The sequence below is a fragment of the Microtus oregoni genome, unplaced genomic scaffold (assembly GCF_018167655.1).
Source record: "Microtus oregoni isolate MIOR12 unplaced genomic scaffold, Mior012 000000F_ref0000247, whole genome shotgun sequence".
Lineage (NCBI taxonomy): Eukaryota > Metazoa > Chordata > Mammalia > Rodentia > Cricetidae > Microtus > Microtus oregoni.
Window position 1 is genome coordinate 93,898,024 of NW_024543059.1, and position 72,089 is coordinate 93,970,112.

The following is a 72,089-nucleotide window of genomic DNA, read 5'->3' on the forward strand; positions in this document are numbered from 1 at the left end:
TCATCTTTGTTTCAAGATGACTATGAAGGAAAGTTTCAGTGAAATATATCAGGATCTAATGCATGGCAGGCAGGTAGCATTTTAAAATTTGGCACTATGAGGGAGGGAAAAGACACATGAAGTTCCTGCTCTGCTCTGTTTTTTCTGCACCACTCTCAGGGAAAAGAGTCATTTGGAAGTGCGAGATGTTGTAATCTTTTAGGAAAGGTAAAAGTTGGAGAATTCAAGAGACGCCATTAACTTCCTGGCCACCCTCCCCCCAAATCACAAGAAACTCCAGCATCCACTCACAGGACTACTTGGCCACATACCAGGCAGCCAGGCCTGGTAAGCCAGGCCTTTAAAACTCATATTCCAATCAACCACCAGATGGCAACATAGACCCCACTGACCAACAGACCAGAGCTTTCTCCAGGATCTCTGAAAAGCTCAGGGGGAAAAGTGGTCTTAGTACTTGCCCTTCAAGTCTTGTAAATAAAGCTTTGAGATAGGCATCTTCCTTTCCATTTCCAACTACCTGTTGATGCCTACCCTGGGGTCACTCTAGCCCTGGAAGGCCCTCATTCAGCATTTTCTCCAGAGCATCTAGGGTGTTCTTTTCACTACCATTCTCTTAACAACACCCTGTAGTAAGAGGCCACTAGTGTGTTCCCAGCCACCCTCCGCTTGTTTGTTTCCTGGCCACCCAGACTTCCGAAATAACCACACAGAAACTGTATTAATTAAATTACTGCTTGGCCAATTACTTAGGTGTATTGATAGCTAGCTCTTACATCTAGAATTAAGCTATCTCCATTATTTTATATTGTATCATGAGGCTTGTGGTCTACTGGCAAGGTTTCAGCATGTCTGTCTCTGGTGCCGGCTCCATGGCTTCTCCCTGACTCCGCTTTCTTTTTCCCAGCATTCAGTCCCCCCCCTCCCACCTAGCTCTATTTTACACTATCATGGGCTCAAGATGGTTTCTTTATTAACCAATGGTATTCACAGCATACAGAGGGGAATCCCACATCACCTCCCCTTTTCTGTGTAAATAAGGAAGGGTTTAACTTTAACATAGAAAAATTACATACAACAAAACAGGTATCAAGCAAGAATTACAGTTATAATATTTATATCTACTTTATCTTTTATCATATCGAAGGAAAACGTTAACTATAAATTCTTCAACTCCATCAAAGACCCAGAAGGATATAATATTACCTAAAAAAACAGAAAATGCATTGTAAGTTACTTCCAGAACTCAAGAATTGACAGAGACATTCTTCTGCATCCATCTTCAACCTACAGGCCCATAGTATCTAGCTGACTTTTCCATAAAGCAGAAAATTTCAAAGGCAGGTACACCTATATTGGCACTTTGTCAGTCACTTTCTTTTGTATCCTGCATAATGTCTGGCAGACTCTTTTATGAAGCAGGAACTCTGAAGGACTGTCTCACCTTTGGGCAAGTTCAGCAGTCATTTTTCTGTGGGTCCTGCATGTCCAGTTCACACAGCATACCATCAAGCAGTCCAGGCAAGAGCAGTTTCTTGCCTAAATGGTTAACCAACCCCATAAGGAGCCTCTTTGATGCCCATCATCCTTTTGAAGTAATTGATGCTGCCAGGAGCAAATGTGTTTCATGCCATGAAAAGTCCTATGTTATTAAAGCATTTAAGTGTTATATTCTGAAGGTCTCTGAAAGATTTAAAGAATCCTTATCTAACTGAATTATATATCTACAAAACCTAACTAACATGACTACAAGCTTGACTATTGTAGATGACTCTCTATTAACCTATATTTTGTAATTATACATTACATTTACACAACGGTAATTTTAAAGAACTGACAAACACAATGCCTTAATCAGGAACAGAAACATGCAGATAACAAAATTGACCTTAAATTTGTATCAATAGAACAAGATTCATATCAATGTAAATCTATATAGCATATACCCTTTAAATATAAACAAACATTTGTAAACAATATTTGGGAATATGGGTGTAGTTTTCTCCAAACTGCTTCCTACTGTTTATTGGGAGAAGTAATTTTCTGAGAAGTTTTCAAGGCAACCTTTCAGGAGGATCTTGGTCCATCAAACCACATTAGTCTGGAAAGATTCCACAGGTTCTCATCCTCTGTGGAAACAAAAGAAGAACCTCTTTTCCAAAGCAACATATTCTTAGATCCATATTTTGAAGACAAAATACCTTTTGAAGTATATATGTTGGTACTTAGCTCCTTCACAGTCAAAAAATCCAAAGAAAACACAACAATATGCACAATCCAGACTCTCTTTTTTATATTCCATTTTATATGACTTTTCTTACTCTATTACTTTTTAATATTTATTTTATTATCTTACTCCTTTAATCTATGACTGTTTGTACTGTCTTTTTAAACAATTTTTTTGTAAACCATTTAATTCTTTTTATAACTTTCTATACTCTTTTTCTTTTTCTCCCAAGCCTATGTACATTTTTTTAAACACAGTGTGTCTCATTTAGAGGTCTTTTATGTCTGAATCTGTCCTATTGTGTATCTGTAATATTTTCCTGTTCTAAAGAGCTTTTAAAATGGCAAGCAGCTTTGTCGCAAGCATCCCTGGGTGCTGGCTTTGCTTCTTTCTGCTTTTCAAAATGATGGAAGTACCATTATCACCAGCTCTGGGACTTCCAGGTAGGAGGTGCGCTCACCACTTTAACCCCGAGAACGAGCGTGCAACACATAAACCTTTTTTTATCTGAGCAATAGCTAAATCTGCCATGCAACACAGTGTGTGGTCTGGAAATATCTCTGTGTACGATGGCAGGAATCCACCATGCTCTCTTGCCTGTGCATGCCTAGTAGACCTGATTCTACTGCCTGCCCAGGTGGGGAGTACTGAGCTATGGGCATGGTTTCAGCTACTTTGCTCCTGACCCCGAGTGGGTACACAAGCACCTGGGCCCACACACTCAATTCAAGTGTTTGGCTTCCTGATAGAGCCAGAGTTCGTGCTGGCAGCATGACCCAGGAAACTGGCATTTGAAACCTGATTTTTTTTTTTTTTTTTTTTGCTACTACTGCTGAATCAAGATGACCTCTCTTAAAGGAGCTGCAGCATGCCACCAGCTAAAAAAAAAAAAGTGCTGCTAAACTTTTTTGGTGTGTGTCTAGAGTCCCTTTTCAAGATTTCTCAGGTTTTATGTGGATATAGTTGACCACGTTGCAGTGCTAATTTGTTTCCGTGGAAGCTTAGGATTATCTTGTCTAATGGCTTGAATCCTTATTCTTTCATGCCCCAACATTGGCAGGGATTTGCCTCCTCTTCTGACTTGGCTCATGACAAGTTCACACATCCACAATCATCTACTGCCTTCCTCTTCTCTCATTTCTACAAGGAGAAACTCCGCTGGAAGGTTTATAGTTTGACTCCGGATGGGGGCTCACTCTCCTTCCTCCCCCACGCTATCTTTCTTGGTAAGTGCTTACAGCTCAGTTTCAGGTTTCAGGGAACCTGTATGATGCTTTAACAGAAATCTTCAGGGGTTTCCTGCCATACAAGCCTGGGAGGGAAGAAATAGATTTTTGTTTTCGGTCTTTTCTACCTCCCTGACCATACCCTGCATTCATCATATCCTTACTCGCTTCTGATGGGCTTAAAGGAGAAAGAAGCAAGTGTGTAAGTGACAGGGAAAAGGAGGAGAGGTGACAAGCTTGAGGACAATCCTATATTCCCTGCCTCCGAGGTTCCCTGATGATCAGGAAATGGCGAAGGGCATTATCAAAGCCAAATGCCCCAGAGGAATTGGAGTTTTATTATTTTGAAAATGCATGGTCTGGAAATATCTCTGTGCATGGTGGCAGGAAGGCACTTTTGATACTTACTAGAAAAACAGTTCCTTCCTTTCTTTTTTCCTCCCTCCCTCCATTCACTCCGTGTGTATTGAACCCTGCTGGCCTGGCCTATGGCCACTGGGAACTCAAACAAGATATGACCAAGTGCAGGTCTTCAGCTTGATGGATGAGACAAGCCAGTAAACAATCAGTATGACTCAGGAGAAGTGCAGACTGTAGTAAGACCATGCAAAAGAGGAGAGGGGTCCATAGAAGAGTTCTGGAGTGGGCTTAGAAGAGGAGAGCTGGAGGACTGGGAGGAGTTAGGTAGTGTTGATAGAGAAACCATCGCTGTGAAAACGTGTAGGAACTTGAGTGAAGGAATTCATTACAATTGGAGCAAAATTGACAAAGGATGAAGTGAGGGGTATGGAGAGTAAGGGGGAGACAGATCTTCAGGGTCAGCATGGAAGGTCCTCCTAAGGTTATTTGGACTTGACTTTGCTGGAATGGCAACTTTAAGGAGTTTAAGCAAGTGGCAATCATGACTGCCTTTTCTTACCAAGGAAGATAACTCAGCTGCTGGAGGGCACGTGGCTCTGGTGGTGAGAGATTAGGAGTTGTTACAGATTCCTGACAGGCAAATAGATAGGGAAAGGGGACCACAGATAGATAACAAAGATGGCAATAGATAACACAAAGGTCTGGTGTACTTTTTCTCCTGCCAGAAGGGCACACCTAAAGGTTTACCAGTCTGACAACTTCAAGACTGGGCCCAGGAAACATTTACCCAAAGTTGTTGGCTCATCTATCAGCTTCTCTGTGTTTGTTCAAACTGACCAACCTTAAACTTAGGGGAACAAGACCCTTTGAAGATGACTACTCTCTCAGCTTGCCAGGAGGGGCTTGATTTCAGAGTCTCAGTTCTGTTTCAGCTCTGCAAAGAGGTTTTCTTTCTGTGTGCCTTGCTGGGTGTGCCCTGTTCATTTCCAGTAAGGCTTTCCTTCTGGCTGATAAGGCTGGCAGTGTCGGAGATTTCTCATGCTACTAGGTTGCTGCACTCAAGATTTTTCCTGAACTTGAATTCTTTAACTGACAGAAAAAACAAATCTGGTTAAGACACCTAGATTGTAACATTCTGATTGGGAAAGGGTTAATACTGGAGGTGGAGAGATTATTGTAGAGGTTCAGGCAAAGTCTGGCAAGCTTTCTTGTCAGGCTATGCTGGGACCACCAGTCCTCAAACAATGACCTGGAGACTTATTACTAATTATAAAGGCTTGGCTTTAGCTTAGGTTTTTCCCCAACTGACTCTTATAACTTAAGTTGTGTTTTTAAAATCTGTGTTCTGCCATATGACTTGGTTACCTCTACTCTGTGCTGTGTGTCCAATCTCATCAGGATCTCTCTAGTGTCACATGCATGCCTAGATTCATCCCTTTCTTTTGTTCTTTCCCTGGAAATCCCACCTGTCTCTCTTGCATAGCTATCGGTCATTCAGCTATTAAACCAACCACAGTGACATATCTTCACACAGTATAAAGAAATATTTCTCAACGGCAGAGATCAGGTTATTAGTTGAGAAGAGAGCACAGAGACAGAGTCTTTAAGCTTTACAATTCATACAGACTGACGGAGCCTTGGAGTTGTGATGTAGGATATCCTTCTGTATATGTATTGCTTTTATTGGTTGATGTTTGGGCCAATGGCTTAGCAGAGTAAATCTAGGTGGGAAATTAGAACAGAGATATATATAGAGAGTAGGTGGAGTCAAGGTGATACTATGTAGCTGCTGAAGGAGAAAGATACTCAGAACCTTTACCAATAGGCCACAGCCTCGTGGTGATACAAAGATCAATAGAAATGGGTTAATTCAAGATGTAAGAGCTAGTTAGAAATATGCCTGATTCATTGGCCAAGCAATGTTGCAATTAATATGGTTTCTGTGTGATTATTTGGTTCTGGGTGACCAGGAAATGAATGAGCAGTCTCTGACTACAGAGTCGATGGGATAGATAATTGGAAAATTCAGGGGTGTTTTGATATTTCTGCTTACAGATCAGAACAGGCCTAGGCTGAATCTGCAGGGAGATCTGGAAGTCAGTATAGACAAGGCCTCTGTGGCATGAAATTAATCAAGGCCTAGAAATAAGTATAAGATAAAGATATATGAACATATCAGGACCATGAAGAGAAGAAGAGATGGTAAAGGGAAAGAAAGGATGGGCACGATAAGGAGGAAGATCAGAGAGAGGGATGTATCCACTCAGACAGTGCTTTGCTGGAGTAACTATAGCAAAGGGTTATATGAGTTAGACAATTAGCAGAGGAACACTTAAAGCAATGACTAAAGAGTCTAAATTGTCTATTGGCAGGAATGGAAACAGGTAGAGATGGGTAGGCTGGGAAATGAGGGTGTTCTATGTGAGGACAGTACCAGCAAGACACCAGCAATCAAGTATGTAGGGTACAAGAAGCAGGAAAGCCTAAAGGTTGGGCTGAAAGTTGATTGTAGAATTTCCAAGGAGTGATATGTCCGGATCTTGTAAAAGTCTAGGACATGAGATCAGTCTGTGAGCATCTGGGATGGAGAAGGTCAAGGGTGTTGGGTTGATCATACCCTGGCATCAAGATGATATCTGGATTCTAGGAGAAGCCTGTGGGGCAGATGCCAAGAGGTGAAAATGGAGACAGAAGGGGACAGCTATAAAAGTGGAAGAAAGAAGCTGTCCTAGGAGGTGTGTGTTTTCATTGGAAGGCAGTGGCTTTGGGGAGAGCCATTTGAAAGGGCTCGTAGCTTGTGAAGCCTGTAGAAGAGTGAGGTTTCCTTAACGTGAGGAACGTGGGGAACACAGTAAAGGTTCAGGTGCAGGAGATGGGTTAAGAAGAGAGAACAGGCCAGGCGGTGATGGCGCACGCCTTTAATCCCAGCACTCAGGAGGCAGAGGCAGGCGGATCTCTGGGAGTTCGAGGCCAGCCTGGTCTACAAGAACTAGTTCCGGGACAGGCACCAAAGCTACAGAGAAACCCTGTCTCGAAAAACAACAACAACAACAAAAAAAAAAAAAAGAAGAGAGAACAGCAGTGGGACAGAGGGTGCCTTAAGCCATGTGGAAAGGGGGGGGGCAAGCCAAACTTGTTGCAGGTACCAGGCCCTGGAGTGTTTCTAAGGGCCTCCCCTCCTCTCTAGCCCATCCTCCTTTCCCATGTCTCAGCTTCAACAACCCAAAGAAAAGTCCCTTCTAATGGCACTCCAGCCCTTCCTGCGGATGACGATGTTGTCAGAGCTGCAGAAGCAATGCTGAGCCCACATGGAAAGTGACTTAGATGCGCAGAACTCCGGACCATAGAAGACTTCTCAGGCTAGAATCCTCATTCTCTACCCTCCCAGAAGCTTTGCTATGCTGAACTTGAGGAAGGAGTGAGCAGCGCTGAGAGGGGGCCTTGCTATGGTCTGAACGCTGAAGCTGAGCAGGAGATGCCTCAGAAAGCCGCTTGATCCAGGTCAGCCGTTGGCCAGCTGAGTTGGAGTGACTTGACTGAGGACAGGTAGTCAGGAAGTGGCCATGTCAAAATGGAATGAGTCGGACGCTGTACTCTTTCTCTTCCAACTCTCAGCAACAGCCCATTTACATAGACGTTACAGTTCATAGAAAGCTTGCTTTACAAGATCACCTTTTATTTGTTGGGTTAAAAGCTCCATTTTCACCACATGCCCTTAGGGAATGCGTACCAAGTTCTACCAGCCCCATCTCCCACTGTGAGCAATGGCACTGAAGCAGAGTGTTGACTTCTAACCATAGAAGATTAAAGTCTCCATAATTTGGTGGAAGACTGTTACGCAGGGAGTTACAGGGAATACTGGGGGTGTCTTCTAGGTCCACTATGGTGTTGGCGTGAGGATCTAGGCTTCAGTTCACACAAATGCTGTGCTTTTGTATGAGACTTGATTTGGTTTGGGATGAAGAATCTGCTTCCTAGCATTGGGTTAGCATCTACCCTGACTGCACATGTGTTGGATCACTGAAAGTCTGGCTTGTCTATAAAGCTTTTTACTTATCTTTATATGTTGAATGCAGGACATCTCTTGTGAGTGGCTTATCTTCTGCAGCCGGTTTTACTGCCTAAGTACTTGGTGGGAATACAACATCCCAGGATGCCCCTGTACTGCATGCGGAGATTGCTGGGTGCTCTTGGTAGTCGTAGCAATGTTCTCCCAAATTCTGCTTTACTAAAGTGGTTTTGATGGGCTCAGCTTTTCCCAGGACCTTTGATGATGAATCACATCCTGAGTCTAATAGTGGACAGATAGGTCCTGCAGCCAAGCCTGGACCTGTTCTTTGTCACCCAGCACCATCTGGGGGCCCTGTCTCAGGCGTGGCAGCTGGGACTGATCACTTGGCCACCAGGAGGCCTTCCCAGCTGGGACTTTCTGAGAACCTGTGCCAGAGAAGCCACATCTGTGACTCACTGCTCAAGGGGGAAAACCCAGCTGCTGGGCTCAACATCAGCCCCAGGAGCAACGGGGAAGGGTGAAGAGAAGATAGTCCACTTAGGCCTTCTCTGTTTCTATAGAAGACTGTCATATTTTCAGTTCCCTATTTCACAAAGGAAGTTGAGAGGAGGAACTTTCAGCCAAGAGTGGAGCTTGTGGTTGTGGAGGGTAAAGATTTAGGGCTGAGCAGCTGGAATTGCTCCCCTGACCCTCTGGAGCTCCACCCTCACATCTGGCCCACAGGTGACTGCCACCATGCTTCTAGTCTGCACATGGTGTTCTCAGTTCGCTTCTGGCCCTCACAGGGAGCTACGGCCATGTTTAGAGTCTACACATAGTACTTTATGATCACTGAAAGTTTTAGCCTCAGGAAATGGGACCCTTGGACCCATGGCAAACATCCTCCAAATATTAGGAAGGAGACACCAGGAAGAGAATGAAACTTGTTTCATAACTCAGAACATCGGATTCTTGGACCACGGATTATCTTCTCTGAGGGAATGTTTAGCCAGCGAGGCCTGCACGCCACGGATATTAAAGGATGACTCCAGGGCAATCCCTGCAAGGATTCAAGGGACCAGGAAAGCTTTTCAGGGCCATGGTGGGAAGGGATGCGATGCTACTTTTCACAAGTGATGATCACTGCGGAGGCTAAGCTGCCTCTGTGTGGGTGGAGTAGAGAGGGCACTAAAGGCCTTCATCTAACCTGAGATAAATCCTTAGCTGCTAGAGAAGCCCAGTGACTTTGGTTTTAACGTCGGATGAGTCCCTGTGGCCTGGGACTCCCTTTTCATCTGCACATCTGTGAACGATAGGGCAATTTGGCGGACATGTGATCAGGCTGGAGTGTGTTGGAGCATGCCTGGAATCGCGGGTCCAGAGAAGCAAAGTCTAGAGAAGAGAGGAGGAAGATAGTGTTGGAAGCCCAGCAGCCGCAAATGGCGGAACTGAAGCCAGTAGGTGGAAATCTTAGGGAGAAAAGTTGTGATTCATTAGCAATAAGCCTCTCCGATTGGTTTAACGTGCAGCAGTCCGCTAGGTGGGATCCTGGGCTCTAGAGCAGAGCCACAAAGGGTAACTATTGGCAATCTGGCTCACAGATGTGCTTAAAGGAGACTTTCAGTGTAGGCTTCCAGAGTGATTTTGAAAAATTGCCTTCATTTCTAATAGAAATTGAGAGATTTTGTATAAAAACACTTATTTCCAGACTTCCTTGAAAAAAAAAACCACGAAAATCTGATCAACTAGCTTCATAATGTTTGCTCTGCTGGAAGATTCAGCATTCGTATACCCAAAGAGTCTGGGGTGTTCTGGTGAAAGCTTCACCCCAAGCCGTTGGCATTTATATATCCAAAGAGTCTGGAATATTCAGTGGAAGCTCCATCTAAGCCCCCTCCACCATCTCTCTCCAAACCCTGCTGCATCTCAGAAAGTCTGCCAAATGATGACCTTGCGCCCAGAGATGCTCAAGATCAGTCCCGCAGGGTATTTGAACTGCTCCCCCCCCCCCAAAAAAAAACAGACACTTGGTATTCTGGTCTTCTTTTCCTGTCTCCTCTTTGGGGCTTGGAAAACCACCTGTGAGTGTTTTTGTCCATTAAATCTGGACTTTTTCTAACTTGGTTTGATTTGATCTGATTTGGACTGTTGCATCAGCAGAGAGGCTTATCAGGGTGTAAAAACTTTTCAATGATATATACTAATAAATGAGAGCTGGGTGGTAGCTGCTTCCTCTACCCCTGTTCACCATAGACTCTGCCTCTCTACACATTTTTTACACTTGTTCAAGATCAGGGAGGCCCAAATGTCTAGCCCCAGGAAATAATGTGGTTTTCCATCCTGTTCTAGGCAAAACTTTAGAGTGTGAGTTCTGGGATTACACTCAAAAACCATTAAATAAGGGAGCCAACTTCCTTAGCCAGGTATGGGATAACAATGTGAACCTTGGGTAGTAAAACACTTTACAGGAAGGTGTAGCTCTGGCAGAGCCTCCTGGCAAGAGCTCCTTGGCTGCTATAGAGCTGTCCATAGCCACCAGGAGTCTGTGAGATACATGGGCCATGAAGGAGTTCTCCTTGGACCCTTCTAAATGACCATGCCAACGGTCCTGGTGTAGGGCTGCTCTCTGATGCTCAATCAAATTATATTTGATCTGGAAGAAGACTTAGTAAGAAAGAGTCCGTTATCTATAGTAAGTTGCTTCCACTTGGGAACCTGTGGATGCTCACAGAGAGGTGGGGGATTCCAAGCACTAAGTGATGGGGGTGGAGTGGGGAGGGAACATCCTTTGTTTCTAGCTTTTCTGTGTCAGGGCTTTGTTCTGTTTACCAACAGCATTGTCTTTGCAGCTGGCATATGTTCAGCAGTCATCCTTCCAGGATGAACAGTCTGGAGGGATGTTAAATCCTCACTAATACCTAGGTCTGTGATGGAGTATTCCAGTATTTCAGGATGCCTTGGCCTTGGGTCTGCTACTGCGAGCAGCCTGGGTAGCATGAATGCCCTTTACATGGGTTGGGCACAGACTGATAAGAGAGAGATTTTGGTGGTTGGGTCCCACTGGAACTAAGAAGCTTTTTGCTGGAGTCACATGGCATAAGTGATATGATTCTGGTTCTTAAGCCCTGGTGTAATTCTTGGCTCTAGGAGCAGAATATGCTTTATGCATTTGGGATGCTGAGCCAAAAACAGACACATCCTTACTTTCAAGGAGCTGTTTGCTTTTTTTTTTTTTTTTTTGGTTTTTTGAGACAGGGTTTCTCTGTAGCTTTGGTGCCTGTCCTGGAACTAGCTCTTGTAGACCAGGCTGGCCTCAAACTCCCAGAGATCTGCCTGCCTCTGCCTCCCGAGTGCTGGGATTAAAGGCGTGCGCCACCACCACCCAGCTCAAGGAGCTATTTAAAGAGAGGAAGCAGAGTTGTGAGCACAGCAGTACATGCCCTTGTCTACCAGATACTCAGAGAACAAGCTGGGCTGAGAATGGGCAGGATCATCAGGTCTGGAGGCCACAGAGAGGCAGATGGCCAAGGAGGTGCTTGGGAGTTGGTTGACGATGGTGCTGTAATGAGCTGTGTACTCAGGGCAGATGGCCAAAGTGAGGTGGGGCGATTGTACCCTGAATCATCACTTCCCCCCTCTGCAGCTCCACTCTTGTGTAATTCACTCCCCATGTCTTTACAATAACTGTTGCCCAGAATGTTGCAGGGTATTTGACTGCACCATGAAACCTGAGACAGTGCTAATAGAATCAACCTTAGATCAGGTGGTGGAGCCAGCAACTAGTTGACAGGCGTTAGCCTTAGAGAGGACAGAGAAGCCACCAAGAGGGATAGAGAGATGCACAGGAAGGATTAGGGAGGGATTTGGAGTTTCTCAGTCTTTTTGCTTTGGGATGACTGGAGAGATGCTCTCTTGCTGGGTCTCTGGCCAAAAGGGAAGGTTAATTGGTTGTTTCTTAGCCTCTTCGAGCTAGCAGGTTTTCACCCCAGCATCTGACTCTCAAGTCTTTGTTGGTAAGTAGAACAGCAGAGACTTAGATTAAAAGCTACCTTAGTGGCAGCAGCAGCGCTGGTGCCGTCCGACCAGGCTGTGACTTCAGAAGCAGGGCCTTGACTGCAAGGCCACGGGACTGTTGATGGTAGTTAAACTATCGGTAGTTTCGGGTGCAACTGCTATGCTGATGGGGAAAAAAAAATCAAACCTGACCCCTAACTATCACGATATCCAGAGAACCTCTGTCAGTACGAAGTCACACCTTGCTACATGTGCCTGCCATGTAGCCGGCCTGAAGCAGATGGAGCCACCGGAAGCCAGCACTGGTCTGGAGCCTACCTTTCTATGCATCCACTAGGCAAAATCCCAACGGACAGCCTAGCATATGAGATGGCAGGGCTCAGGCTTTGTGTCTGTGCTTGAGTTGATTGCCCTTTTTGGAGACATTTTGCAGCCTCTCCTCTCTGGGTACCTGGCCTCATGGCTTTCCTATTGTACCTCTGTAGCTACTGTGTTAGCATTCAGCCATGTCTGATGGCTCTTGGCTTGGATCTGAGTAGCTGAAGAACTGTTCAGACCACTGACATTAAAGACATTAAAGTAGCTCAGGGAGGGTTGCTCATATTTCATAGCATGACCTCATTGACATATTTATTTGCTCTATTCCTTGTTATCCCAAATTAATCACTCTGTAAAATCCCATTTTGACATTCAGATTTGACTTGCTTATATTCTGCTGAAGTGCTGCTTTGGGAGGGTGTGGATATGTGTCAGAAGGCCAGGAAGAGCAGAGGCAGACAGAGATACTTTATCCAGGCCTGACTGGAGTACTGACTTAAACGTGAAACTCTAGTTCATTCAAAAATGCGTGGCTCGCTTGCTGTGGCATAACTCTGGTTTAGACGTCAGTGGGGGAATAAAGTGGAGGGTACTGTCTTCGCCCAGGAAGTTTGGGTTGGGAAATAACAGCAAACCTTCAAACACAAGCTAAATAGCAGAACACAAATGCAGAATGACCCTCGCTATGCTCCCTGTGCAAAAACAAGGAAGTACACATCTGTATATACCTGGCCAAATGTGTAAAAACCAACCCAGCCTTTAAAGTTTGAGATTTGGATCACCAAAACCAATCTCTTCCTGTTGAACTTGGGTTTTCCTGTAGCATGGTGGTGGTACATGGGTGTAGGAAATGCATGCAAACAATTCTCCTGCACTAGCTGTTCAAGCTCATTAATGCCACAGGACCTCTCCCTGCATCATTTTCTTCATCTGTAACACAGGAGCACAGCTGTTCAGAGGGTTGCTGAGAGACTTAAGGAGTTTAAGACATGGTCGTTCTTCAACAGAGCTTATCACATGGGTAGGACTTAAAAGAGAGGGGGACGCATAATGAACTCCCTTCCTCATGCTAAATCCTAAAGGATTTCACCTCCTCTCTGTAGTGCCACACACTAACAACTGAGTCTTATATGTATGGGTCTTTGGTGGATATTTCAAATCAAGTCATGCCATTGTGCATAGGACTACAAGGAACGCTCTCTAGTGTGTTGGAGAAGGGAGTATTGGGACAGTCTGAATCCGAGTGGGAAGGCAGGGAAGTTTGGGTCTGAGACTGAAGTGGAGTCTAGCAAGGTTGGAGCAGACTTGTGTGTCGATAGGACTGAGCTACCGAGTGAGTGGCATGCAAAGGCAGGCTTTTTTATTAATAGGCAGCTGAAGGCCAGTGACGATTTTCTGGACAAGGCAGTAATAAGGGATATATGAAGCAGAATCATTTTGTATTTTAAAAGCAACAGAATATGGTGGGTGAGGAAAATGGAGGAATCAAAGATGACAGCATAGTTCAAGTCTATAGTAGCATCTGCTAGAAAGGGCATGAGAGGACAGTGGAGAGAGAGAGAGAGAGAGAGAGAGAGAGAGAGAGAGAGAGAGAAGAAAAATATTCTGCTTGGACAGCTTGCTTGTTAAATGTTAGTGATTATTCCTAGAGGCAGTGACTGGCAAGATTTTAAAAGTGGAGGAGGCGATAAGAGGTAGGCTAAGGAAGGAAATGTGTGACAGCCCCAAAGAGTCAAAACATGAAAATACATGCCATGACATGGGGAGAAATCGTAGAAGAGGACCGAAGGGTGAGACTTAGTGATGGGCATTGAAGGGAAGGCAAACAAAGAGGAACTGGAGGAAAATAGAAGGTAATAATTACCAACAAGACATGAGTCCAATGACATAGAAGTCAAAACCCAAATACAGCCAAGTAGGTAAAAGTCAATGAAAGGTTTCTGGCAGCCACTGTGACCTCTGCATGGGATTTTAGGGAGGGCAGAGTAAGGGTTTGGTAGTAGAGGGAAGAGAGAGCTCAAAGGATTGTGTGGAACCATAAGAGGTTTGAGGAATTAATGGGAAGAGATGAACTACTAAGATTACTTGGGTAGTCTATCGTCTTTTGCTTGAATTAAATTTGGAACTAGATAAAGAGGTTGGCTGCTTGCCAGAAGTAGGAAATTAAAAAAACTAGATGTCAGCAGCAGGAGTGGAGAGCATGGGAGGACACATGCAAACACAGCTACTAAGAAAACGATGCCACAATACAGAATTTCCTAGATTTGAGCTACATAGAAGTCATTTAAACATTTTAACTTGGGGCTCGAGAAATAGCTCAGTAGTTAAGGCTGGCTTCTTTTTTAGAGGACCTGGATTTGATTCCCAACACCACATGGTAGCTCACAATCACATGTAACTCCAGCCCCAGGGGAGCCTCTTTTGGCCTTCTCAGGTACCAGGCATGCACATAGTGTGCAGATATATATGTAGTCAAAACACCCACACACTTGAATCAATAACATGAATTAAAAGTGTTGTTTTGGGGGAAACTGCTAGTCAAGTTTTCTACCCATGAGCTGAGTCTCCAATCCTCTTTTTGTAATTTGTTTTTAAATTTTGATATAGGGTTTCAATCAGTTGTCCAGGTTCACCTTGGGTTCATTCATAAACTAGACAGATCTTGGACTTGTGATACTCCTGCCTTAACTTCCAAGTAGCTGGAACTACAAGCCTGTACCACCAGGCTCAGGGGAAGCAGTTATTCAGTATCTAATACCTTGAAAATGTTAGGTAGGCAGAGGTCATGAAAAAATGGCCATATGAAAGCAGCGCCCTGTCATCCAGTTGCTCGTCTAGGCCATCTGTAACCGCAAGGCTTCCTGTGAGTGACTGACTCTTCTATTGCAGAGTCCCCCGATAACACCAGTAGTAACACTTTTCACGGCATTTGTGTTGTGTTGTATCTTATTTTATGTGTGCTTGTGTGTAGATGCATGCATGTGCTCCATAAATTGAATACTTTTCATTTGTTGTTATAAAATAATACGAGAGACTTGATGACACACACACACACACACACACACACAAAAGGTTTGCTCCACTCATAGTTCTGAAATCTGGGACGTTCAAGAGTGAGCCGCAGCCTCTGGTGATAATCCTCTTGCTGGTGGGGCTCTCTATACAACCCCAAGGAGGCACAGAGTACCACAGGACAAGACAGAGCATCCTAGCTAGAGCTCTTCTTTCTATAAAGCCAGAGTCCCCTTAGGCGAGTACTTCAGTCCCCTTTATCACGTTGTTTAACTGCAACTGTGCTCTAAAGGTCTCACCAAAGCACTCACTCCTAAGTATCAGAGTCTGGTGAAGGTTTGGCCCTCTTGCTAACAAAAGACAGTAGTATCCACAAAGAGAAACTATGACGTCACAAGTTGGACTTTCCAGTGTTCAAGTTCATCATGCAGCGGTATCATTCACCCGTTTCTGGCAGTCAGAACTGCTGCCTTTTCTCTGGTTTTACATCATCTTCTCCACTCCCCACCCACACATGCATGTCTGTCATTTCCCAAGGGCCTCATTTTTCTTTTGTGTTCACACACGAGGACTAAATTCTATCATGCATTTTGTTCAGGCTGCTGTTCTTCTCTTCATTCACTCTTTATTTACCCCAAGCCGATGAACCTTTTTAGGAAAAGCAGTCTGGAAGCTGATGATTGCAATCACATACACATCCCCTCACCCCAGCTCCTCCCTTTCATCCTTCATTGCTTTCTAATTCGAGGAGGCCTTGCTATGCCCCAATGAGTTTTCGTTTGTTTGTTTTCTTCAACACTATCTAGCACATGAGGTTTGTTTGGTGGGACTCCAGATGTGTGCACCACGGCTCTACTCCAGCAACGTGATGGGAGGGTTCTTTGGAGCCTGATTTTGGTACTTGCTCTTCACCCTGAACTTCCTTTATTATCACTTTCAGAGTATGGAGGGGAAATTATACTAAACACCTGCTACAGTCTCTGCCACAATCCAGGGTATTTAAAGTGCATTACTAAGTCCTTAAAATGACCTTGGATTAACCTTTATTTCCCCTGTACAAAAAAATAAACAATCTAGAATTGCTTATGTGAATTTACATGAGTCTCTAGTCCCCTTTCTTGAAAACACACACACACACACACACACACACACACACACACACACACACAATCTCTCTCTCTCTCCTTCTGTTTCTGTGAAGTGCTAATTAATGAACAGATAGAATTGTTGAAACTGTCACAATATGTGACTGAGACTAGCTGAAAACGCTGCAAATGATCAGCACTGAATCCCCCAGGAAAAATGGGGGAATTTTTGCATACAGGCAATAGCAATTAGGTTATTCTGCCTAAGCTGGCTCATCAGGTTTCATGGCCGAGTGATATCATTCCACACTGCTGAGATGGCTCTGCAGTGTGAGTGAGCTGCTGGGTAAGAGCATGACAGTCTGTGAAATGATGAATAAAGATCATCCCTTTATGCAGGTTGTCCTTAATAATATCTTTGGATATTTAAAATATGGGAAGAATTAATCTCTGTCTTATGAGTGGGTAGAGTTCTGGTCAATACTACTTTTTCTGATCTTCTGGAGCCAACCCAGGAGTAAGGAGTGTGTGTGGGGTGGAGAATAGCGATTCTGGAATTAATATCTAAAAGGATATGCAGGGTGGAGGGGTAGTTGTTTTTAGGAGGATGCTAGGAGCATTCCGGCTTCTTAGAAGAAATTGTTGCTTCTCTACATACACATCATTTGTTAAGGATAGTGCTGTGGCTGAGCTAAGGAGACGATGACCAAGAGGCACCTCTGGTGGTCTCCTTGCGTCATGAGGAGGGGCATCCTTCATGAAACCATCCTTTGTTTCCCAGCTCATTACTCACTTCAAATTATTCTCAAAACAGAAAGAAAGTCAGAAAGAAGGAAGGAAATTGTTCTCTCTACGCTGTCTCATTTCACCTGTGATCACATGTCATTTAGGCTTCCTCGATTTCCTTTTCTTTATTTACTATTTCTTACTTAGTCGTCCCCACTCTTCGAAAGCTGAGGTAATGGTTTCGTTGTCATGGCAACCATTTTGCCCCCTACCTCTTTCCCATTTCTCAACAGCTTTTCTACATTTTAATAAAAATCACTATTTTTAGTGCACAAAGCTGCAGTCCCTTCCATCACAGCTCTGCCAGGGAGGGTTCTTGTCTGACTAGAATACTAATGATTCAAACGTGGCTTCTAGCTGGGGAATGAGGGAGCCCTCCTAACAATCACTTCAGTAGACATCTGCGCCTCCAGGCATCATTTAAACACACGCACAGAATGTGACCAGTATGTATAAAGATACATACACATATAGTGACAGAGCTGAAACTCAAGCCTTGTAAAACACGCCGTGCTGGTTATACTAAAATAATCCTGGTGCATGTGGTGGGACGGAGAGACGTGAAGCGTGGTGTTTTCAGCTTTATTAGACTGATGGAGGAAACTAAGCTCCTGAGTTCTAACTGTGTTTAGTTGAGATGGCACATCCAGCTCGTTAGGAATATCTGGGCGATTTGCAACACTGAATGTAGACAGAAGACAGCACAAAACAAGGACAGAACACAAGCATCACTGTTTATAGACTCTGTCTTCTGCTCTTCTCTGTCTACAATACCTCCTTCGTAGGACTGTGTGTGCGTGCGTGCGTGTGTGCGTGTGTGTGTTTGTGCGTGTGTGTGTGCATGTGTATGGAAGCTGGGGATTTATGTCAGTTGTCTTCCTCAATCACCCTCTATATTACTTTTGGAGACTTTGTCTCTCACTGTACCTGGAACTTGCCAATTTGACTAGATTGGCTGGCCAGTAAGTCCCAGGGATCCTCCCATTTCTGATTCCTCATTACTTGGAGTATAGGTGGATGTTTCTGTTCCTGGTTTTATGTGGGTGATGGATGCAGAACCCACGTCCCCACATTTGTGTAGCGAGCACTCTATTGACTGATCTGCCTTCCCAGCGCTTTTCAGGACTGTCGAGAAAAGCAGAGTGCTGTATCTTAAGTGCTTGGTGATGACATAACTTCATGATTTTTATATTCCAGCTCAGTTAACTGCCTCATGACTAGGAAGGGGTCATTTACCTTTTCCAAATATCAGTTTTTAAATCTCTAAAATGAAAATGGTGGTGATAGGATCTGTATTTTAGTGTTGTTTTGAGGCTCCAGTAAGTTAATATAGGTAAGGTCTTACAACGGTGTTTTCTTTGACTATAGGCATGTGATAAATAAGAATTATTAATTTAGAAGTTCACTCCAATCCAGAAAGACTATATTAACGCTGAGACTTTGCTAGGCTTTGCAGCTACAGTGGTAAGTCAGATGAAAAAGAGTTGGTGGGGGCCATTTGATTATGGAATGAGAGACATCTAGTCTGCTTTGAGATGTAGAATCCAATTGTAAAAATTGAAAAAATTGTTGATATGAGTTTTAGCAGCTAACAGTAATGATGACGGATAATGGCTGTGCTCACTTCTGAATTACTAAATGAGCTAAAGGGCCAGGCTATAAGATGAGAGAGTTAGCTGTCTGATAGATGGAAGCAGCAACTTTTCAATTCTTAAAGTGTACTCATGAACATATTCCTTTATCACCATATTTTGGGACTTTATGAAATCATATTTGTGCAAGAGTAAGCCAGGTTATTTGGGAGTAGCCTACTTTGTGTTTAGACTCAGCCTAGCAGCTCACAGGAGGAAGGGCTAAGTGAGACTCACAGCGGCAATCTGCCTGTGGGGACTCTTACCCTTTCACGTGCTTATAATCATTTTGGAGAATTTATTAAAATTCTACTTGTGATTCGGTGAACTGGGGGCAGAGCCTGTAACTCTGAATGTCTAGAAAACACATACGCAGAGCTGACTCTTTGACCCCAGGTACCAGTGAGTATCAAAATTATGAGCATTTTTTTATTATTTCAGAATTTGTGCAGTGTGTTTTAATTATGAGCTCCCTTCCCCCAAATTCCTTCCAGATCAGCCCCACTTCTATACCCACCTAATTTTATTTTTCTATTTTTTTAACCCAGAAAATCCAGTTTGTGCTGTGTATGTATACTCCTGGGTGTGTGACCTTCCAGTGGAACTTGGACAACTTACCAGGGGCTACACTCTTAAGGAAAATTAATTGTTCTCCCGGAAGTCATCAGTTACCAAGAGAGTCCTTGGCTAAGAATGAAATTTTGTGTCCACTTGTCTTCTCCATACTGGGGTTTGGTCTGACTGGAGCTGTCACAACCATTGTGACTTCAGTCACATGTACAAGTGCCCTGCTGTGTCTAGAAGACGGTGTCCTTGTAGTCATCCACTGCCTTGGTTCTTACTATCTTCTGTTCCTTCTCCCACAGTGATCCCTGGGCCTTGGGAGGAGGGGGAGTGATATAGATCTTCCATTTAGGGCTGAGTACTGGTCAGTCTCCTATTCTCTGCTCTTTCATCAGTTGTGATCTTTTGAGGACAGTTCTTCCTAAAGACATTTTTGTACTCCAGCATGGGTTGGGAGGAGGGGAATCTCGTTTCCTATTCTGAAGCAAAGCTAGAATTACCCAACATGAACAGATCCAGACACGCAGGAGAGAAGGAGATTATGAATGATAATTGGGAGCTAGAAGCCTGTTCTTTTTCTGAGGTTTTGACAAGAGAAGTCATGGAGCCTATATAAAATCTTTGGGGGGTGGATAAAGCTCTGAGATGTCTGAATTATGAAAGGGCTTTTCTTCCACTACTCACTCTATTTTGTTCTTAACACTCAGAAACTAACAAGATTACTATTTTTTTTCTGATTGTTGCTAAGGCTTTTTGGGGGTGGTGGTGTTTGATTTAGTGAGACTATTTAAAAAAAACACGATGCTTGGACAAAATACAAGTGAAGTCGAGCCAAATGAAGACTTGATTATTAAAATATTATCTTGAGAATTTAAGTTCCATTTAAAAGAAATGCTTTCCCACGATAGATCTCTGACAAGCTTTTATTTCAGTGAGAGTTTTGTTAAAAAGAAAAACAGCAGATGAAACTCTGGCCATGCTTTTGACAGCTAACAATAATGGCGATATACAACAGCTGTAAGCTCACTTCTGCATTGCCAGAGGAATGATAGGCTTGGTTAGAAGATGGGAGGGTTAGCTGTTTGATAGGATGAATCAGCCTGTGACTACTAATTATGAGTCATGTGACTTAAAAGTCCCGGTAGCTGTGAGCTTCTCTTGGAGGGATGGGCAAATTGTGAAGAAATATGGTAAATTAGAGGAAACGTAAAGTAGACTTCCTCTCCGAACTTTAGGTTGACTGTGATTCAAAGAGTGTGGTAAGACTTCTACATGTGCTCCTTTCATTAGAAAGGCTATTTCAGTTTAGATCGCGAGCCATGAATCTGTTTCCTATGGCACAAGGAAGCATTCTAACTATTCTAGTGCATAAAAGTTGTCATTGTCTCCAGATTCTAAACCAGTTCAATATCCTCTATCATAGAGACTCACAACCTGAGATATGTTGTTGCCAGTTAAGGAGTAATTGCTGGCAGTAATGCCTTTGATGATGCCAGTTCATTTAACAATTCAGGCCGGGGATGGGAGAACGTGACAGGTTGTACAAGAATGTACATTTGAAGATGGCAAAGTTTGCTGCAGTATTGGGGGATCCCAGGTGTCCACGGGGATGTCCCCAGCTAGATCCCTGGGCAGCAGAGCAGAGGGTGCCTGAACAGGCCTTGCCCTACTATCATTGATGATTATCTCAAATATCACCATAGAATCTTTATCCGGCGATGGATGGAGATAGAAGCAGAGACCCTCATCAAAGCAACGGACTGAGCCCCCAAGGTCCAGTTGAAGAGCAGAAGGAGGGAGAAGATGAGCAAGGGAGTCTGGACTGCGAGGGGTTGAGACAGTGTGCCTGTTCTAATGGGAGCTCACCAAAGCCAGCTGGACTCGGACTGAATGAACATGCGATCAAACTGGACTCTCTGAATGTGGCTGACAATGGGGGCTTACTGAGAAGCCATTGATAAAGGCACTGGGACTTGTTTCTACTGCATGTACTGGCCTTTTGGGACCCTAGTCTATTTGGATGCAAAGCTTCCTAGGCCTGGATGTAGAGGGGAGGGCCTTGGACTGTCCACAGGGCAGGGTTCCCTGCCCTCTCTTAAGGAGGGAGGGGGAGGAAGGGAGTGAGTGGGGGAGCAGGAGGGTAATGGGAGGAGGGAAGGAAGTGTAAATTTTTGAATGGAAAAAAAATAAAAAAAATTGAAGAAAAAAAAAAAAGAAGTTCGAACTGAAACCACTTAACTGGATTCCAGATGAAAGGCTCCTTAGTTGCCAGATGCCCACTGGAAGAGACAAGAAGAGATTTATCTGAGAATACCACGGCCTATCCTTAGGAGGAGCTTTGCCCTTCCTGAACTTCTGGGAGCCTATTGGAGTAGCCACCTCACAATTTATCATTAAACAAATCCTCATCAGCAGTTCGATTCCATCTCTCTCCGTGACCCTTCAGCTCCCACATCACGGGCCTGAAAGATTTGAGATGCATAGGATGTTGAGACCTGTTTGCAGTCCTCATGATTAGTATTTTCTTCCCAAAAATCTAGATTCTTTATTAATGTGGATAGAAAAACCCCAATTTTCAGATTTGTGGAACTGTTTGCTTTGAATTTATCAGCAACTAATGTCTTATTCTGTCGCTTCTTATTTTAGTAGTATGTATTTGCACACATCAACGGTGTTAAGCGAGGGGCTTCAGTACATATATATGATGCCCACCAGTCTCCCTGTGTACTCTGCTCCCAATCTTCCCAGCCTCTGTTTATCAGGAGTCTATATTCAGGTTGGCTATTGTGTGGAGCTTCCACGTAGGAGAGAGAACACACTGTGCTTGTCCTTTTCTGTCTTGTTTGTCTCAGTTAAGGTCCCTTAGGGCCACCGCTTTCATTGCACAGTGTGTACATACAGTTAGCACATTCTCTTTGCCTTTTATCTGCCCGTGGACACTGGGCCGATTGCATAACTTAGCTACTGTGACTAGTATTGCAGCAAACATGGGAGAGGAGGCATCTCTTCCATATGCTGACCTCGTTCCCTTTGGATAGACACCTAGATGTGGGTTACCTGGGCCGTGTGGTAGATCTAGCTTCAGTGTTTTGAGGAGCCTCAGTACAGGTCTCTAGTAAACGATCTCATATTCTCACTGCCAGTGTCTCATTTTTCTTCACATCCTTGCCAGCATTTGCCGTTTTATGTTTGGTGCTTGTAGCCTCATGTAGGCTAATTTCCAGTAGATTCCACAGGAATGAGAGAACGAGTGTATATTTTGAACTGAAAGCCAGTTTGACTAGGTTTTATAGAGAAATCAATGGCTGAATCCTTTACAGTTTAAACGCAAGAGCTCTTATCTGAGCAGAATACTTCAAAGGATTGGAGATTAAAGTATGAAGTCTAGAAACTACTGGAAATGTTTAAATATTGATGTTAAAATTACACTTGAGATAGCACCTGATTTTCTATTTCTAAGCCAGAAAGCTTACAAGAAGGACCCTGAAGGTTTCTGGAATAACAAACTGCCCCTTCGTCAGGAACTGCATGAGGTTAAATGTGAGTGACTTGAAAGTACAAGTCAATTTCCTCAGTACTGTTCATGTTTTAAGATTTAGAGAGAACATTTCCAAAAGAGAGATGCTTGGAGTTTTATTAAATCCAAATGCTGCAATAGTTTGAAACATTTTTAAAAAGTTTTCTACTGCTCAATGATTACCATCTATTGATTTATTTCATTTTCTATTCACGTGCTTTCCATGACAGTGTTTTGTAGTCTAGACTGGTCTCAAACTCCCTTTGTAGTTGAGGATGACTTTGAATTCTGATCCTCCAGTCTCTACTTCTCAAGTGCTTGGATTAAGAGCAGGTGCCACCATGCTGAGCTAAAGATTACTTTATTTTTATCTATCATCTATCTACTTTTATTTAATTTTGCTTTTTGTTTCGAGAACGAATAAAGATTATTTTAGAAAGTATTACTGTGCCAGGTGTGGTGGATTGTGAACAGGTTCATGTAGTATTGTGTTCTATGATAATATTTAATGTTTGTTACAATTATTACTGATATATACTGTCCATTTGTATGCATTTCAGGCTTTTATGATTTCAGTCAAGTGTATAATAAATATGAAGTATTTTTCAAATTAATAAAACAAAGGTTTTTTTTTCAACACTGAGACAATCATCTAGTTTCCTTAGACTGTATTTGCCTTACCAATCTAGTGTTGGAAACATCAGTGTGCAGCAGTTTTTGTAACTGCACAAGTTTTAACTCCAGCTACAAAGAGCTAGAATCCCTTCCCTACCCTCATTTGCCTCTCTTAGTCTTTTGCACTTACCCATCTTGCCTTATCCCTTCTCTTATTTATTTTCTATTCCTCCTTCCTCATAGTACCTGAACCTGCCTGCTACAGAACTTGCCTCTATGCCAGGATTAGAGGACTTGTCTTTTGTGATTCTACAAATTGTTGATCGCAGAAGTACCTCTTTCCAGTGTATTATTCATTCAGCAAGTGTTTACTGAACGTCCCCTGTGGGTCAGGCATTGTGAACCCAAAGATGACTAGGTGAGGCCGCTTACAAGTTCCGTATTTTGCAGAGGAGTCAAAAGAATAGATGAGTATATTTTGTGTTAAGTTCAACAACAGTCTATTGGGGGCACAGTAGAGGGACACTTAACAACTGTTCCTAGAGAGGGTGTCAGATATTTTGGGATATTAGTTGTCACTTCACCGAGTCTAACAGTGTGGGTGGAAACAATGAAAGATGTGACTGACTCTGGGCTATAGGATCAGTAAATGTGATGACATATCACATTTGAGTGCTCCATGAGCATTTTTGGCCTTTATTCTAAAATGATAGAGTCTTTGAAATATTTTAGCTAAGAAGATTATTACATTTATGATAGAAAGAGCTTACATTGTCCATAGTATGAAAAATTTAGGCAACTTCTACAGACATGGGCAAGAAATCACAGGTGCAGAAGCAATTCAGAGGTGGAGGTGGTGGCAAAAGTCACAGAGTGAATTGTTGTGAAGAGTGAGGGAAAGGCCTGAGGTTAACTGATCCCATGTTTCTAAGCAGTAGTCTGATTTTTCAAGGTCATAGGATGGGTTGTTGAGTGTATGGCGCTCTTAGCTTGAACATGCTAAGTTTGAAAACTTTTCACAGCTTAGAAACCACCCTGGATGATACTTCTACCAAGGAGATTGATAGACAAAAAAATAAGTTATCAATGAGGGACAAAAAAATCTCATAGAGCTGGGCAGTATCATCATGGCTTTTTAGGTTATATGAATCTCATAGACCCCGATGGCAGTGAGCACAGTTTGGTGTTCCCCTAACTGGAAGGTTTGCACTGGAAAATTACAGCTACTTTCCAGCTTTCTCCTAGGTAATAGTGCTGGGCTTACTGTTTCCTTCATTTTTCTCTTGGCATGGTGGTCTGATACAACTCCCAATGACTTTGGAATTCCTTTTTCTATCCCTAAGTCTCCATTCTGAGTTCTAAGGAGAAAGGATCTAGGTTGCTCAGGTAATGAAGCGTGGACAGAAAAATAATGAGATGATGTGAGTTTTAGGGCTGTCCCAGGTTATCTATGAAAGGAATGTGATCAGGACTTGTGATTGGCTGCCAGAACGACCAACACTGGAAGAGCTGTGAGATGGCGAGAGTAGCAGCAGTTGGTGTGTGATCCGGGGCAGAGGTAGTAGTTATGGGAAAGGGTTAAAACGAAGGTGGTGGGGGAGATTATAGAGACAGGAGCTAGATTCTGAAAGGATCAGACATTTGGGGAGCGGCAGCACTTAAGAGGTGACAAGAGGAAGATAAATAAAAAGTGACCGAGAAGGCATGGAAGGAGATGAAGTGCCAAAACCTAGAAGGAAAGAGGTGCCAGTCAATAGTGTCAGTTCTACACAGATCCGGGGAGGTGGAGAGCTCATGTACCGCAAGGAAAGGAGTCTGGAGGAAATGTTCCGTGATGAGGTGGAGACAGAAACCAGACACAGTGGGATGACTGATTTGTGGCAAGGAGACGGAAATAATTATAGTATATCACTATCTCTACTTATTCCAGTCTTAACGTTTGCTCACATGCGTGTGTGTGTGTGTGTGTGTGTGTGTGTGTGTGTGTGTGTGTGTATTTGAAGTTTACTTGAACCACAGGATAGATACAAGGTCCCATGAATATGTACTCAGTCACTATGAACATCTGGAATAACTCTGCGGTGAACCAAGAAGGACCCTTTCACCTGGCCTAACTATATACCACATAGAGTGTATTTTTGGAGGACTGTTTGCTAGGTCCTTTCTTGGCTACAGCAAATGCTGATGGCTTAGTTTGACAGTGCATAGCATTCTTGCTGGCATAAATATGCCCAGAGGGACAAGCATATTAAAATCACAAATTCATTACTTCCTTGAGAGTAAAACACATAGCATTCTAACAGTCTTATAAACTGCTTCCAGGAATTATAAGGCAAAATTAATTCTGCCTCAAAAATTGCTTCCACATTTATGAATGCCATTCCTCTCTCCCAATTATTCCCATCTCCACTGCCACAAACAAAAAGTCATTTTCTTCTGCCTGGATCCCAAGCTTCTCTAGATTTGACACTAAATCCGTAAAAGTGTAATTATCACCTCGTGGTCCAACTTTTAGATTCCAGGCAGTATCTCCAAGATGCCATTTAGCCTCCGATTATTTGTAGTTTCAGTTTATGTGGAAATAACCACTTGTTTCCATGGTTAGCATAATGGGTTTACATTACACACGTAACACTGAAGGTTATTGAGCATGCTTGTGAACCCCCGTGTTTACATGTTCATAGAAAGCCATTTCGTACGCCAAATGGACCAGGCATAGACTCTGCCATCTGCTCATTTTCTTAAGTATCGGTTTTGAAATCAGATCTCTGGACTATTTACTTTTCTCTTTCTCTTACTCCATTTAAAACAAATGGAAACAACAACAAACCCCTTCCTCAAACTTCACTGGCTTTAAATTTTAGCAGGGTATTGCCATTTGGTTTTAGCCAGACTCCTTGGTTTTCACGACAGTCTTCTTCCATTATTCAAGCCAGGTATCATTTAGAGTGAGCAAAAAGGGACAATTTTAAAACAGAATGAAGTAGCCTTTCTTTTGGCTGTGACTGGTGAAACCTCTAACTAGTCGACTTAAAGGGGAGAAAAGCACAAGAGTGATAAAACCTAAGCCCAGAAAATGAGACGAAGTTCTAGTGGCCCTAAGTTACAGAGGTGTGCAGCACCACGTATGAACTAACTTTTAATGTTGAAGTAAAGCAAACAAACAAACAAACAAACACACACATGGATTATCTTAGTTCAGAGTCTACCTACAACCCCTTGGAAACAACTTTAAAAATTCTGTTCTACGTAATTAAACAAATGGTGGCTCATGGAGTTGGCCATTAGAATTGTACAGGCAGAAGGCTTAAGACAAAGTTACTTGATGTGGGAGTGTCATATATCAATCTGTTGATTTCATTGGTTAAGAAATAAAGAAACTGCTTGGCTGGCCCTCATAGGTTAAAACATAGGTGGGAGGAGTAAACAGAACAGAATGCTGGGAGGAAGAGGAAGTGAGCTCAGACTCGACAGCTCTGCTCTCAGGAGCAGAGAGGCCATGCTCCGTCTCCCAGGCAGACGTGAGCGATGAAGCTCTGACCCAGGATGGATGTAGGCTAGAATCTTCCCGGTAAGACCGGTGCTCACAGATTATTAGAGATGGGTTGATCGGGATATCAGAATTAGCCAGTAAGGGCTAGAGCTAAAGGGCCAAGCAGTGTTTAAAAGAATACAGTTTCCGTGTAATTATTTCGGGTAAAGCTAGCCATGCGGGCGGCGGGGTGCTGGGGACACAGCCCTGCCACTCCTATTACTACAGTTACTCCTTATAGAAAATGGAAGCTTAGAAATAGATACTTCTTTACAGCCAATCACCACACATGTAAGGCTGTTTGAATCTCCACTTGTTTATGCCTGTTTTAGATAAAATAAAATTCCAGATGGAAACTAGAGGCCTGTTTTGATGATGTTCCAAAGGCACAGACACACGGGAGGAGCTGCTGTTAGAAAAAGAATGAAAATCAACATTGCTGGGCAGAAAATGATTGCAATGGCTAGGTGCTTACTGGATGTTAGACTCTGTAAAAATGTAAACAACACAAAACACTGGAGATATAGAGAGTCTACATAGTGAAAATAAAATGTCCTGAACATTTTACTGTTCTGGATATTAATAATTACTCTCCTAATCTACAAAATTTGGAATATCTGGCTATCTATAATCCATCTGATAAAAAGAGTCATCCACACACTGCCCATAATACCTCCACACTGTTTTGAACAGGGCAGTACACAGATGAACGGGATTACTATTTTTTAAATGAAGTAATGTCATCATTTACTCTACAACTGGAATAAGACATAAAGGCTCAGCATTATTGTTAATCTTTTATTTTTCTTCTTTGAGACTTCATTGGGATTCTAGAACTGTAAGACCAGGCAATGGAACAGCATCTAGGGAATGTTAGAAGCCTTTGCTATAAGGGAGGACAAGTGATAGATGATCCATTGGCAGCTGATGCTGGAACTGTTGACAAGAGCTTAGCTTTTGATGTTTCTACTGGAAAATCAAAATAAAGAAATAAAGTGGAAGGAGGGAAGGTGGAGGAAGGGAAGATCGGAGAGAGAGGGGATATGAAAAGAGAGGAAACAAACAGTCATTTGGAATTATTACTGCAACAGAACATTTCCAGGTGTTTTATTGGATTATGTTTTTAACATTTGCATTAAACACTTCTAGTCTAATGACAAATTAAAAAAGTCATCACAAGAAAATATCACACAATCAAAACTCACAGGTATTTACTTAACAAAAGGCCCCAAATTAAGCAGCGAACATGGCATAAAAATTTAACTTTACATTACTATATGGTAACTTGACCTAACTCAATGTCAAAAGAAAATGAATATAAAAATATAAAATGCATGTTTGATTTGACATTGTAGTTAGAATACCATTGTTATTAAGAATAAATATTACCTCATTTCATACAAAATAATACTTGGTTGACTTACCTACTCGATGGGGAAACTGAAGTCAATGTTAGGAAATATTAAATGCCAGTATAATAACACATTTTCTTTAACTATTCACAGTTAACAATGCATTGCACAGAGAAGTACAGAATGAATCACAGACTGTTGATTTACAAGGGTAAGCAGTACTAGTGGCTACCTGATACTTGGGAACAAAAATGGGGTATCAGTCATGGGTTGAAACATGACTGTTCTTCATATTCAAACTGAGAAGTCATTGGTTGTAATGTAAGCGGGGAAAATCCTTAAGTATATCGTTAAATGAGTGGAAAGCTTACCAGTAATTGAACTATGGGTAATGTTAACAAACTGTTACCTACGATTTAATAATCCAGTACTTCTACATAGTTACTGAAAAGGATAGTTTCTCTAGAATATACACACCCTCCCAACCCCCTTCTCTCGTTTTCTCCAGTCATACACAAACTAAAAGCTAAAAAATGATTGCTATGGGGCCTAGTTTTTTTCCCTTTGAGTCAGAACAGCTGCAATTTCTCTAGTTGCTTTGAAAAACTGTTCCGAAATTAGCTGTTATGATGGGCTTTTAAAAAATCAAGTAAAAGAGATCGATGAAGAGCCATTTTGTTTGGCATGGTGGCATTAAATGGATATGAGGGTGTATGACTTGTGTGGGGGGACTTACGTTTTAGTTGATAAAATCCTTGGGTATTACAGTAGGTAGACAGAGGTTGGAAGTTATCTAAGGAGGTCTAACACAATCCCAATGACTCCTTTTCCCTACAACATTAAAATTTCAACACATCTTTTGAAGTTTAAGTTTGAAATACAACGCAGCGAGAGAGAACACACACATGCCAGGATGACAAGTGCAAAGAGAATGACATTTAGAGTCACTTATGGGCACATGGTCTATGGTAAGTCACTTGACTCTTTAACACCTTGACTGTTCTATCTCTAAACTCTAGATACTATTAGTAATTCATGTGGGCAGTGCTTTAGAAATGAAATAGAATATGTTGATGGTCTTTGCAATGCGTAAGTATTTATGTAAACGAACACATGTGGACTCCAAGAAACACTACATACACTGTTTGCTTTCCTTTGTATGTGGTATATATTGTATGTTACACCTATAATATATAAGCTTAAAAAAACCACAAATGATAGCATTTATGGGGTAGTCCCCAAAGTAGTCTATACAGTTCTCTCACAGTTGAAAAAGAGGATATTCCTATTTGGTTTAATGTCATACAATTTTATGGCATTTAAGTAAAACACTTTGACATTTTAACTAAATACTTAACCTCCCCACCCCCACCCCCCAGCATGAAACAATCACACCATAGAAACAATTTACCAGAAGAGGAACACTGTGGTTTGTTCACAAATGGTTGTAAGATACAGTATTAACACGGTATGCTTGAATCACCACTTAGCACATTTTATCAACTTAAAAAGAAAAACAAAACTAATGAAATCATTCCTCAAGATCACGGACTAAACTACACCTATGATGAAACTTCAGCTTCACAAAACTAAAATGATCAGATTAGATGCTTTAGCTAATTTCTCCACTAGTCAAAATATACATTTCCTATTATGACAGAGGCATCTCAAACCTGCCCCTTTCTGAATGGAAAGGAAATAGGACTAACTTTCTGGACAAAGGATCTCAGTATGACAAAAATATTTCCGTTATTCAATGGACCGTTACCATTTTAGTACGTTTTCTAGTGTCTGACTCTGGCGTTCTTCTAACCTATTTCTTCCTACACTAAAGTCAGTCACCAGAAAATACTCCCATTTTTAATGGGCATCGTCACCTGTCATCTTTGTTGTGCAAAAAGATATAACCCTTCTTTCCTCAATTGTCCACTAATGCCAAACAGAAGTGTTTGGGTATCCCTGAATGTTTTTCTTGCTCCTGAGCAAAACAAATTACAGTAAGGCTCCATTGGGCCTCCTTTGTATTAAAAACATTCACAAAATTTATGAATATTCTTTTATATTATAGTTATAGTTTCTGGGACCAAGAGGGCATTAACTTTTAAATGTGACAAAAATTGTATCTTACAGTCAGCTATAGTTCACTGGTATGCCAAAATATTTGATTATTAAATTACAACGAGTTGTGGAGAGTAACTTGAAAAGACATTTGTTTAGGAAATGAATTCAACATTAAAAGATGAAATGACAAGTTTTAACAATTTAGCCAGATCTGAATGAGAATGAGGTCTAAGTTTTTCAGTTCTCGTCGAGGTCAAATTGCAGTATTAGGAATACACACGTCTTGAGTTCATAATCTACCCAGTTTCCTGAAAACTCTACGGCATCATAGTGACCGATGGGGGGATCAACACATATGGGTATTTATGCAAATGTTTTAAGAACCTGGAATGCCGCAGACGTTAAAAGATGAAAAGAAATATGCAGATTACTAAATTCAAATTTAAACTCTTTATAGATTAAGAACCTGGAGTTCTGAGAAGTTGAAAGGACTTCCTGGGGCAATGAGTGCTCTGCAGACTCAGTATTGCAATGAAGATCCCCATCTGGGCTCCCGTGTGTAAAAAGAACAAAGAGAGAATAAGGCAAACACTTCTGTTCTCCAGTCTTTTCCCATCTTTTCCTACCTTTAGTCTCCTAATGTGCAGTAAAGTTCTGGGACCATTTCAGGGTTTCATGCACACTGTGCAAATCACCTTAACATCCAATTAATGTTACCGATACCTGCCCCATCTTGCTAGCTGTTTCATTAATCTGCTTCCCTTCTACAGAGGGATGCCCCACCCCTCCGTTTTTCATGATCCTATTATAGATGAGTGAAAAGATCTTAAAGGAGAAGAAATCCTATTTCCTCTTCTCACAATCTGAAGAATGAGATATTTCATGGCACTTTCAAAGCTTAAATCTTATTTCAATTTATTCTTTAGAAATGCATATAAAATCCTACTGTGTAAGTATTCTTCAAAGCATTTTTCAAGAGATGTGTGTAACAGGATTTGGTAGCGGGAAAGGGCTTTTGAGTTTGCTGAACCTGGCATGCCCACTCTACAATTCAAGAAACTAAAGTCTAGCAATGGTAATGACTTACCTGGGGTCCCAGAGGTAGGCAGTGGGTAAGAATGCCAGTATCCTGTTATCGAAGCTCATGCTATTTTTACCACTCATCATGTAAATGTTTTGGTATGTTATGCATCTGACACTGTTCTGAGTTCTTCTTTGGTGTGTGTGTGTGTGTGTGTCTGTGTGTCTGTGTGTGCGCGCGCGTGCGCACAAAATTCCAGATTTTATCTTTATTTGAACTGTAGCCTATAATTCTAAAAGAGATATACTATTACATACATTACATTGCTTAAAGATGTGTCATTGTATGAAGGTATTTCTTGCACAATTTGGCAACACCTACTGATCCTTACACAAACACCTGAACGTTTAAGAACCCCTGGTTTGTTTTCATCCAGCAGGATTGCTTTACTGCTAATGGGGCTGTGGCCATCAGTTATGAGGGGTCAGATGACTGCAAAGGGCTCACTATTCCCAGTGCCAGTATCTCTACAACATGAGCGAACACTAACAGAAACAAGGTGGTGGCTGTATTCTCAGTGTACTCATGGCCATTTCTATTGGAGGCTCACATCACTCAAAGCAAAGACAGCTATCATCCCTTTATCTTCATTAAAATGATAGCAATATGGTCTCCATGTTTTGACATGAAGAAATTACCAGGAGATTATTAAAACTTCACTTTAGACATTGCCTCAAAGAAAGTTACCTGGATTGTGTTTCTACCTATTTGGGGGTTACTAGGTAAGTGGCTGTTAACTAAGCTTCTTATGATTAATGAAATTCATCACTTGAATTTTTAGGTCATCATTTGATTAAACTTCTAAAAGTACTCATTACTTTTTATGCACTTGTTCAGGCATATCTTGACAATAAACTATGCAAGTGAATAAAGTAGTGTACATATTGAATGTTCACAGTTTGACTTTCCATAAGGCTTATGAAATAATATACAAATAGCTACCATTCTGCTGAGATGTCACAGTAAATACAATAATGGCACAGAAGTTAAATGTTCCCAAATGGGACGCCGTCTTTATGACCTCCCAAGTCTCTTTTCCAACTAAAAATTTGCCCCTTTTTAATTGAAAAAGAGTTCCATTTCTAAAAGAATATAAAAATAGAAAATGAGTCAAAGAATATTTTACACATATAACTTTGAAGGAAAAGTTATAAACATCAGATGAGATATTATATATATCTTAAAGAATGTACTTTGTCTCACCGTACCAAACATCCCATGAAAATAAAATAGAACTTGATATATAATAAATGCCTAAGTATAACTAAGTATTGTAATTTTAGTTAACACAGACAACTTAAACAGAATAAGAACTACTACATTTTTTTGTAAAGTTAAGGTCAACTAAAACCTACCTAAAATCTAATTTGTTAATCTATCATTTTGAATTAAAAAATAAAAGAATGTCTCATCAGGCAAGGCACGTTTCTTTACTACCACTCCTCTGGGCACAGTGTTGACTTCACTTATTTGTGTGAATGGGATGGTCTACCAATGGAAGCCTTTGGTATAGTCACACACTCACTGATAAAGTTAAACCTAACCCAGAACATAGACAATAGGAACATGTTCCACAATTAAAAACAGTTCAATACTTGAATGAAAAAAAAACAGCAATAGTTGGCTTGTTAGAAACACACAGAAGGTTATCTTTATCTGTGACACTGATTGTAGTTTGGGGATGTCTTGACTCCATCAGAATGTCAACAGGTTAAGAAGATACCTTAATATTTTATTTTTTTAATATTTTTTACTTTTAATGTTCCTCTTTTCTCTCCTGCTTGATATCATTGTACCACTCATAATATATGAAGAGTACCCTACAGCTCTGAGTTCTTTCCTTCAAGTGAAGCATTTGTTAGAGATGTATCTCTGAATATTAACTGAAATGAAAATATGTTACTGTCATTCCGCTCTCATCCAAGCAGTGAAAACTGAGCATGCTTCTGGTCAGGGTCACTCTGCAGTTCCTTATGTGGGGCTCTCTTGAGGGACCTGTTGGATAGAGAAGATGCAATAATTCACACTATATTTAGCATTTGAAATGACAGAATTTATGTTACAAGGAAAAGTTCCATTTATGAATTTCTTTAAATTTATGTTTCCTTACTTTTAGCTGTAAAGTTCAAGAAATTTCATTTTTTGAAATACTGTAGACTATATTTTGAATGGATCCAATTTGCAAATCAGAAAGTTTCAGATTATGCTAGTTATAATTTTTCAATTAATAATGATCCATTAGTCCAAACTAAAAGGATAGTGTGCTTTTGGAAAAGAGAATTTATCCTTATCCTCAAGGCCATCTGGCAGGTTTACAGTGACTTTTAGAAAAATGTGTTATCTTCTCAATGATTTCCAAAGATTTCTGGTTGTATCTCCTCCTGTGGTGAGCTAAAATGAGAACTCTCTGCAGTGAATAGACTTTCTGTCCTTAGAGAGGCGCTGCATGGAGAGGGATGGGGTGAGGAACAGGGAGTGGGAGGCGGAGGCAAGGGAAGGGAAGGGAAGGGAAGGAAGGGAAGGGAGGGAAGGGGAGGGGAGAGAAGAAGAGGGAAGAAAGCCCTGTGAGTGTGAGAGCCTAGCACCCTTTTATTACAAATCTAATGATCCTTAAAACATGACTATGTGCAGTTATCTATCACTTTAAAGAATTAAAACAAAAACTACTCTATCAGGGGCTGCGAAGAACCAAGAAAAGAAGGCTATAGGTTTGGTGAACTCCCTCTCCTGGTTTTCAGTTTTATCCAGAATCCAGAACGGACTGTGGTACACAGCAGACATTTTATATATTACAAAGGCAAGTCCCAACCGCCTTGCAGTGTCTGACACATTTTGGGTCCTCACTATAGGTATGCTAAGTGGATAAAAAAAAAGGATACATTAAATTCGGGTTATGTCATCAAAACATCTGCTTATTCCGTAATACAAAGGAAACCCACAAAGACATAAACAGAGACTGTTAAACGTGTGAACACTATCTATCAGGCTCATGGAGAAGACTCTTCCTCACATACACTCCTGGCTTTAGCAGATGTCCCTGAAAAGATGAGGATCTGGGATTCCACCGCACCTTTGATGGGAGAATTGTTCACTCATCAAGCTATGTACTTTAGCAATTATCTGCAGAAACATTTTTCTTGGTGGTATGGATCACACTTGGTCATACGGTCAACACTTTCTTTACACTATTTTTCTTGAGTAAAAAATAAGAATATATCTAAAATATGCTTAATTTTTATTATGGAAATATGGAAACTCCAGCAGTTTAATTATTAATTGCCACTAGGAAGAAAACACTAATAACATGAATGATATGGCCTCCATTTAGAATGTAAGTCCTTATTCTTTGCTTGCTGAGCCTTCGGTCTATTTGTCTTGAGATGGTTCAGTTAAGTTTCACTTGTTTTGCTACCATTACAATTCAGTAAAGTGACTGGGCTTCCTGTTTTAAATCTCATGTGTCCACTACTTCCTGTGAAGGCTTTGAAATGTCTAGTAAGAATAATGTAGGGCTGGGTGGATGGCACAGCTGGTAAAGAACTTGCTGCACAAGAATGAGGACATGAGTTTGATCATCAGAAAGGCAGGGCTTGGTGGTATGTGCTTGTAAACTCATCCTGGAGACCCTTGCGCTGATTGGCCAGCCAGTCTAGCCTGCTTGGTAAGCCCCAGGCAAATGAGAGAGATCCCATTTAAAATACATGGTGGATAGCTCCTGAGGAATGACACCCACGGTTGAGCTCCATTCTCTGTATACATGTGGACACATGCCCACATAAACCTGCACTCATATACATGAATCATACAGTATCTTAATAGGTTATAAATGTAGATAAAGTTGCAATTCTATAGAAATAAAAAATTAAGGTGCTATCTGGATAGTATAAGAATGCTTATGTTAGTGGATAAGAAGTGGGTTGAAAAGAATAGACATTAACTATCAAAATGAATTTCATAAAAGAGATAGGAGGTATTGTAAAAAATGATGACCTATAAAGAAACCTGCTCAAAAGGGGGACAAGAAGGGGCAAAGTTTAATAACTATTCAGTTGCAAAGAAGAAACTCATAATTCTATCAAGTTCAAAGAGAAAGAAATATAGACTCAGCCCACTGAACAATGTGTATTTGATGAGAGGTTTGGATTCATTCTAAAAATGTAGATTTATGGGAACTTTGTTCTCATGATGTGCCTGTATTTTGACATCTATTAAAAAGTTAATATGCCAGGCAGTAGTGGCATATGCTTTTAATCCCAGCACTCGGGAGGAAGAGGCAGGTGGATCTCTGTGAGTTCAAGGCCAGCCTGGTTTACAAAGAGAGTTCCAGGACAGCCAGGACTGTTTCACAGAGAAACCCGGTCTCAGAAAAACAAAAACAAAACAAAACCATAAAACAAAAACAAACAAACAAAAAACCCCAAAGCAAAACACTTAATGTTGGCCATATCACCAGTAAGTTCTACAGTTCCAGCAGCTAAACAGTAACGAATAAGCCCAAAGACTAGGAAAGTGTCTTCTCTATTATGTAGTTTTCTGGTTGAAGTTTTGGAAGTTATGAACTCTTGGCAAGTAATGAAAAATTTAAACACAACAGTACTTAAAGTTAGCAATCTGAAAGATGTGAGCATTGTCAAAAAACAGGAAATTCATTGGGAAATGAGCTTGCGAAACTGAATCAACGCTACTTTGAGTAACATGAGGAATATTTAAGTCTGCTACCTATGAATATCTAAAATTCACAGATCTAAACATGTAAGTAAAATATCTAAATCTTACACAGCATAACAAACTGCTCTTCTCAAATCAGTAAAAAGGGATGCAGCTGAAAAGTTCACAGACTCTAGGAATAAAGCAATGAAACTACAGTTCGTATTTAGAGAGACTAAGTGTCATTGAAATCTGACATATGGGAACCAGCAAGACGGTTCAGTGGGTGAAGGCACGTGCCACCAAGCCTGATGACCCAGGTTTGATTCTTGCAACCCACACAGTGGAAAGAGAGAAGCAACTCCTGAAAGGTAGTTGTCTGCTGACCTCCACAACTGTATTGTGGGCACACCCACCCACGCACAAATACATACACAATTCAAAAAATTTAAAAGCATGAAAAACGAGACATTAAAATATTTATTTCTACTTTTTGTTTTATGTCATTTCTTTAAGAAGACCTAGCAAGATATTTTCAGATGGAGTATTTGGTTCCATATAGGCTTATTAGATAAGCTGCTGAATGGAGTCTCTAACTTGTTGGTTTACGTATGTAAACTCAAACACATATGTTGATTTTAATTTGTTGACACATTTAGTAAGAAAACAATGCCGCCTGGATGTGCAGAAGAAACCTCCAGCTCATCCACTGGTCTGATTTGCCTGGGAATGGAGACAATTCAACGGGAGTATAGAGAAACACATTTCTCTCTAAATCAGCAGAATCGCACATCCTGCCAAAGAAAATACATCAGCCACAACGCTATCTAAAACCGTGGCAGTATCTTTGTTTAATGGAAAGGTTAATTCCCAGGGGAGTCATCTGTTGGGATTTTCTGTAACACTCGGGTCCATTGAGTCTTTGTCCGCATGTATGAAGAGGAGTACTAGCTATAAGAAGTACTCTACTAGCTTCTATGTAGGATCCACGGTCTCTGGGAAACATCTTAAGTGCTAAGCACCCTTGATGATATCCATATTTAAATCAAGGGATTCCATCCTTACAAATGGGTAGAGCTTTTATAGGAATCTGAAGTATGTTATATACATTGAAGTCTTTCCAATGGACAAAACTGCAGAAATTTTACCCATGAGAGCATGATAAGGAGTGGGAGCCCTGCATCAATGAAAACCATGCAAAAAAAAAAAAAAACCTCACATGTTCCTCCAATAAATACACACTGAACACAAATGTGTTTCAGGTACCAGTCCAGGTCATGGCCTCAAGGAAGGAAAAAAGAAAATAATAAATCGCATAGACAAAATATATACTATGCTAGAAGGAAGATTAAAGAGAGAAAGGCACAAACGGAGCTGCAGTGGCAAGCAGACTGGCTGGGAAGGCTGGGAAGAGACGGTGACACAGCAGGGAGGCGATGGACTGAGTCATATGGATGTTGGTTGAAGGCTCGAGCATACTACGCAGAAGGAGCAGCCAGCACAAACCCTGCAAGGTGGAGATGATTTCTCCATTTTAAAAAGAGCATGTAGAGCGCTGTGGATCAAGTGTCAGGAAGGCAAATAAAGCCAGAAGAGTTAGAGAATTAGGTAGGGCTGTGCAGGCCACTGTAAGGTCCATACAGGAAGACTGCTACGAGTTCAAGATGCACCTGGTCTATGGAGTGAGTTCCAGGCTAGCCTTGTTCCCGAGCAACCAACCATCCATCCAACCAACCAACCAAACAAAAAGAACAAGAAAAACCCAATAAAAAACCCAAAGAAAATAAGGAAGGATTACTGAGGGTTTCGTGCTAAGAACAGTCAATTAAGAGAAAGGAGAGAAGCTGGGGTATCAATTAGTAGGGTCAATAAAAATCTGGGTGAGAGACAATGATGGTTTGAGGATAGCCTTCTTAGTGAAAAGCTTGTGGGGATCTCCTCATAAATTCCCCAGAGACTAGGTACAGAGACAGTCCCAGCTTGGAAGCTCACAGGAAGAGAAAATGCTTCCGTCTTTCACAAACGAATGAGGGACCTTGTCATATGCAACACCCGAACCCTGAATAAGCAGCTGTTCATATCACTCTTCAGATATGAAGAAACAATATTTGGGGTTTATTCAGTTGCTATATTACTAATGACCAGAGCCCTAGGGATTTTCCAGGGAATTGTTCCTATTCTTCACCTGAGTTATGATAAGAATATGCCCTCAAGAAGATGATGGAGCCTCTTTTCCAGGACTCCTTTCTAAAGTACATGATGGTGCACATTTTGAAGTGCAAGAAAAATGCATCTGATGGAGGGCAAAGGGAGGAAGGAAGGAAAAAGAGGGAGGGAGGGAGGTCACAAAAACGCCTTTCGGGGATATGTTATCTTTGCAGTTTGGAAGAGAAAATTGGACCGCAGCACCATTAAAAGCCAAGACAAGCAGCTGTAAATCTCTAACAAACTGGAATCATTAGGCTGTTTTTGCAGGCTGAGAATGAGTATACCATGAATACTAGTATCAGACACCACACCACACTGACCATTTTCTGGCAGGAAGTTAAAATTTGTAAATAAGGTTTGGAGTTTTATAGCTTTCCATTATTTTTTTTTTATTTACCCTGATTTATCTTTCCTCAAATATAAATACCTTCACAGAAGGTGTATAACACACACACACACACACACACACACACACACACACTCGCCTCAGCACAACATAGGAAATCCTACAAACCAGTAATTCTTTCTTAGTTGAAAAGGCCCATTACAAAACAGAAAGCAAAAAAATCCTAAGACGTAATCCCTACCTAAATAGCTTCTCCCAGGTCTAGAACTTCTCACCTCAGCCTCACAGTGTTTCTGCACGACTCCGGATTGAGGGGCACATGCTTCTTTGCATTTCTTAGTGGGAGGGGTTATCACTTTTATTCACAGCTGAAAGGTGGAAAGGACTTGAAGCTGCTATAGACAGTGCTGAAAATTTCAATGTGTAGGAAATATAATTACGGTTCTCAAAGGAGTGAACTATTGGTGTATGCCATTATGTGCTGTAGTTATATGCTGTGTACAAAGCTGTTGCCTGGGTGTGTTATATGACAAACTTGTAAATACGTGTCATGTAAACCATAACTTTAAATATCATCTACTATGTATATAAAAGTTGATCAATCCTGAAATTCTGTTTAGAAGTTTAGAAATAACACTTTATTTCCCACCTCGTTTTGTCACCATAGTTAGACAATGTTTGATTTTGGCACAATGTGAGTTTAAAACACCACACAAGAAAAACAAATACTAAATGTTAGCCTCTATGGTCTGCTCTGGATCACTGGCTGCGGGGCACAGGCATCCTCCCGAAGTGGTGTTGAGTTGGACCGATCCAGCCACATAACTCCCATGCTTCTCCTTTCAACACTCAAGATGCTCAGCTAAGTTCAACAGTGAAGCCTGTGGCTGGCAAAGCTAATTGGCACAGGCAAAGGTGCATTCATTATCACACTACTCTAAAGCTCAAATCACTATTTTCATGTTATAAAAGATTTAGCGCCTTGGCAAAAAAAGGGCTACACCCAGTACACATGACAAAGTCAGTCTTACTGTTTTCCTGCAGTCTCTTACTGACTCGTGGAGTGGCTAGGTGAGTCATTAATGCCAAAAATCTCAGTGGCCCGAGAACCTCCTATTTTCTGTCCTGTTGTAAACAACCCTTACTTTTCTTGCAAGAGTCAAATGTTTACACTAATTTCTGATACGGTTCCTCAGAAACCTAAGCAAAGTACAGGAAATGAAAAGTTTAATAATTTATCTAATGTTATTTATCATATTGCCAATTAAAATAATGCAAGCCAGGAAATGACTATAAAAACCCCAGAAATACCGTTGTCCTTGTAGGCATCCCTAACACTACTGATAATGGCTTCTAAGGTTAAATCCAGATACGTCAATTATGTTATAAAGAAAGTCAATCTCAATCTGATTTAAATGTCTGAGGTTTGGTTCTCCTGGTTACACAGGTCTCATTCCTAAGAAAGGGCTAATTTTCAGAGGGCTGACGAGGTTTCTACACACTAATTAGTAACATGGACTGAAGTCAAACTTAAAAGTTGAAAGGATTTATCTTATCTTTCAGGACGCACCACAAAACTAGCATGGCTTTAGAGTCATCATGACCTGGTTTTTACTTGTGGCTGGGTGTCTCACTAGCTTGAAGTCACAGGGAAACACTTTAGCATCTGTCATCTTGTGCTCATCCTCATTGAAACGAGGTTAATGCCACCACAGAACTGACACGTGTCCAGGGCGCTGCTGATGCTTAACAAATGTTAACTGCGTTAGTACAAACAGGAAATCACTGGTTTCTTATTCACAAAGCTTTGCATTAACTATACAACGCTCATAAGGAGTGACCATAAAACCATGTAGTCTCTTAATCTGATGTACGTCATTAAATTATTTAATACAAAAATGTATGAAGGACTATTTATTACTTTTATATTACGAAAAAGGAAGTAAGGAATAGAGAAGTTATGTAATGTTCTCAAGGTCATTCAGCAGAGGCAGGAGCCCAACCCTGCTCTAAGACTGCAAACAGTTTCTTTCAGCCACTTCACTAAAAGCCGGGAAATACTAATGTAAGGTGAGAGCGTTAACCTGACAAACACAAGGCCCTACTTTCTGCACTAGGCACAGTACCCAAATCCTCAAGCATCTCCAAATCAAAACACTGAACCTATAACCTTTAAGGAGTTTCCAATATGGCGACTGGAAGCAATTACATCACCTGAATGCTATGAGTCAAAACCTGTGCTATTTCTCTGGTTAAGAAAACAAAAGGTGTCCTTCAACCTCCTCCTATTTAAGAAGCATAAAAATATATCGGCTAACATAATCTGTTTATGAAAATAAGCAAGGTGCTTACATTCCTAAATAGCAGTAAAAGTGTTACCTTTATGTGAGTCTTTTAGGTGACTGCTCTAATATTACCAAAAGGAATTATGAAAAGAATGCCTCTCTAGCAAAAATACCAACTCATAGATCAAAATGTGAACTGTCCAAAGAAGGTCATACAAGCAAAGGAAAGTAGGTAAAATTCTGTTTAGACACAAAGAACAAACAGCAACCAGGTAGACAGGGAATTATTGCCTCTACCTTTTTCCTCATATTTCCTTTATTTTTCCTCTTGGAACCTTCATTAATATTTCCCAGTCTCTCAAATGCACTAATATGTTAGGTAGGCTTATGGGAGATTACCTGAAATGATTTTGCGAGCTTTGAAAATGAGGGTACTGTCATGTACTCTAGAGGGACAGACTACTTATGTGCCATCAAAGCCCAAAAGCAGTGTATTAATTCATACAGCACACATAAAGCAAAATGACTACGTTGAAGTAAACTGCCCAACCCTATTTCAATTTTAAGCATTTACTTCAAGAACTACTGATACTAAGGAATTATGTAACTGCACCTCTAATCTAGCAGTTGTAGGGTCTGCTTTTTAATTCATTTTAAAGGGGAAACAAGTTGTTCAGAAGCCAAGTGGGTTGGTCAAAGCAATGGAATAATTTTCAGTTCAGCTTGGCTAAAGGCTGTTCAGTAGAAAAATTTCTGTATCCTTTTACAATGAACAATGGGAACCAAAAGATAACCAGACACATGGGGAAAATTTCCTAACGAGCTTCTCAAAAGGCAATTGGCATGTATTATAAAGCTGTCGATTTTGCAAAGATAAACCTAGCTAGGAATGACGCTTGCCTGGTTCCCTGCAAAACAGACCACTCTAAGACACACAGCCACAGAGCTCACCTGATTCTGCCTGTCTGCTGGCACCCCTCAGCATGTGCCTGAAATCTGCAGGTGTTCTTCCAAGGTCTGATTCCTTCCTGATCCATCCTCCTTTTCATTGGCTATAATACGCTCCTTAAAACCTGCATCCCTCATATATCGGAGGTTAATTTTGCTTTTCAAGTGCTGGAATGGTGACAGTTCTGTTGTGGGGTTCGGATGGACTTCTTTTTCTTTTGTAACAGGAAATCTGAAGGTCTCTTGTAGTAAGACTTTGGAGTACACTGACTTTCACTTGCTTTTGCACAGGACATGTTTATATTGTTGTCGTCACTTCGTTTCTCGGCTTGTCATTTCTCGGTGAAAGAACTGTGCAGGAGCATCTTTAAAATTTGTTACCAAAAAACCTGAAATCTAATTCAGAGTCTGACTTATTGTGGCTTACGTGTAACATTCCAAAGATGATCTTTTCCTTTTTGATTCAGTCATTATGGGATAACAGTAATGATTTATATAAAATATAAAAAAGCATCTTATGATTCATTTCACCTCTTTACCGTCTTACACTTAATTTGTGCGGTTTATTCAAATAGTATTTTTTTTTCTTTATGAAATCATGTTAGTAGGAACCATCTGGAAAGGTTACTGTGGAAACGGCAAGGCCTGAGGGGGGTGGGGCTAAAGAGCAAAAGATGCCATGACAACCTTTTTCGGGTTTCCCAGGAAACATGGGTTGCTATGGGAACTGCATCAGTCAGGTCCGAATTAGTAACTTCCGCTGGAAGGGGTGTCTGTCACTTTAATCTTCTCGTGACACCGCAGAAGCTTATCTCTCACATGCGTTAGGATTCTTTGTTGTTGCTCTTGACAGCACTGAAAACGAGCACTCAAAACATCTAAGACGTTTGTAGATGTTGGCTGGGGCACGTACTCACAACTTCACTGGAATCCGTGTCTAATACTCGCAAAACGCTTTGCAAACTCCAAAGAGTTAATAGTCAGATCAGGCCATTTGGGCCATTTCCCTTTTGGTTCAAAGTTATTGTGAGCCTTAAATTCTTAGAGGAGAGATTCAAATGGAAAGACTGGTCAAAAACAAAGTCAATGCATGGTGGGTTTATAAGTCATCGCTCTAGTTAGACTTTCTGTCCACATATTCAGAGGCTGGGTAATTAAACCAAACAGTTCATAAACACTAACGAACGGCTCACCAAACAAGGAGTATCATTTAAGTTCCACCTCCTCTACTCAGTAAAGAGACAGCTATCTTTTGATTTTGAGGTTAAACAGTTACTCCGACCCCTGAAGTTTCGTTTCCTCCCAGGATGTGGGTTTTCATGGGGGGTGACTAGAAATCAAGCCTTAATGTAAGTTTGTTGGTCACAAAATTAAAAGACGAGGAGAGAGATTAAGAAAAAAGAGCTGAGAGAACGCAGCCCACTTGCAGAACAGGCACCTGTGTCAGTATGAAGCGGCAGGGAGAGGGGGAATGCAGTGTGCTTTTCTACTTTTTTATGGCCTTTCCTTGATGAATGGTCTGGAAATGTATAAATCAAGGGCATACACAGACCAAGGGGGCACGGTTCACACAATACTGGGCACAGTCTGTCAACTGTATCATATATTAGACATCAGTGAATATCTTTTTAATGTTGACACACGAGTTGGGATTATTGTTCGTGGTGCAAGTGGCGGTGGAGTTGCCCGTTTTGAAAGGGGTCTGGGGGAAAGCGCTGTGGTTCATGCCCCCCTCTTCGATCACCATATACTCCGACTTACTCAGGGTGGAATTACTCCGGGCTTTTCGGAGCTCCTCGGCTGAAGAGGAGAGGTGCTGGCAACTTCCCACATGCATATACTGGGCCTGCTCTTCCCCTTCTGTCTCCCGGTGGTAGAAGTAATTGAAGTTGGAAACAATCACAGGAACTGGCAATGCAATGGTCAAGACACCTGCGATGGCACAAAGTGAGCCCACAATCTTGCCTCCTATGGTCACTGGGTGCATATCACCATAGCCGACAGTTGTCATGGTTACCACTGCCCACCAGAAGGCATCTGGGATACTGTTAAAACCCGAAGAAGGGTCGTCTGCCTCAGCAAAGTAGACAGCACTGGAGAAGAGGATGACCCCTATAAAGAGGAAGAAGATGAGCAGCCCCAGCTCTCGCATGGATGCCTTCAGAGTCTGCCCCAGGATCTGCAGCCCCTTAGAGTGGCGGGAGAGCTTGAAGATGCGGAAGACCCTTACTAGGCGGATGACCCTTAGGATGGCCAGAGACATGGCTTGCTGCCCATTACCCTGTCGCTCAGCCAGTTCAGTGCCCAGAGTGATGAAATAAGGGATGATGGCCACAATGTCTATCAGGTTCATGATATTTCTGGAGAAGGTGGCTTTACTGGGGCAAGCAAAGAACCGCACCAGCAGCTCAAAGGAGAACCAGATGATGCACAGGGTTTCCACCACGAAGAAGGGGTCCGAAAAGCTGGAGGCTCCAGAGGCGGTCCCCGACGTGCTGTTGTTGGTGGCCTCGAACACGTCCTGCGACGGGGAGGCGGGGTAGTCTTTCTCATCTCGGAACTCAGGCAGGGTCTCTAAGCAAAAGATGACAATGGAGATGAGGATGACCAACACCGACACGATGGCAATGCCCCGGGCCGGCCCCGAGCTCTCCGGGTATTCGAAGAGCAGCCACACCTGACGCTGGAAGTCTCTGCGGGGCAGGGGCCGCTCCTCCTCCCGCAGGAAGCCCTCGTCCTCACGGAACTTCTCCATGGCCTCCTCGCCCAGCTGATAGAAGCGGATCTCCTCGGAGAAGATATCAATGGGCACATTGACCGGTCGGCGGATGCGGCCCCCCGACTGGTAGTAGTAGAGGATGGCGTCGAAGCTGGGGCGGTTGCGGTCGAAGAAGTACTCATTGCGGAGCGGGTCGAAGTACCGCATGCGCCGCTTGGGGTCGCCCAGCAGCGTCTCGGGGAACTGGCAGAGGGTCTTGAGCTGCGTCTCGAAGCGCAGCCCCGAGATGTTGATGACCACGCGCTCCCCGCAGCATTCCTGCTCGCCCGCGGCGGGTAGCGCGGGCGGCAGCGGCTCGTAGCGGTCGCAGCCACCGCCGCCGCCGCTGGCACAGCCTCCCTGAGGCGGGTCCCCACCGCCGCCGCCCGCAGCCTCTGGCTCCAGCAGGTGGTCCCCGGGCACCACGGTCATGTCTGGCGGCAGCTCGGCGCGGCCGGGGCTCTGCAGGGTGCGCGCGCCGCCGCTCGCGGGGTCCTGCGCAGGGTGGGCGCGGCGGTGGCGGGTGGAGGGCTGCGGCGGCCGAGCGCGGGAGGCGGCGGTGCTCTTCTTCCTTGCAGGCGGCGGCCGGCCCCGAGTCGCTCTTCCTCGAGCTCCCCGCCCCACCGCCGCCTCCGCCCCGCGAGCCCGGCCCGCAGCCTGTTGCTGCGGCTGCGGCGAGGCTCTGTCTGGGGCTGGCGCGGCGCGCGGGGCTGCACGGTTCAGACGCCTCCTCCCTCCTCCGCACCCCTCCCCGCGGGGCGCGCGCCCGCCTCGCCGCCGCCCCCGGGTTTCCCGCCCACCGCGCGCGCGCACTTCCCGCTTCCTGGCCGTGCCCCTTGCGGTTCTTTGTCACTGGATCTCCTCCAATTTGCATCCCCTTCCCTAGACCCTCCGGAACCTCTGAACCGCTACCCAGCCAGTCTGGCCCTGGAGGATCCCCGTCGCCTGGCCTCATTCCTGGGCTCCACTTGCTTCTGGATAGCGTGTATTCCCATCTGTTCAAGGACCACACCTTGGCCCTCGGATGCAGACCTCCTGGCCTTTTACACTTTGCCTGGACAGGAGGAAGGGCAAGTTCCAGGAGTGTAGGTAGCAGAAGTCCCAGGCAAAGGAGAAGGAAGGACATGAGGTGCCAGGCCTCCTGACCCTGAATGTTGTGGGAGGAGGGGGTGAAGGCTAGGTGCTTAGCATGGGCAAGAGGTGAGTCTGGGGCCAGCATCCTGAATTTGGACGGTAGAAGATTATTAAAATCTGGTGTGTAGGTGCTGTAAACGATTGTGTTTGGACAGGAAGCCCAACTGAGTTAATGGGCACGTAGGGTCTGAAGTCTTTCCGGGAGTCTTAAAAAGGAGTCCTTAAAGGCATTCAGAGACCTCACTTTTGTAATAGCTAGTTCACCCTGGACAGAATCAGGGCTAAGTTTCTGCCTGGGATTAGTGAGGGCAGCCCGATTTTTAAAGCCTACTTTCGGTGGGAAAATAAGAGGGGGGGAATGGTAAAGAAAATTCACCACACCTCATCTGTGTGGTTAGATAACTCAATGATTTGTCTGCTGCAGGACAGACATGAGCAGGCCGGATAACCTAGATTTTATTTAATACACTGCACCTGCCCTGGTGGTGGGGCACTTGCCTTGTTTTAGCCGCTAATGTGGGAAAGCCTTCATTTTTGCAGCTTGTACCCTTCTTGCTTGTTTTGGGCGCAGAGAAAACATTTATTCCCCTTAAACTGTTTCTCCAAATTGTTGTGCTGGCTTTAAGCCTAATTTCTGGTCCCAGACATTTTAGTTACCCCCAAGTATAAGTACTAGAGTTACAAAATTCTGTTTTGAATCATCACAGTCATTTGCAAAAGAGGAACTGTTGTCTAGACGTCTTATCATTCCCTGAAGTGAGCTGACAATCCAATTTGATGTAAGTGATTTGTGGTCATTCTTTTCTACCCCCTCTCCCAGCCGTCAGACTCTATAATAGAACGGGCTTGCCCAACTTCTGTTCTTAGCAACCATCAAAGCACCTTGGGAATCATGGGAACTCAACATGATTGTTTGTTGAGTCGAATTCCACAACAATCGATGCTCTGTATTTCTGTCTGCTCCAGGCAGGCATTTCTTCATTTGAGTCCAGGACTTACTGTGACTCCTGGGATGAGGAGTGAGGGAAGACAGAGCTGGCAGTACAGTCACCCTGCAGGTTTCTACAGCCAGCACTGGGGATGGGGGGCGGGGTCGTATAACACCAGATTCTTTATCATTTCTTCATCTTCAACTTTACTTCCGGCCCAGTGCTGGGCACTGCAGAGTTAAGTGTATTGTCAGATGAAAAAGCTGAGCAAACCCGATAAATCCCTCTTAAACACACAACTTCAGAGAAATACGTTGTGTGATGGTCACTGCATCATTTTATATATATCATGTTAGCTGGTGGTTAAGGGAGCAGTTGAGCGGATATTCATCTATGTAAACCTAGTTACGAGAAAGATTGCATGCTGCAAGGATAGCTCACCGAAAGGCAAAGACCCTATTTTTAAAGACCGAATGTCTCATGCACTCCTATGTCTGACTTAGGAGATGATTTATTCTTCCTTTTGCAGGAATTAATGCCGAAATTAATATTAATCAATGGCAAAGGAGACTAGAGCAGAGGATGGACCTTTGATGGATGGTCACAAGTTTCTCTGTGCTGCGGAGTGTCTTGCTTTCAGAAATGACTTTTCCACTTCTCGCATAGGTTTGCCTTGTCTGGAGGACTCTGATGATGGACTTGTTCAGACAGCCCTAATTTTGTATTTGAGACCCTGAGAAATTTAGCAATTTGTTCAGCTTGCATAACTAGTTGGTGACAGAGCTGGTTCTCGAATCTTGGATTACTTCCAAATCCAGTGTTTGCAGTATTGTATCACACTGAGAAACCCTCATGCTGTTCACTGTGAGCACTTAATAAATACTGGATTTCTAAGAGCAGCCTCTTTGCTTCTGATTGCTGACTGTCGCTTTCAATTCATATTTATTTTAACCGAAAACCACTGCCTTTGGACGGCCACTAGGCCGCCTATGGGAAATGAGTTGGTGGGTGCGTTCCAGCCCTGTTGGACAGCAGAACCCATTGCAACAAATCAATGTCAAAAGTGGCACTTCAGGGGGAACACATACCATTTATTAAGTACCCCCAGGGGAGTAGCTCAAAGTGATTTGATAATGTCTCATTAATCCTCATGATGCCCCTGTGGGATAATAATAATATTATTATAATGTTTAAGTGTAGAACTGTGGCAAAGCAAACAGCTTCTCAGAGCCTGTTCAGGATTGGTTAGTATTTCAGTCTTTAATATTCAAATCTAAGTAAAGCCACGAGGTTCGCAAGTAGTAAGTGAATCTTGGTATTTGGCCTTTCTATTTTGCTCTACGCATAGCCTTGGCTTCTGACTGACCACAGCTGGACCGCAAATAACACCCCGTTTGCCCACCAGATGGGGAGCAACATCTGGGAGTAGCTCTGAAGTGTTTGAGAATGTCACAGGATTAGGAAACCTTCTAATCCACATTTATAGAGAAAAGAATGGAGAAAGAACACTTAGGCAAATACTAGGGATTGGGCCTTATGACCTTTAAACAGAAATCTTGCCCTTAGTGAGAATTTAGCTTGCCTAAAATTTAGAAGAAAGGCTATAAATCTGTGGAAAATTTTCAATGCTTTTAGTTAGCATGCAAAATCTAGTATAGAAATAGCAGAATATAAACTGTAGCCAATCATCCTATTGAAGCCAGGCAGGACCATGCTGATTCTTAAGAGAAACAAGCTGGTTTCTCTCTCAGTCTTCCTGCGTGCTCTTCCCTGTGCCTCCAATGCTCATTCTCTAGGTTTTCACATGGCCTGCTCCCTCACATTAGATCTTCATGCAAAAAGTAAAAAAAAAAAAATGCCTTTTCTTCTCACTACTACCTGATTTTCAATAAATTTCCCCATCTCTCTTTTCCATCTGCAGTCTGTTATCTGCGTTTCCCTCTTTGCATTAATTTATTGAAATTATATTTTGTGTTTTTATTCACATGTATTAGTTATATACAACATACTTCACTATAAATTTATATAGTACATAATGTGTTTTTAAAATCACATCCACTTACATTACCCTCTCTTCTCCCCCCACCCACTGATCCCTTTCCTCTTCCAACTAGTTCCCTTTCTAGTTCCATGAACCTCTGACCCCCCCCTCGTGTGTGTGTGTGTGTGTGTGTGTGTGTGTGTGTGTGATATTTTATTGGGGATTATGGACAAGATTATGAATTCGCTACCAGTGGTTGTACTACTGAAGAGAATGTTTCTCTCCCAGTGAACATTATCTGGGAGAGGTGGCACCTCATGAGCCCTTACCCCTAGCTGCCATTGTCTCTTATTAAGTCCTTAGGGAATGGCAAGACCTTCAATTCAGTTCCTACCCCATGACAGGCTGTTGACAAGTCCAATGCGTTTATTTGGTTGTTTGCTTATTGACTTCTGTCTTGTACACAAACACAGAAACTCCAAGGGCAGCATTTGGAGTTTTCACTGTATTTTTCAAATCTTCACCAATGCTTGGCACATAGTGAATGTTTATTATATCTTTAATAGAGGAAAGAAAAGATTAGGGATGAGTCCATGAGCACATAAGGTGTGCTGGGATGGTGGTGAGCTGGCTTTGCTACAGTAGAAGAGTTGGAACGGTACCTGTCAGGGTTTTGGAACTAGCTGGACTGTGCATATATGGAAGGATTCTTTGTTTTCTTTTTCTTTTTTAAAAATTCTACCTTTCTCTCCCATTTTTCTTACTTTTCCATGGCCCCAGCACGCTGAATGGGTCTGTCCTGAACACCAAAAACGTACTTCAGACTTGAGTTTCTTCCTGTACAGACAAACCCAAACTTAATATTTATAGTACCTGACTCATTATCTCTCTTCCCCAACTTGCTTCTTTCCCTGTTTTTCTTACTCATTTCTGAAATACCGAGTCATCCCCACTTCCTTCAGATGCTCTTCTGTGCAGCAAGTGCCTCCCCTCCCTCCACGTCCCTGTCAACTCCGCCCTCACGTCTTCCTTTTCACCATGACTGTCTGGTGCAGGCTGCATTGATGAGTTCATAAAAGACTTCCCATTTTCGGTTTCCTTTATGTATTTAATTCTCCAGGATGTAGCTGAGTTATTTTTGTAAACCCATATTTGATCAAGTTGTTCTTGCCATTGCCATGACGGTGAAACCTGCTCTTGACCTATCCTTGCAGCATCTCTGCGTCCTGTGCTGGCCCGGACAGGTCATCCATCATTCACACACTCGGGCCTTTGCTCTTACTTTAGTTGGCTGCACATGCCTGCCTTTATCCTACCTGTGTATCAAATCTTCTAATCCCTGCTTAGAAGTTCCTTTTTTTTTTTTTGATCGCTGCACTCCCTGTCAGCCATTATTATCTTTCAAAGTGTACTCAGGAAGGGAGCTGTTCCACTGAACAGGAACTAAGTAGGTGTTGGTAGCTAGCAATGGTACTTCAAGCCAGGCTGTATTCCTACTCTACCATTGCACAGGCAGAAAAACTGAACACAGGGTGAGAGAGGCCCTTGTATAATACCAAGTATTATTATAATAACCAAACACGGCTAAGGAAATGCAGAAACAGGATTCACACTGAGAAGTTCACATCCTCAAGCCCTAGATGTCTGTGTTATTCATCTTTATATTTCTACTCCCCATACTATGTTGCTATGCTGTTGAAGTAGTATAGTAGCAGAAAAATGATTATGAAACACTAGTTCAAACATGACAGACCATGGTGAGGGAGACAGTGGATTTAACTTCAGTGTGAAGATTATAACGGATCCTCCTGAATTTGTATGATTGTTTTCCAAAGGACTCTGCATGCATGGAGGAAGTTATTACAGAAATAGATGCAGATCTGGGTCCTGACTGAGGCCAAGATGGCTCTTGAGTGTTCCCCAGAGTGGTCCAGTAATCTATGTTCTCACCCAGCAGAGTGATTTTTAGAAAAACATTTCTGTCAGGGAAGATGAAAATCCTGTTAGCAAATATGCCAACCTGAGAGTTAGAACCACGGTGTTAAACCAAGCACTTTATGCAAGCCCACTGCTTTCTTCACGGACCTCTGCACGTGAGAGAAGACAAGCAGGCACAGGGACACCTGCACGGCCTTTTCGGATTCTGGCTAATTTATTGAAAAAGCAAGCACAGTAATACCTCTAATCATAGACGAGAGGCAGTTAATGATGAGATAGGCGTGAGGGCTCCTGGGATGTAGCAATTATTCATTTGCAGATGTGAGTCTCCTCAACCCTCAACACTGAGGAGAAACAATGGAGTGGCTTCCAGAGCACCAGTGAACATACATTTTTCTGGCAAGGGGAACATTACAAACAGTGCTATAATGCTGTCACCGTGGTTTGTCTCCAAGTGGATTCGACAAAGGATGTCTTAAGCATTTCTAGAGAATTCCTGTAATTTGTTTCCTCATGTGTCTCCTATGAAGTACTTTGTTGTAATGCCCTAGATGCACTACAATTTAGCTCTTTGTTTCAAGAGCTAAAAGGAATTATCTTAGTCATGTGATTGTGTTGACGTTCATGTGAACTATTGAACGTAAGTTAACGTGAAATTGAAAAGCTTTTACAAACGCTTCTGAGACCCGTTGAAATATTATAAAGTCAAGGGTAAATTTGATTGAGTATTTTTTCTTTGTATTGCTAGTCTGGTGGAAGCTGAATCCTATTTTTATTAAACTACAGATTTAATCTTACAATGCTATTACCTTTTCATTGATTTTACAATGGTGTTGACAAAGCAATTCAAGAATATGTCTGTATAGTAGTATAAAAATTTAATTTAATTTTCACCAATAATAGCATTAATGCAAGTGTATAAAAGTCTCTAACTAATGAATATCAACTGTTATAATGACAAAAGCATGAATATAGTCCTTTGGGGGTACTTCATAATACCTGAAGTACAACGCCATTAATGTTATTTGGTTATAAAGTGGACACACATAAGACTGAAAAATGTTGCGATGTCTTCTTCCCCACCAGACTTAGTCGATGCAGCTCTATGTGTTGAGCATCTTAATTTCCAGATTAGGGACATGCCAGTTCTAAAGCTCATTCTAAGCACACTTGTAGGAAGCTGTTGGAAAATCTCCTCCTTCCTGCCATCCCTGGTTGCGGATCTTGGCTCTTTCGTATTGCACTAAACATGGAGAGTCTGCGGTGGTCTCCCCCACTATTTATAACACTTCAGGAGGTTCTGAACTCTTACCATGGTTTGCATTACTCTAGAGTTGAATTTGGCTTGCTATTAGTCCAGTTTTAATATTGAGATTGAAGCCTTATTTTGAACTCTACTTGCCTTGCTTGAGACACTGTTTTTGTTTTTAGCACTTAGTAGGCTTCCCAGGAGCTAAACCCTTCCTTCCCTGTAAGAAATCTTCACTATTCTAGATGGGCCTCCTGGAACTATATAGCTTCTTCCATCGACCTAGCAGTATTGCCTTTGCTATGCCCACTCCTGTGGTCTCCCATCATCCAGTAGGGCTTGAAAGGAAGTCTTCCCAGGTAACACTCAAATTTCATCCATCCTTTTGAGAATTTCTGTCTTGAGAAGTTGGCACTCTCTTTGGGAACCTGTTCAAAAGCTGAATTTATCCTCCTTGTACCACATCTCATCATTCTCAAGTTCCTTCTGTATCCTTAGTAGCCCCTGAAGTTCTAGAATGCCTCATGATTGAATCACGAAGCTTGGCAGGCAGAGCTGGAAGTGGAGAAACAGTTTACAGTGAGATATATTGCTTACCTAGTTTTTTCAATGAACTATAAATGAATTAACTGACACACACCTACCTATCGGCTGTATGAAAGATAAATTATCTTGATTTCCCACCTCTGTAATACTCCATTTGAATTTGTAAATTCACCTGAATGATGCCAGCCTCAACATGCATGCGAACAGATTTTCTGTCAAATGGTTTTATGTTTGGGATTAACTTTAAGAAAAGTTTATTCTTTGATCTCTTATTTATCTATTATGCTATTTTTTAACTTTTAAATTTGTTCTTTGTGTCTTTCACATCATGCATCTCCATCCCATTCATTTCTTCATACCTTCACATGTGCCCTTGCAACCTACCCCTGCCCCCAAATAAAACAAAATTTAAGAGAAAAAAAAAACAAGGAAAAATCAATCTTGTCATGGAAGCTGTAATGTGGCAGAGTGGGTCATGCAGTAAATCCTTTTACCCACATATCTTTACTTGAAAGTGTTCATTGCAAAGAGTCAATGGTCTGGTTTAAGGTCTCTGGTTTCTGCTAGGCTATCAATGCAGGCCGGGGAACTGCCCTCACCCCTCACCAGCATCAGCACTCAGGAGAGCAGGCTCTCCACCTTAAGCTGACCCTGATGGGAGAGGTGTGGGTGAAGCAGCCTCAAAGTTGTGAGCTTGAGAGAGCTGTCCCCACTATTCGTCCATTGTTGTCCCCATTATCCCTTGCTTTTCACCATCTGCAACAGACTAGGGAGCTGATCTCCCCTCCCCCTTACCAACTGTAGCACTCAGGAAAGTGGGCGGCAAAGTAGAGCTGGCCCTGTTGGCAAAGGCACAGGTGAGTTGGCTCTAAGGGTGAGTGGAATGGCTGGCCACACCCCACTCATCTGCCTGTGATGGTGAGGGTTAGGAAAAGATGTCCTCCCCCTCGCCCCTACCACCTGTGGTGAGCGAGGGAGCTGACCCTCCCTCTTAACAGCTGAAACACTTTGGAAAGTGGGCCCTGCAGGTCTTCTGGGCAGCACAGTAGGCTTGACACTACTGACTGGATGCAGTGAACCACCCTGAGAATGTGAGTGTAGGATAGCTGGTCCTGTCCCTTATCTGCCATGTAGTGGTATGGGTAGGGAAGAGATGCTCCCTCCCCCTCGCCACCTGGGAGAGTGGCCCCTGCACCTTGCCTGGGCAACACAGTAGAACTGACCCTGAATGTGTAGGTGTGGGAGAATGACCCAGAGGACATGAAAGCAGGAGAACAGGCCCCACCCCTTGTTCATCACTGCAAGGGGTAAACTAGCCAGGGCAGTGCAGGAGAGCTCACTCTGGTGGTGAAGACAAGGGAGTGGTGGTGGGCTGACCAACCCTGCAACTACCCAGGCCCAGAACCAGGGTTATGAATTGGCCCACCCCAACGTCCAGCCCATCTATGATCTGCTGGAGAATGTGAGGGGGCTAGACCCACAGACCCAAAGCTTCAGGATCTCCATGAACAACAGGGTAACCAAGAGGAGTCCCCGTGAGGATCCATCACTGATAGTGTAGCAGAAACCAGAGGCTTTGAACCAGACCAAGGACTAGAATGTTCTTTTCAACAAGCTGTTGTCGTGTGGCAGATAGAGTTCGACCTTTGGATTCAAACTGCTTGAAATTAAAGTAACTTTGAGAAATTACTTTTACCTCTTTCAGCTTCAATTTCTCACCCATAAGATGAAGAAAAAAAATGTAAGCCAGATGCTATGAGGGTTATATGAGATCATACATGTGAAAAGCATGTGGATTGCTTACCTTGCATCCAATAGATGCTCTGCAGCTTCATTTGTTGATGTTTTCGGTACAGCATAAACGTAACGGAAAGGCCACAGACATTAGGACTTTCTCATTCTAGCAGCAAAAAGTGGCATGCAGTGCAGACCCTTTGTCTTTGCTGGCTCTCAAAATGTGAGTAGGTTTCTCTTCGTTTTAACTAACAAATAGTGTATGAGTACCCATACTCAAGGGTTAGAAAATTAACCAGAAAGCAAATGCATGCTGTCTAATTCATGCATTCCCTAGTTAGAACTACTATGAGCGTCTTTAAAGTTGATGCTTGGCAGGTAGTAGGCACTCAAAAGCATTTGTTAACATGAACTGTTTGATCTTCAAGTTTATCCTACATATTCAGCTTGGAGGCAGAGTGACTATGGTCTCAAGATTTTAAGTAAATCATATCCAAGGTCTGGAATTGAGTGGCAAGGTCAGGGTATTACCAAATGTTGCTAATGTCTCAATAACTTACTTGCTTTACACCATGATTTTCTTCCTGTAAAATTCACTTGTTCCTTAAGTGATCCCCTCCTCAACTGGGCATTTCTCCCTTCTTTCCTTCTGCAATACTGTAAGAGGCTGGCTGGCTGACGATCTAAGAGGAACAACAGATGATCCACTTTGTCCCATGCCCACAGGTTCTGGCTCAGCTGCTTTGTCTGGACTCACCCTCAGCCTGCCCACTATACCCACCTGATTTCCCTGGCCACATCTACGGTCATATACTTGTTCATGTTAAACAAAGTTTTTGCTTTAGAAAGCTTTGGCCTTTAGTGATTTATCAGTAACACACTAATGCAGTAATATACTTTCCTGGAATACTCTCCGTTGAGGTCCACAGTCTAATCCTCTTGTATCTAGCTGCTGTGAGAGGCTCTAGGTATAGGATGAATTTTTTTCTGGAGGTGCTGCAGGCTCCCTATGCTGGAACAAACATGCTAGCTCTTTCTTCCTCACCATCATGGTTCATACTTACCAAGTTCAATGTTGCAAGGAATTTTGCCAGTGGGCAGCAAGCAGTACATCAAGTGTATCAGAAATCCCTACAAGATGTGGCACCAAACTCTTGTAATTCCAGCACTCTGGGAGGGTGGGCAAGAAGATTAAAAATTCAAAACCAGCCTGAGCAACTTAATAAGATGCTGTCTTGAAATTGAAGAAGACTTTGAATAAAGGTCTGGGATATAATTCAATGGTAGAGCTCTTGCCTAAAATTTATGAGAACCTTGATTAATTCCCAGTACTGCAAAATGAGACAAAACCCATAAGACAATCACAACAAAATGTTAATTGTGGTAAGCTAACATGAAGCTAAGGTTTCTGAATGTTTAGCATGTTGTGTGCCTGTCTCTTGAATGAGTTTTTAAATCTTATGTTTTCTTCCCTCCTCTTGAAACTAGAGTACCTAGCTGACTTTAATACTCTGCCTTGAAATATAGCTTGAAATCTGACCTGGCGAATTCTCCAGAATCACTCTTTTTTTTTTCTTTCAGGATTCTGTGACTCTCTGGGGTCTTTTGTGTTTCCTTAGGATTTTGTTTTTTATGTCTGTGAAGAATGCCCTTGGGATTTCCTTGACTCTGTGTATTGCTTTTGGTAGGATGGTTGTTTTCATATTAGTTCTATGAATACATAAGCATGGGGTGGGGTGGGGGGGATCTTTCCAACCTCCAGCATCTTCCCCAATCTCTGCTTCAGGGATTTGAAGGTTTTACTGTAGAAAGTTTTTACACCCTTGGTTAGGTCTACTACTAAATATTTTATTCTTTTTGAGGTTATTGTGAATAGGAATGTTTCCATGATCTTTTTCTCAGAGTGTTTGTTGTTGCTATACATAAACCAACTGGTTTTTCTGTGACTTGATTTTGTATCCTGCCACTTTGCTGAAAATATTGATAATTTCTAGTTTTCTGGTAGACTTTTTGGGATCTTTTATGTATAATATATCACCTACAGATAGTGATAATTTAACTTATGTTCCCATTTGTATCCCTTTAATTTCTTACTATTGTCTGACTGCTCTAGCTAGCACTTCAAGTACTATGTTGAGAAGAAATGGAGATAGTGGGAAGCCCTGTCTTATTCCTGATTTTGATGAGGATGGTGTTGGCTGTGGGTTCTTCATGTATATAATATTTATAATGTTGAGGATATACCCTTCAGCCCTGCTCCCTAGGATTTTTATCATGAAGATATATTGGATTTTGTCAAAGGCCTTTTTTTGTGTGTCTTTTGGGATGATCCTGTGAAGTTTGTCTTTAGGTCCATTTATATACTTTATTACATTTATTGTATTATGTATATTGAGATCTCCCTGAAATCCTGGAATAAAGACAACCTGCTATTGGTGAATTATCTTTGGTTATATACTTATATTTGGTTTGTTATGATTTTACTGAGAACTTTTACATCTATTTCATCACAGATATGGATCTGTATTTTTCTTATCCTGTTGTGTCTTTCTTGATTTTGGCATTAGAACAATACTGGCACTGTAATAGGAGTTTCTATTTTAAAAAAGTAATTGAAGAATTATTGGCTGAAGATCTTTAAAATTCTGGTAGGATTCTGCTCTGCATCCATCTGGCCCTGGGCTTTTTGCACTTGACTTTTATTACTATTTCAATCTGTCTATTTACTATGGTTCTGTTTAAATTGTTGATCTCCTCTTGATTCAAATTTTTTTCATTTAGTTGAAAACAGGAACTTTTCCATTTTTTTTAGATTTTCTTACTTAACAGAGTATATGTTTTTAAAGTATTGTCTTATCATATTTTGAGTTCTTTGGTGTCTGTTTTAATGTTTCCCTTTTCATCTCTGATTCTGTTAATTTGGGTCATCTCTTTCTACAGACATGTAGAGCAATGAAGCAAATCAGAAGACCCGAACACTGAGCACACATAATTACAGCCATCTCATATTTGACAAAGATGCACATTAAAATGTGCACTGGGGAAATGAGCAACATCATCAAAAACGGGAGCTGGAGAGACTAGATGTCCACAAGTAGAAGGATGAAATTAGATCCTTCTCTACAATTCTGCACAAAATTAACTCCAGATGAATCCCAGGACTCAGTGTAAAACCTGGGATTCTGGAACTGCTATTAGGCATATCTTACATGATGTAACTATAGGAAAGGACTGAATTCACTAGATAGGACTTCATTCACACAGGAATTACCGCCAACAATTAACAAATGGGTCCTCACGAAATAAAAAAGTTGTGTATGGCAAAGCAGCCAACCAAGTAAAGAGGAAGCCCATTGAGTAATGTGAGAATATTTCCCATACACATCTATTTGATAGATGATTAATACCTAGATATACAAAGAACTCAAAAAAGCAAAGTCAAGAAAAGAACCCTCCCCCCACTTAAATGGACTAGGGATTTAAACAGAGAATTCTCAAAAGAAGAAATAAAAACAGCTAGGAAATGTCTTAAAAATTTTCCAACATCCTTAGCAATTATGGAAATTCAAATTAAAACTAACATGAGATGGTTAAGATAAAGAAAATAACTGATAACAAATGCTTGTGAGGACATAAGGGAAGGGGAATCTTCACTCATGGTTGCTGGGGTTGCAGACTGGTACAGCCGCCATGGGATTCACCGTGGAGACTTCTCAAGAAGCTAAAAGTAGATCTCCCATATAACCTAGCCATGCCACTTCTTGACATTAGCCCAAAGGGCCTGTCATCCCACTTCTCAGATACTTGCTCGGCCCTGATCATTGCTGCTCACTCCACAGTAGCTAGGAAATGGAAGCAACTTAAATGTCCTTCAGGTAATGAAAATGTGGAACGTAGCATATACATTATAGAAAGAAAAATAAAACCATAAAATTTTCAGGTGAATTGATGTAATTAGAAAGCACGTAGAGTGAGGTAACCCAGATTAGCAGGACAATTGCTTCATGATTTCTCGTATTTGCGAATCTGAGCTAGGAGTCTTTACATATGAATTTATAACCTGGAATAACTGCAGAAACCAGGAAAGTAAAAAGGGACCATAGGGCAGGGAGTAGGGGGAGCTCTAGAGAGGAGGAGAATAGTGCTTTGACAGGTGACATGGGAAAAAGAGGGAGCAGGATTTATCTGGGAAGAGGGAGAGGGAAGGAGGAGGGATAAGGTCCACTAAGACTGATTGAAAAAGTCATAGGGAAACACTTAATATTTACTTAGAAAACATATAATATGTAAGTGTTATGCTGCTTGTATTGATGATGCCTCCACACGAGCCATAGATTATCTAACAAAACCATAGTGCCAGGCATGGGGAATCTGTGTTAAGTTGTTGGTCAGAGGGATGCATGAGATTCCCAAAAGAATATAGGCTATTGCCATTGCTCTTGATACCTCCTAGACCTTGAAGGTAAGACCCTATTGCTGAAGGCACCATAACCTTTGGACACAGGACTTGGAGGCATCAAGTGGAAACTGATCCAGAAGCCTCTGTCCCTGAGGACTCACTCTCTTAGTATCATAAGGTGCTGTGAAAACTGCAAAGGGGAAAAAGATAATTAATAGTCTTGCCTGGTTGTGACACTTAAAACCACAACAATGACCAGCATGTCAAAATATACACAAGAGTATAATAGTGGCATTTTTATATCTTGGGAGTGACCAACAGTCATCTTATTGGACTTAAAGTCTGCTCACTGGGCAGGGGGGACTCCTGAACAGTACTGTAAATCTAGCTAACTACCTATAGCTACTGAGATTATTGGCTCTAGAAGAGAACCTACCACGGTCACTTTCTTAAACCAGTGTAATTTCCAACTGCATTTTAAATACCTATCCTTATATCCACAAATAAGTGTAGCTTACCACCTCATCCAGGAAGCTTCTTTTAACAGCAGGTTGAGACCATTACAGAAAAAAATGTCAAATGTCAAATACAGAGAACATCTAACTGTGGGGCTCCCATCCGCAGTTGACAAACCTGCAACACAACCTCTAAATCCCAGGGAACATTGCCTAAGGGTTGTGGTGTAAAAGGGTCTCTGAGGAGAGATAGTATCTTCTGTTTATGATAGGAAATTTCACACTTGAAATATTTTTTAAATGAAAGCAATTTTTCATATGATGTTTTCTGACCATGATTTTTTTCTCTCCCAACTCTTACCACACACCAACTCCATGCCCTTCCTTTCTCTCTTCCAAAAACAAACAAAAATCTCCCACCAACAAACTAACCAACAAACCCACACACAACGTACCTACAAAACCATAAAATCAAAACCTCAAGATATACAAGCAAAAGACCAATAAGTCAAAAAATACTGAAAATAAGTTTTATGAGGAAAAACGTCTACAAAGACCAATACTGAGTTTGTTTTGTGTTGACCAACTACTCCTGAGCATGGAATCTACCCTGAAGTGTGGTAAGTATACTCAATGGGACTCTATTAGAGAAGACAAATTTAAATGTGGTCACCTAAACAAGACTTACACCATGACAACAAACAACAGGTGACATCAAAACATGAGTGGGGGAAATCTCACAAAATCCACCTCTAGAAGAAGAGTCACAGGCTCTTGACCTTTGTTTTAATTTATTTTTTTTTTTTATTTTACTTGCCAACCACAGTTTTCCCTTCCTCCTCTCCTCCCATTCCCCCACCAACCTCCTTTCTACCCAACTCCCATCAGCTCCTCAGAAAGGGTAAGACCACCCTATGGGGAGTTGACAATGCCTGGCATATGAAGTTGAGGTGAGACCACTCTTCTCCCCCCTGTATCAAGGATGAACAAGACATCCCACCATAGAAAATGGGTTCAAAAAGGTCAGCTCATGTGCCAGGGACAGATCCTGATCCCAGTGCTAGAGCCCCCCCCCCCAAAAAAAAATTAATGACTTCTAAGAGAGGAAGAATCAGTCTTCTCTAGACACACACTCCCCGATAGATTATCCAATCCCAAGTGGTCAGCCTTAAAAACATATACAAATGAGAACAGTAAATGAACTTAGCAGGGTGTGTGTGTGTGTGTGTGTGTGTGTGTGTGTGTGTGTGTATGTACATATATGTAACAAAGAAGAGGTCATGAATTGAGAGTTAGGAAATTAGGGGATAACGGGAAGAGTTGGAAGGGAAAAATATAGGGTGAAAATGATGTAAATACAGTACTCATATATGACTTCACACACACACACACACACACACACACACACACACGCACAACCACACAAACAACCAGAATATTTCCCTAACAACCTCTATCAGCTTCTGTTTGCTACCTGAGGCAACAATTGCTATCTAAATCTTTCTCTCCCCCAAACCATGTCATGTTGCTTTGGAATGCCATGCCACCTTGATTTCTACTGCTATCCTAATCCCAGCAGGAACATGAGTGGATGTTCTCACACTGTGGATGTGTCTGGTTTCCTTATTATGCTCTCATATTGAGGAGAGGTCTCCCTGGTTGACCTCTGGCAGGACTCAGGCTTCAGAACTAGGTTTAGGAACCTTCACCTCCTTGACCCTACTAGAACAAAACTGGCAAACCTAAGAGAAATTCGATCTTTAAATGTCAATGAGTAAGAGCTAAATGATCGGAATGTGCTGAAATAATGCAGTTATTAATGGGTGTAAGTGCTTCTTTATGACATCATAACACCGGTGGCGTAGTTTGGGAGGATAATATGTCTGTAAGTACTCCTGACATTCCATTGTAAAGTTGATTTCTAAATAAATGGGCTGAAACTCAATTACTAGAAGGGTTCTAGGGCTACCTTGGTCTGAAGGATGGAGTCAAAGGTGCCAACTGAAAAGCATATTCCAGATGCCTGCATTAAAATATGTAAACTGAGAGTGTCTTAAGTGCATCTGAGTACTTCGGCATTTCTCAAATAGTCCAGTAACATTATCAAGCCCGGATATTGAGACACTAATAAGCTAACTGCTTACTTTTGATAATGATGTGTGCTTGAGCTGAAGGAAATACTGAGGATGGCTAGGGTATTGTGGTGCTCTTTTTTCGCTCTTGTTACAGAATCCTCAGTAATCTAAGGAAGCAGAAGAGAAGTATTTACTGTATGCCACATTCTGTCTGTTATAAATGGAGTCCTCTGAGGTTGTTTGGCTAAGATGACAAACATGGTAACAGGAAACTGTGCACATGGCCAAGTACATTCAGCTTCCTGGTTTTCTACTATTCACTTGATGAATAGTTGATCTCTTGGCTCAATGACGTCCAAAAACTACATTAAGAAAAAAAAAACTACATTAAGGAAACTGAGATTGCCTGCATTTATAATCTCCCCATTTAGGTTATGTGGACAGGGCCGTGTCTTTCATGATTGCTTTCCTCAGTGAGTTTTCTGCATAGGAATTTCCTCATAGATACTGACTGCACATTTAATGAATTACTCACCTCCTTTATTAACCTAGGCAGCTGCCTCACTGGTAAAACTGAATATTGTTTTTGATAATAGAGTCTTGGTTATGTTCTGCAACCATTTGTATCATTTTCTCCATTTCTACATGTTAATTCTCTGCATTATGTCCCAGATCTATGATACTTCTGAGACAGCCTGTGACATGCAGAATTAAGCTTCTTTCACACCTGAGCGGAACTGTTGGTGGCTGAAGCATGCATTTCAACAAGAAGGCATCAGAAAGACAGATCAGAGTGTCTTTCTAGTCAATCTCCCCACAGCTTCATTCCCCTATTCCCTTCCTAAAGCACCACAGAAGCCTGAGGAGGTATTACTAATTTAGATACACCTACAGCGCTTTTCATGTTTGTTTAACGCAACAGAAATCCACAAAAATCCTGTGTAATATAGGGCAGAGACAGGCAAGGCCCCTTCTGCTAAGCATTAATTATTTAGAACCGGAGAACAGACTTCAGCCCCAGTCAGCCCAATTTCTGTCAAGTAACAAAGAAGATAAATGTATCATTCTTAGAGGGCAGAAGATAGGTTGGAAAAATCAGGTAACTTAATTTGAAATATGCAATGTAGCTAATTGATTTGCAATACTGTCCCTGAGGTATGGCCCATTGCAAATGCAAGATTCAGAGGTTTGTGGGCCCATGACACTAAGTACGAAAATATCTACCGCTCTTTCTTAGGAAACAGAAGAAATAGGAGAAATATGAGGGCGGGTGTTGCATGACTTTGCAACTCCTGGGGGCTGCTTCACCTAAGCCACCCTCTGGAAGACGGATAGCATAGAAACCTGTAATGGGGGTGCCTCGCTCTTAGCTGTGACATTAATCAGTGCATGTGTATTGCCCAACCCTTAATGAAGACTCTCAGACAGCTAACAGGATTTAGATTAGGGTGTGGGTGGGCCAAAGCGTCTGCTTTCTGGCAAGAGACAAAAATGTTCTTTCATCCAGCTTGTATTTATTTGGCTAACGAAGTAATATTACCAAGTGGTGAGTGAATTCTTTAATTCTTGGGGTCTAACTTAGGTCATTTCTTTTCTTTGTCTCTAGAAGGGCATTAAACCTTAGAAATGGAACTCTAATTAGTATTACAGTCATCCCAATTGCCAACAAAGGTTTTAAAGCTCACCATCATCAAAGTTCTGAAAGCCGTTTTAAAGATGCACATGAGATTTTGAAATTCTGATGAAGTACTGCCGTTTCTTACAAGCGTGGATCTGGACAGCTAGAAAGGATTAAGATAATGATCGCTAAGAATAGCAACATCCACAATAAATATGGCCAACCACACTGAAAATCACTATGTTTATCTAATATGTTTTCTTGAGTGCTGCCTCCCCTTCCAGAAACAGGCTATTGGAGAGTTCTGTTTTGAAGAAAGGACATCAGAAATAATTTTGGCTAGTTAGATGGGGGCCAATTTATTTGTCTATTATCTAGCTACAAAGTGTTAAGCATAGTATATTAAAATGATATGGAGTATGTGAATAATTAATTTCAAAAGTTAAATTAATACTATAGGTAAAATAAGAAAATCACTACTATCATTATCACATATATATGTGTGTATGACATCTGTGTGTATGCATGCTTGCATATGTGTGTACAGGTGCCTATGTATTTAGGGGTACACGCAAGTGGAAGTTTGTTGTGGATATTGGGAGTCTCCTTGGGTTGCTTTCCACCTTATACTTTGAAGCAGGGGCTTTCCCTTAAACCTATTGGTCACCAATACAGCTAACTAGTCTAGCTAACCATCTTGTTCTGAGGGTACCCTGTCTCTGCCCTGAGAACACTGGAATTACAGGTGGCTCTCCACATCCATCTGGCATTTATGGACATTCAGGGAATCCAAACTTTGGTCTGTACACTTGCTGCTTGCGTGGTGAGTGCTTCAACCTCTGAGCAGTCTTCCCAATCCCATAAATAAATTACTAAGTGAAGTATGGGTTAATTAGGATGCAATGATTATTACTTCTCCTAAAAACTGAGCAGCTAGCAAAAAAGTAACACATTTTTTTTCTGGGCGGTGGTGGCACACGCCTTTAATCCCAGCACTTGGGAGGCAAGAGACAGATCTCTGTGAGTTCGAGGCCAACCTGGTCTACAGAGCAAGTTCTAGGACAGGCTCCAAAGACACAGAGAAACCCTATCTAAAAAATAAAAGAAAAGTAACACTTTTGGTCAATTGTATGTATTTTTCCTTTTACAAATTATAATGATGGCTTTTATGGATATTTATTTTTGATATAGTTTAAGGTTATTGCTTATGAATGGGGAAACTGGCTTTAGAATAAGGATGGTTTATTAAAATTCTTAAATTTGTTGTTGAGATAAAATGATACATTAATTACTGAAGCATTTCATATAGTCCTAGTTTATGACTGTCTGTATACACACATGGCTCTATGTATACACAGCATATATTAAGGATACTATTTATCATGTAATGCATATATGTATTATATACCATTTGATAAAGATGTCTACTAATAATATCAGAAATAATTACTGTGTTCTGTTTTTCAAATCAATCTGATGTTTATGTCTTGCTGTTCAGATATATTCACAGTATTTTATTTCTGGTAAAAAAATCTTTCCTGATGATATGTTAGCACCTGACGGACCCCAAAGCATCACTTTGATGCTCTTTAATTTCTGTTGTCCCCTTCCCTCTGCCAGAATCCCACAGCTGCTTGTTTGCCTCTAAATGATATTTCAGCTCTGGAGAGCTCGGCATGGTAATGAGTTTTAAAGTTCAGCTTGCATGTGCTCAGCACATTTCTTCTTGTCAATTTCTATAATATTCTCAGGCCATATTTTTAATTAGAACACCATTAATTTATCCTCAAATATGCAAATTCTAGGGCACCAGTTAGCAACAGTATCTTAAGTCTTTAAAAATCTAAATCACCAGGTAACTTCAAAATCATCTTTGCCTTAAAAGTTTTTTTAACACAGCAATTTTTATTTTAAGTTACTTTCCATCATAAAATATGCTGGAGCTACAAATATCTCTAAGAATTGTTAATCAATGTAATATTCTCTTAAATTCACTAAGTAATATGACTTGATTTAAACAAGAAGTACAGTCATTGGTTTGCTTAACATAATGGAGTAAAGCTTGTGCCCCTTTTAGTATGCGCTTCTGTCTGAGGAGATTCGGAGGCACAGGGAGAACTCAGGGGTCTACAGTGCAAACATTCAGGTTTGAATTCTAGGTCTTTGCGTTCCTAAACTTCTCTGAGCCTTCAATCTCCTGATAAGGGGTGACAATAGACAGTTTATCTTGGATTAAATATGAATTAAGTAAAATATTATCTACTTATCATGGCACCTGACATACATTTGATCTGACATGCTCTAAAACGTGTTTGTCTAGTTTGGCAGGAAGTCAAACATTGGTGTTCAGCGATTCTTCTCAATTGAATGGATGACCTGGTCACAGGACAGAAACAGTTATGTATCAATAGTCGGCTCTGGGTCCCTTAATTTAATTTGTGTCCATGAACAAAGTGCCTCCCCAGCAGTTTGCTCATTCCTTCTTTCTACTCGTCTGTATTACATTCCTGGCTGCATCCTTGTCGGCTGAGTGTACTGGATCTGCTGAGCTAAACAAGTTCATGCACAGCTAATGCCCCTGGATTGAAGATTCACGGAAAGGGCAGGAACAGGGCAAACAGATTATCCCACCTGAGAGCGCCTCCCTAAAGGATACTGGTGCTGACAAGTACCCCATCAAGAAAAGAACAAGAAAGATGATTTGATACTTAGAGATCGTTTTGAACACCAAGAGTCCCATCATAGCAAACCAAATGAAGAGATTAGCTGACCTCTGCTAATCTATTTCTGTTAGTTGCGAAATAAAGGCAACATTTGCCTGGCCTTGTTTCCCCCTTGGTTAGATTGTAACCTAGTAAAAAAATGTGACAAACAGGGAAGGAGAAGCAAAGGAGAAACTAGAGAGGTCTGGGGGAATGTCCAGTGCTGGATAGAAGGAGCAACTGATACTTTTTGAAGATTGATTCATTTGCTGGGGACCTAGATTGACTAGTGTGAGCCACAGTTGAGGTTCCTAGTGGCAACTGCTGCCAGTTTAACAAAAGAGCAGTGCTTTGGGAGCCAGATTTGGAGAACAGATTTTGTGAAGAATCCAGGATTCTGCTGCTTCCCAGGACTTGGTTCTAATTTTGGTGTTGGGCTGTCCTCCCTGCTCCCACCTCTCATGCATTCATTCCATTTGGGGGCTTATTGTGGAAGAAGCCAGCTAATGCTACATCCAGAAAGAGAGAGAGAGAGAGGAACAAAAAAGCTCAAGTATGTTTTTCTTTGTTATTGAAACAGAAAAACAAACTCAAAATGATCTGCATTTCATAAGTTTCCAGACGCCCCTCGTCACTGCCAGCCCAACAATGGACTCATCTCTGCTTACTGGGAACAGATCCTTCAGAGCTATTTTACCCCTCACCTGGAAAAACAAGTTTCTGAACAGTTCCGCTCTACTTCCTCATCTTTCGGCCTCCAGAGGTTCTACTCTGATCTTTTTGCTTCCACTCTGCTCCCCCCTACCCCTGCTCTTGTTGATATGAGGACTCAGGAGTGGAAGAAAAGGCAGCTTTTTGGCACCTCCTGGTGCTGCTCAGTGTGGGTAGCTATGAGGGTAGCACTTTGGGCTTCTTGCAGACACTACTTCTCCCTCATGCTTGGAGCTTGGGTTGCCCTTTGCAACGAGTTTGGCCATTCAAGCAGGTCAACTCATATTCATTAGTAGCTTCTGGGTTGAGGAGATGTGGGCAAAAGTGCTTGCCTAATCATTGCCTATTGGGCAAGGTGCTTGCCTCGTAAGCATAAAGATGTAAGTTTAGCACCCATGTAAAAGCTGTGTGTGGTGTTGTGGGCCTGTAATCCTAGCTCAGGAGAGGCAGAGACAGGTAGATTCTTGGAGCTTGTTGGTGAGGTCCAGGTTTAGTGAGAGAACCTGTCTCAAAAAAGTAAGTTGGGTAGTGATCAAGGAAGACACCTAGCAGTGACTTCTGGCCTTCACATGCATGCACACACATACCTCATATACATGTGCACACAACAGAACTCACACACACACAAATGTGAATGCACACTATTCCTGTGAATAGACTCTTTTGTTGTTAGGCCTCTGAGACTGTTAGGACTGAGAACAAAATCAAAAGTGAGCATGGAAGATGCCATGCAGCAGGACTGCTCTGTTCTGATGTGTTATAGGAGGTGAGAGAGTTGCACAGGACAGTAGGTTGATTCAGCCTACCCATGCCTCTGTACACTGTTTCCTACAGTGTACACTGAATCAGTCTCCCAAGATCTCCCAGCTGCCCCATGGGTTAACTATGTCTATTCACCCCAGACCAGGCCCAGGTTAAATTACTTTAACCATGTCTAGCTAGCTTGATGAACCAGTGAATTTTTTGGAGTCACTTGCGGAGGTGTGGGAACCACCCCAAAAGCTACATCACTGAAAAAATAATCTCACCTAAGCATGGTTAATGGCTTCCCTAGAGCTATGTTCAGTTGACCTCCTCCCTCTATATACTCTAGCACCTACTGAGACTATGGGGCAGTTGGGTCAGAATTACACACAATTAGGAGGGTAGCAAAAGAGGTGGGCACAGGAGAGAGTGGCTTGTAGCAGGTCTTTTTCTGTACTGCCAGCTCCCAAATAACACTCTGGAGACTTGTTATTAATTATGAAAGCTTGGCCTTAACTTAGGCTTTCCTACTAGCTCTTATAACTTAAATGAACCCATTTATTTTCATCGACATTCTGTTGTGTGACTCATTATCTCATCTCTCCATACTGCTCATGCTGTTTTCTCTGCATCTGGCTGACGACCCTGCATTTCTTCCTTCCTGAGTCCTCTCTGTCCCCAGAAGTCCTGCCTGACTTCTTTCTGCCTAGCTGTTGGCTGTTCATCTCTTTATTAAACCAACCATAGTGACACTTCTTCACACAGTGTAAATGAATATTCTACTAAAGTGGCTAGGATGTCAGGTGAGGATTGAATAATGCTTTCCATCCTCTCATTCCATGGGGCAACATCAGCAGACTAGGCCTTGTTCTCTTGCAAGTTATCTCAGCTGCCAATGAAGCTGATAATTTTATGCTCAGGGGACAGGTTCCCAAGCACTGCCTTTGGGATGAATAAAAACATCCTAATTCCATGGATTGTCAAAGACTGTGTTCAGATGGGCAAAACAAGTGAGACCCACTGCATTCCAATGATGGCCGTTGCCCGAGGTCATGTCCGCACACCATCTTTTCTCTCTGTTTTACTTTGATAAGATAAGTCTGCTCTATGGCACTCAAGCAATGCATGGAGCTTTACTCTACTTGCCGAATTGCTGCCTAATTTTGAAATTCCCATCTTTTCAAGAGTCCAAAGACCACTTCTGTGATTAAGTCACAATCCAGGGATTTGTTCTCAATTTCTCTCTGTGTATATTTCTGAAATTACAAGTGCTTTAGCTTGGAACTGGCGTTCTGGCTGGGTAGTAGGTTTTGATGGGGACTTCCCCGTTTTCAGCTGTGTGTGGATGCTTTTGAAGATTCTGAAACCAAGTTCCACTTTTCAGAACTGATACCATATTTGTGGCCACTACAGAAGAATCTGGACTTACAGTTGACAGTGCCTTTCTCAGAATCCATAGGGAACTTACAGAGCAAAACAAGAGAGGGACAAGTTTCTGGAGAGGTGGGATTTTCTTTGTAGCCAACAACAGGTGTCAAGACATACAGTGTTTCCCCGGCTCATACTACTGCTTGGAAAGCTAAACGTCTGGATGTGGTTCATCGAAAAGTCCCTTAGGACAGTTATCTCTACATTCTCTGTATATGGTGTCTTGATACGGCTGGGTTAGGGTGGGATGAAGGGTGAAGCTCCGACTACAGTACTACTACAGTCACACTGTAGAAGTTGTTATTGTTCTCTAAGTGTTTGGTATTAGCTCATTTTTTTTCCTCAGGTGGGGAACCTGAGTATTAGAACTCATGGGAGAATGAAGAGAGAAGGCAGAAAGTGCCTGCAACATAGTGAGGACCTGCTGGTTAGGTCTCATACCTTTAGGTTTACCAGTTGCAGTGGAAAGAATAAAAGAGATAAACAAAGGACATTGGAATAAGCCCTCAGATCCTCTAGGGTAGCCTCTGGAGGATGAAGGTTTGCTTCTTCATCTTTATCTTATGCCAGAAGCAGCTATGGAATCTCAGAAAGTACAAATTCTGTCTCAGGCCTCCAAAACCAGAATTTCCAGCGATGGGTTTGAGAAGCCCACTAAAATAACCACACAGGTAGGTGAACGCCCAGGCAGGTGTAAGCAGAGACTGTACATTGGTTTCCCGACTGCCCAAACATTCCAGGCAGGTAAATGTTTGACAGTAGCTTTGGGAATCTTCTAGGATTTTGCCTCTAATTTTAGTCTTGGAAATCCTTTGCCAGAGGCAATATGTCTCCCGAATATAAACTCATTAGCACACTTATCCCAAATGGCTGATTATGGATCTGAGCGACAATTAATAGTAAGAACTACATTAAACATCTGGCCCTCATTTGTTGGAGGTCCTGCATTCTTCAAATGCTCACGTAAGTCAGCTTTCCATTAGTGAAACAAAATGCCAGAGCAAATTAACCCTTGAAGAGGTTTATTTTGGACTGTATTTCTGGAAGTCTCAGGCATGGTTAGTTGACCTGATTATTTGAGTCCTGTGTTAAGGCAGCACATCATGGCAGAAGTCCAACTGCTCTCTTCACAATGGAGAAGTGAAGGAAAAAGGAAGACCATACCTCTGAGAGCATGCCTTACTCACCTAAAGATATCCCAGCTGCCCCACTTCCCAAAGGGTTTACTGCCTTCCAGTAGCGCCAAGTTGGGGAACTCAGCCTTTACTAATGGACCTTTGGGGAGATACCAGATCAAAACTCTAAAGAGTTGGCCAGGAAAGCAGTGATCCATAGGAAAGAGAGACAGGGCCATTAAACATCAGGAATGTGAAGAAGCAGTCACCCTCCTCAGAAGTTATATACAGGACAAAGAGACTAGCCTATGTTCATAGGTTCAGAGGAATCAGTAGATCTTTATCTTTGCTTACATTCATTGCTAATGATGTAAAGATGTTCATTGGCATCCTGAAAATAGATCATTTTAAAGCTATCACATACAGTAGATTATCTTTATATTTTTCTGCTTAAAAAATCACAATCTAGATGACAAGAGTCAGTAAGAATCACAGAGAAATAGATACTCTTATACATGGCTAGTTTTTGGAAAATTAGTATAATCTTTTAGGAGGGTCTTTTGGCACAGCTTTTGGAAGCTGCTAGAATACACAAAAGCAGTAGCAATTTTGAAGTCCAAAAATGGAAATTTATCAATTTATTACTGTGTATAGTCACAAACAAGTGATCCATAGTCAAGTTGTAGGATAAATCTTAATATGTAGAAAGTTCGTAAAATTTATTGTTAATTAAAAACCAGTACACTTGTGCATGAAAAAACTTTCATCAAATGTCAACAAGGGTAATTTTACCTGGATGGTTGGTGTATGATTAATTTTTACCTTCCTCTTTTTAACTAATCTACATGTCTGTTTTAAACATAATTCATATGCTAATTTTATCATAACAAAAAGCAAAACATTATTATAAAAGATTTAATCAACATGATTTGTTCTATGGTTATACATGAGTCACCATAATATGTGAAAAGCCACAGTGTGGAATGTTGAGGTCAGAGGGGCTGGAGCAAGATATACTAGTGAGATGGGAAGAGAAGAGAGACTGGAAAGGAAAGCCAACAGGAGCGATGAGCTGGGGCTGAGTAGTAAGATGCCTGGTGTGCCCTGTCACCTGAAGCAATGGACATTAACAAGGAAAGCGACAGATAGGATCATTTTTAAGGACCATGCTGTTTGAGGCTGTAAAAATGGAAGCGATAAGGGTGAGAGGTCTGAGGCCCGAGGCAGGGCAGATGGTTAGGGAGTTATCATCCATTATAGGGGAGAGATAACAAGGGTCTGGCCTAGTGAGTAGCCCTGGAAATGGAGTGGAAAGGCTTAATTTGAGAGAGTCCTCTGATCGATAGGGAGATTCCCTACTCCTATCACGTTTCATAGGTTTTAATGCATTCTCCATACATTTTTTTTGAGACGTAAATCTCTATATTGAGCTCTGCCAGCTCAAAGTTGGTTTAGTGCACCTGCATCTGACGAAGCCCAGTGGCTCCAAATCCCATTTGTATTGAGTGCATCCCCCAAATGAGTAATTGCTGCAGTGTACAAAACAAAGCCACCCCCGGCTCACATGTGCGCCTATGATTCCTTAAGATGCAGGGAGAAGATGAAAACAGTTCCCAGTGTTGGTTTTTAAGAAAATGTCAGATGCAAAACATTCAGAGATATTCTCTCTCTGACTCAATATGCCTGCAGTTTTCAGCAAGACACCTTTAGGAATAACATAACATTTTTGATGGAGGTTGGCTGTTGATTAATGGAGAAAATGCAACATTTGGATCCAGATAGGCCTGGGTATGTGATGTCAGAAAAGTTACTTAATTTCTTAGTTCATTCACTTGTGAAATGGAAATATTTATATCATTTCTCAGGGACACTGTGAGCACGACAGATAATGTATGCAAAACATTGCACATTCTTGCTCCACAAAACTTCAAGAATTAGTTTTTTAGTCCAGCTTACTCTTGCACAAATTTGTTCTTAGCAGACCATATGTTAAGGGTTGTGTTGTTTTTGCTTATGGCAGCCCAGGGAAGACAGTGATGAGCCAAATGCTATTAGGAAAATAAAATGAAAATGCAAAGAGTTCAAAAGCATTTTTTTTTGTGTGTATAAGATGCTTCATTTTCCTTATATGTAGAGTTGTATATAATCTTCCTATTTTCTTCTTAGTCTTGGCCTCCTGGAAGCTCTGAGGTATATTTGATACTCAAATTCAGCAGCTATATTTGGAATGGTATGCTTCGTCCTTTGGAAAGATATAACACATATACAAATTCAGTAGCTGATATATAAATACGCATGAATATATTTATGTCTTTAAGGTTTGAGTCATTGCCATGTAGAAAAGAAGATGTATGTACATTGCTTTAAACAGCAAGTGTTTGACCAATAGATGGAAGGTACAGAATAGTCACCGAGGTGAAAAAACCTAGATATTAAAACAACACAATGGAAAGGAGTTGTTTTTATGAGAAAAACTCTTCCTCTCCTATTGGAAAAACTATACCTACCACATAATTCATTATAGAATCAGAAAAAGCAATTCTAAAATATATGTGAGTCTCAATAATCAAAGCAATCTTGAATAACAAGGAGAAGAAGGCAGGAAATATCACACTTCTCCATTTCAAAACATCACAAAACCACAGTAATCAGGACTGTACAGAGCCATCCTAAAATAAGGTACTTAGGCCAATAGAACAGAGAAGAGAGTCCATGGAAACCATGCATCTATTATGAAGCAGTGCCTGAAAAGTGCCAAGAGTACAAAATT

General features: G+C 41.8%; 1 protein-coding gene across 1 annotated transcript; it reads right to left on the reverse strand.

The window, feature by feature from the left end:
- Nucleotides 1-27,967: 27,967 nt before the first annotated feature.
- On the reverse strand, nt 27,968-45,313 carry LOC121445891 (potassium voltage-gated channel subfamily A member 3). Its single transcript, XM_041648064.1, has 2 exons — nt 41,807-45,313; nt 27,968-33,364 (listed from the first exon to the last, which is right to left on the reverse strand). The coding sequence occupies exon 1, from the start codon at nt 44,991-44,993 to the stop codon at nt 43,410-43,412; it is 1,584 nt and encodes a 527-aa protein (XP_041503998.1). The 5' UTR covers nt 44,994-45,313; the 3' UTR covers nt 27,968-33,364; nt 41,807-43,409.
- Nucleotides 45,314-72,089: the final 26,776 nt, after the last annotated feature.

What these genes read in the sequence shown, in the direction of transcription:
- LOC121445891 (XM_041648064.1), bottom strand. Translation starts at nt 44,993, where the DNA reads ATGACCGTGGTGCCCGGGGACCACCTGCTGGAGCCAGAGGCTGCGGGC.